Below are 72,089 nucleotides of genomic sequence, written 5' to 3'. Positions count from 1 at the left end.
GCATGAGGCCTTCTGTTCAATTAACTGTAGCTTCAATACATGATTTCCAACTCCCAATATGTTGGAGTGTCATTTGAGGAGGAATATGGAGATTGTTATTCGAAATATCCACGCATCCAAAGGGTGACCCTACAACAACATAAATCAGAAGGAGGCATGGCCCTACCTAATTTTCAGTTTTATTATTGGTCGGCAAATATACAAGCTATAAAAACCTGGACAATGACACAAATAGATGAACACACACAACCTGGTCTGCAATAGAAATAAAATCCTGCAGTACTTCATTTATATTCATTGCTTTGTACCCCAATAAGTACAAGTTATCATCAATATACTAACAACCCAATTGTCCTTCATTCACTCCGCATATGGAACCTATGTAGGAAGCACTTCAAGTTAGATGATATTTTATCTGTGGCACCTCTACATGATAACCACCTCTTTCCACTGTCTCAAACTTACACCGTTTTTAATGTTTGGAAAACGTACGGGATTAAATCATTTAGAGATTTGTATATAAATAATGTCTTTGCATCCTATGAACAATTACACTCTAAATTCAGTTTCCATTCAACACAATCTCCAAATTAGAAACTTTGCTAAACAAAATCTGCCCAATTTTCCTCACCTCCCACCTATTTCTATTACAGATGAGATATTGATCAGTCTTGGGGACAGCATTTCTATAATTTATAAAAACATTTTAAAGTCCCTTCCTTTTAAAGATCCCAGAGTACAGTGGGAAAAGAGTCTCTCACTCAACATTTCAGAAAAGGAGGTGAAGGCAGCCATGCACAGAATTCACTCAAGCTCCGTATGGGCAAAGCATTCAATAATTCAACTTAAAATCTTTTATCGAGCGCCTTCTATCACGTTTGAAATTGTTCAAATGTTTCCAGGGCAGATCCAACCTGCGAACATTGCAATCGAGCTCTAGCTTCACTAGGGCAGATGTTTTGGGCCTGCACCAAATGAATATCATTCTGGACGAAAATCTTTAAATACTTAATAGACAGCCTTGGTGTCACAATCCCTCCTAATCTACTAACAGCTGTGATTGGTGTACTCCCAGATGGGCTTAAAGTGGAGAAGGACAAACAAATTGTAATTGCCTTTACTACACTATTGGCACGGAGATGTACCTTGCTCAACAGGAAGAATCCTAACCCACCTCTTTTTAGTCAGTGGGTAACTGATGTTATATACTATTTGAAATTGGAAAAAATCAAATATTCACTTAGAGGATCTGTGCAGAACTATTTTAAAACCTGGCAGGAAGTAATCACTGATATTTTTGAATAAGCACTATTTGAGGGATTCCTCAAAAGTTTTAATCTGGCTGTTGGTCTTTCTCTCTTTCTCTTAGGTGGGGGTTGAATTGAATTTAGTTAAGTTTGACTTGATTGTATGGAATGTTACATGCTTTACATAAATTCAATAAAAGATAAAAAACAACAAAAAAGCAATATCAAGATTGTTATTTTAGAATTGTCAACCAACCAATTGAAAACCAAGCAGTGAATTGAAGACAGTAGCATGACCGCTGACAAACCCGGCATCAGACTTTCATCCAGCTTCATCAAAATCACAAATACTAGGCATTTACTTATGGTAGTAATATATAGTATACCATCTATCCATCCATTTTGTAACCAGCTTTTCCAATTCATGGCTGTTGGGGCTGATACCTGTCCCAGAAACAAACTAGAAAACAAACCTGGATGGAGCATCAGTCCATTACTGGGCACTTAAACATTCTCATTCTCAGTCTATAGTGCTTTGTGCATATTAAATAAATATGTGCAACATTAAAAGAATCATAGCCCTAATTGTATTGTCAATGGTGTCTCACAGGTCTAGAAATCCCCAGATTGGTGACTCTAAATTGGTTTGGGTGACCTGAGGGAGGTCTGCACCCCCATATGGCCACACACAGCCTGCTAAGTGTGGAGGGGTTCTGCCTTGCTCCCTGTCTCCATAACATGGCTGCCTCACCAATGGTATATGCTGACTGGACAACAAACTCCAAAGGAACCTGACAGGTTTTTGGAGGTCTTAAAATGAATACTTGCAAAAAATGTCATTGCTTGCAAGTCTGAATAAATGACAACATTTATTTCTATAACACATTTTCATACAAATGATGAAGCTCAACGTGCTTAACAAAATGTCAGAGAAGTAGTTACAAGCAAAGAAAAAAAAAATCAAATTAGATAAGAAAAATAAAATGAATTTCTCTGAGATGAACTTAAAACCAGTTCAGCCACATGTCAATAAAATTACACAAAGGGCTGTAAGCAATGGTGATAAGTAAAGGTAGCTGATTTAATCAAGAGTTGTTCTATGAAATAACAAGAAAAAAATATCATACATAGTAGCCTGAGCTTGAGCCATAACTTGCATGATACATTTTGTCCAGACATTTCCCAGACTAGTAAAGCTTCTCTTTAGCTTTGTAAACTAATATATCGCTGTACAAGTGAAGCCAAAGGCAACATGAAGGAACAGTTTATGGCTGAAATGGAGCTGTGCTGCAGCATTCAGGACGTCCAACCTGTTTGCAGTTACCTGATGTTAATTCATTATTATTATTAGTGCCTTGCAGTCGAATTGTGTTAGTGCTTGTTATTACTGCATGGCCTCATTATTAGTTAGGTTTGAACTGAAAAGTACAGCACACCTGAGTAAATATTTCATTCATTAATCATTTTAATGATGCTTTATTTACAGTAGTCTTCAAATATTCTACTAATGTAAAATAATTGCAACCAAAAGTTGTTTAACATAACCTTAAAATGTAGCTGCTAAACTGTTGAAGTGTATATCTAGGCAAAGCATTAGGCTGAATAATAGCAGTACATAATTTAATGCAATTATTGTTGTACTGAAATCCAGTAACACAGTATGTACTGTAAATTAAGGACACCCTGGCTGGTAGAATAAGCTAACATCTCTGTTCCTTTAGAGACAGGTGATTGGACCTCTCTATAATGAACTCTCTGAAAGTCACGCTTTCTGTCTCTGATTCTTCGTCATCTCTCTGATACGTGTTGCAAATAGAAATAAGAATGTAAGACATGAAAAGAGTACAGAAGCTGATAACAAAAGCTGACTTAACAAGCTCAAGTGGACAATGAAGAGAATGAACACATCCCTGAAAGGTTCAGGCAGTAGTGTGCCAGTCTTAAAGACCATCAGGACATTTTTAACTTTAATGGTCCTTTCAGTCTAACGTCGCTCATTAATCACTCAGAGCTCCTCTGCAAAATATCAGACTGAGATTTGAAGGTCCCTTATACATGCTGCTCTCTTCATGGTAGCTTATTCCATATATTTATGGCTCTCAGTATGAAGAAAAACTTTTTAACTTTCAAACGACTCTATAAGAAAGCAGTTAATTCATCTGTAGGAAAAAATTAAGTTAAGAAATGGACATTTTAATGAAAAATGTGTATTACTATATTGCCTGGAAAAATTCTCTTTGGATAAAAACACTTTGATATGCATATTTTGACTTCTATATTAAGTTTTCAGCAGGCCCCTTTGGGACTACTGCATAATCAGAAAGGAGTATACAATAAGATGGCACAAGGTTAAGTTGCTTTTGATTTTTTCCAGTAGACTTTTAAATTGTGTTAGATAAAGCCAAACAGAGCAGATATGTAATAGGCCCAGATATATTAATGAAGTGGAAATGTAAACTTTATCTGTTTTTTTGACCAATAGGATTTTTTAACTAGTGTACATCATCAATACTTTAAAATTGTATGAAAAAAATCAAAAACACACTTTGTTTAATATAATAAAAGTGAGATAGAAAGTGGATGGATCTTTTTATAGTGAACACCATCCTGTAGTACTTTGTAGTGCAGAATTATGATACAAATACTAATAAATTACAATAACACATCAAGTGAATTGCTCAGGGACGAGAATTAAGTCAAAGGTCTGTAACTTTGTGTGTAATAGTTAACCCACATTGCTGAAATATTAGTCTAATGCTAAAGAAGATAAGACGATATGTTTCACCACACTGTATAGAGTACAGAATCTTTGTTGTTAGCAATACAGCAGCATTTGTGACAGGTACAATGCTAACTGTTATGGCTGGAATCCACACAGAAATGTTACATGGAAACTACTAGATTGCATTATGATCAATATATCATAATGTATGAAAATAAGCATTCATACACTGCTTTAATTTAAACAGTTCTCATTCATCCTAGATCTGGCTTCTTTAAAGTATATAAAATGATATTGGATGGGTGGAAAGATACTTGTTTCAGAACTCAGAGATGATTAAAAGTATTAAGACCCCTTCAGTTTCTGCATTTGAAATGCATTGATCTACACATCGGTCTACACTCAATAACCCATAATAACAAAGTAAAAAGGTTTGAAAGTTCATTAAAAACCAAAAATCGAATGTCTCATTCATATAAGTATTCAGACCCTTTGCTTTAGCACTCCAAATTGTAGTCAGCTACATCCTGTTTGCTTTAATTGTCCTTGAGATGTGTCCTGAAGTTGACTGGAGTGACAAACTGAATTGATTTCACCTTGTTTAGAATGGCACACACCTAATTATATAATGTCCCACAGTTCACACTGTATGTCACGACAAAAAAGAACCATTGAGTCCAAGGAACTCTCTATAGACCTCTGTGATAAAACTGTGGTGACACATGTATCAGGGCCAGGGGATGAAACCATTTCTAAAGCTTTGAGTGTTTACAGGAGAAAAATGGCCTCAATAACTGTGAAACAGAAGATATTGCAACCACCAGGACTACTTTATGGAGCTGGCTATCTGGCCAAACTGAGTAACTGGGCAAGAAGGGCCTAGCTCAGAAACTCAACAGTCACTCTAACAAAGCTTCAGAAGTCCTCTGTTGAAATAGGAGAACTTGTCAGAAGTATGGCCCTCTCAGCAGTACTCCATCAATCATGCATTTATGGCAGAGCAGCCTCTTGATTAAAAGGCTGCTTAGAGTTTGCCAGGAGACATTTAAAGGTCTCTAAGAGCATGAGGAAACAAATATTCTGGTCTGATGAGACAAAAATGGAGCTCTTTGGGCAGAACTCCAAGCACGTTGTCTGGCAAAGAGCAGGCACTGCTCATCACCTGCCTAATGCTGTCAGTTTGGTGAAGTATGGTGGTGGTAGCATCACGATCTGGGGTGCTTCTCGGTGGCAGGGACAGGGAGACAGGTCAGAAATGAGGAAAGGATGAATGCGGGCAAGTACAGAGAGGTCCTTGAAGAAAACCTGCTTCGGAGTGCATGTGATCTCAGATTGGGGCAATGATTCACCTTTCAGCTTGACAATCACCTGAAGCATACAGTCAAGACAACGCTGAAGTGGTTTCAGGACAACTCTCTGATTGTTCTTGAATGGTTAGCCAAAGTCCAGACTTAGACCTCAAAGAACATCTGTGGAGAGCCCTGAAGACAGCAGTTGACACTTCCCATTCAATCTAACAGAGCTTGAGAGGATCTGCCAGGAAAAATGGGATAAACTTCCCAAATCCAGTCGGCAAAGCTTTTAGAGACTTTACCAAGAAGACTTGAAGCTGTAATTGCTGCCAAAGGGGCTTCTACAAAGTCCCGAATGAAGGGTCTGAAGACTTATATGAATGAGAGATTCACGGTTTTCATTTTTAATAAATTTCCAAACCCTTCTGAAAGCATGTTTTTCATTATGGGTTATTGAGTGTAGATTGATGGGCAAAAATGACCTATTTATCCATTTAAAATTAAATCTACAGCACAACAAAGTGTACAGAAAGCAAAGGGGTCTGAACATTTTCTGAATCCACTGTAGGCAGAATAAAAATGCCCATAATCCAATATCCTAATATGATAACTGTTTGGAATTTCCTAAGTTAATATTAGATAATGCACAATGAAAGCGTACATGTATACAAATGATGTAAAATATTTTATACTAACTCTGTTAAGTGAATGAAACCCCAGTGCGAATACTAATGGTGTGCTCCAAAAACATTTCATCTGCATCTCTTCACATAATACACTTTTGTTATGGAGTATATTTAATGTTTAAGGCTGCTTGGCTTGTTGTTTATAAGAAATTTCAGACACTTTTCCAGGTCCCCTGGCATGTAATTGTAAGAGGAACTCAGCTGTTCTACAAAGAATTCAAACTGCTAAGTACTGCCAGGTGTTCATTGTTTCTTCAGCAATAATAATGATGATGATTATTATACTTTAAACTTTTTTTTTAATTCTCCTGACAATCGATTCTTGGAATATAATGCACGTAACCGAGGGCTTCTGTCAGCAGATCTCCATTTCCAGTTGAGTTTGTGATTTTTGTCTGAGTGATGACCGTCATGGATCAGATCAAAAGTGAAAGCATGAATGTGCATTTCAGGCTTTCCAGCAGGCCATAATGCATGATGTGCCAGCATTAACAAAGTCATGGCTTTAATTTAGCCTTTTCATAACAACTAATTACAGTAATTGAAAACGTATGAGATTCCTGCCCACCCTGCTGAGTTTTTCTGTACAGTATATAGCAGCTCTAATAATTATAGTCTATAAAGTAACAGTATATTTGATCTTACATTTAAAATCATTTACTCAGTAAATTTGCAAATGCAATGATTTTAAATAATGGACACTGTGAATACCAATAACCAATATGTTTTATTATTAACTATACCGTTAATAAGTTGTATCCAAGTGTCAGCTACCATTAAAATTGTTTAACAGTAGGCTTCTGTGGCTTGGAAGCTAGCACTGCTCCAGTACCCAACAACAGTTTGTGCTACTGCATACCACACATCTCCAGTCCCATGGGTTCTCTTATCAGTGCTATGCCAACAATACACAGCTGTACCTGTCATTACCTCCGGAGCACAGCATGGCATCAGCTAAAGCCTCTGCAGGTCTTACTGATATCTAAACCTGGATGCAGGGCCACAATCTACAGCTCAACCTGGCAAAAACCAAGCTTCTTGTGATCCTGGCCAGCCAGACTGTTCAACTCACCATCTCTGTTGCTAACACCTGCCAAGTCAGTACATAACCTTGGGGTGGTGATTGATGATTAGCTAAGTTTTTCTGACCACATTTCTACTGTTTCTTGTTTATGCAGGTTCACGCTGTACAACATCCACATGATCAGACCCTATCTGACAGAGCATGCAACACAACTTCTGGTCCAGGCTTTGGTCTTGTCACTGCGGACGCTAGGGGCGCTGTTGCCCCGTTGAACCCACCAGACAGATGTCCAAGACACATGTTTAAAACACCAAGAAGATTCTTTAATAATAATTCTTCAGTAAAGTGCACAAAGCATCGCACACTCCACAGTTCTCAATAATAATAATCACCAATACAATAATCACAATAACCAATCCTCCATTCCCAGCAGCTCCGTCACTCTCCCATCCAACTCCAGCTCAGTCTGCTGGGGTTCCCACAGTCCTTTTTAAAGTCTATGACCCGGAAGTATTTCTTCTCCGGGTCAACACCACATCTTCATTTATTAATTGTCCCAGAAGTACTGCAGGCGTCCGTCCTCATGACCCCAAAGTACTTCTGGGGTGGCGTAATCGTAAAAGTCTCCGGGTTCTTGGTGAGCTCCCCCTGGCAGCACCCATGACACCCAACAGGGCTGAAGAGACGGACTCCATGTCCCATGCTGCCCTGCGGGAATCCGAGGAACCATTTCCATCCAGGGGAGCTGCCATCTAGCGTCCCGGGGGATGTAGTGCCTTAAAAAAGCTGTCTTTTTTTGTTGAGGGATGTTCCGGTCGGACTGAAACACCGGCTGTCCATCACATCACTTATGCACAACTACAACAGGCTTCTGGAAGGAGTACCCGCATGTGCTATCAAGTTGCTGCAGATGGTCCAGAATGCAGCAGCCTGTCTTGTATTTAACAAGCCAAAACGGGCACATGTCACTCCTCTGTTCAGATCACTGCATTGGCTCCCTGTAGCAGCACACATTAAGTTCAAATCCCTGATGCTTGCCTACAGAATAATCAATGGGTCAGCACCTAAGTATATGGAGACCCTGGTGAAGTGCTATACGCCTGCTCGCCCACTCAGGTCTGCCAGGGATCAGCATCTGGTGATGCCGCCTGTGAGTGGTATCAAGTTTCAATCCAGACTCTTTTCCTGTGTAGTTCCAAGTTAGTGGAACGGGCTACCCACCTCCATCTGAACTGCTGACTCTCTCAATGTATTTAAGAAGCAATTGAAGACCCATCTGTTCTCTGAATACATATCTAATTGAAAAGAGAAAAAAAACTTGCTCTGCGATATTTTATTTTGCTGGTTAATTTATGGATTAAGTTTAATTATAGTATTGACTGTAATCTATGATTGTAAATTATTAGTTATTACAACTATTCACTTGTGGCAATCAAATTTTATTACCTGTTCTATTACACTCACTGAACAAACAGGCTCTAGCCTAATGTTACTTGATTATGTTTACGTCTTTTGTAAGTCTCTTTGGTTAAAAGCTTCTGCCAAAATGTAAATTTCAATAACCTTAGATATCGATGACATGGTAGGGCTCAAACAATCTTTGTTAACAATACATTTTATTGTTTGTGAGATGGAAAGAAGCTTAACAAAGCAGTTGAGTTAAGTTAGATGCATATGTACTCAAGATTCCCGTTAATCAATCTGTCATCTCACTTGCTTGTCACTGTATTTTCAGTGTTGGGGAGATGCTTTTCTGTTAGCAAATGTCATGATTTCCTAATAAATCAACTTCAGTTTTTATTTGACTTCTGTTCTGCATAATAATTGTTTTGAAGTGACACCCATAGCAACCATTTTACTGCATGCTTATATACAGTGAGACTTGTTTTCAGACCTAGCACCCTCTCCTCCTCCTCTTCTTCTTCCTAACTGTATAACCATATCTGAGAAAATGTACAACCCTTAGCAACTCAAGAAAAAAGTAATACAAACAACAACCACCAAGAAAAAGATTCAAACCCATTTCTAAGATAGTGAAAAGTTTACAAGATTTGTTTTTAAAGTTTAGTATTACTTCACAAGATGAAAACACAGCAGAAAATCTTATGAGATGACAGAAAATAAATATGTCCTCCCACTCTCACAAACCCATAGTGCTGGTTCTTTCATACAGTTTAATCTAAAAGAATGGCAGGACATGTTCATGGTAGTTGTGTGATTAGTAGAACTGCACTGATTAAAAATAAGAGTGTGATGCTGGCAATTTATTTGATTCCAAAAGATGGCAGGGGTATGAGCACAAACCATAACTGTGGGACAAACGATGAGTTGGGCAAACACGGGTATAAGGAAAACCCAGATAATGAAAATCAACAAAGAAAATATTAATTAACAGAACACATAACTAAATCATTTTTTTAATACTTTTTGATTTTTAAAATCATTATTTTAATATATTTCTATTTGAGAGTCTTGTTTTATGATAGAACCACCAAAATTAAACCAGCACAGCTGGAGAGTAATGAAATTACTGACAGTGTTAAAAGATATCAAAAGATATCAAGTCTCTTTTTGGGCCTTTTCAAAAACTACTCCAGATTAATAGATAAACAAAAATAGTAATAATAATAATAATAATAATAATTTATTTTATTTATAGGCGCCTTTCAAGGCACACAAGGACACCTTACAGAGCACATTAATAACAACTGTCACAACATAAAATTAATAAATTATTACAGTACAATAAAACCAGAATAAATACAATAATAAAATTGAATTTAAATTTATCAGCTAAAATTATCAGACAGAATAAGCCAGCTTAAAAAGAACTGCTTTAACATGATATTTAAAGGTAGATACAGAGTCAATATTGTGAATGTCTTGTGGGAGAGAGTTCCAGAGGTGAGGGGCCACTTGACTGAAAGCTCTGAACCCCATGGTAGTCAAGCGAGAAGGAGGTACTGTATAATGAGATTGATAGAGGAAGAAGATCTAAGATATGAGAAGGAATGGCACTGTGAAGAAGATCAGAAAGATAAGGAGGTGCCAGATTATGGAGGGTCTTGTAAATAATAAGCAGAATCTTAAAATCAATGCGATATTTAATAGGGAGCCAGTGAAGTTGTTGAAGGACTGGAGTAATATGTTCTATGAAAGGGGTTCTGGTAATAATATGAGCTGCAGCATTCTGAACCAATTGAAGTTTGTGAGGAAGACCAGAAAGGATATAATTACAATAATCAATACGAGATTCAACCAGAATAGCATAGAATAGCAGTGCTGGTAGCTGAAAGAGATGGACGTAAACAGCTGATATTACGTAGATGGAAAAATGCAGACCAAGTAACATTATTAATATGCACCTCAAATTTTAAGGTACTATCAAGAATAACACCTAAGCTCTTAACCTGGGAGGAAGAAGAGATTAGGGAATTATCAATAGTCAATGAAATATTATTACATTTATCCAAAACAGATTTAGTTTCTAGCAGAAGAACCTCTGTTTTATCACTGTTTAATTTAAGAAAATTAGCAGACAGCCATGATTTAACTTCCTGCAGACAGTCAGAAAGGGAAGAAGGTGGAAGAGAGGGATCAGGCTTAGTAGACAGATAGAGCCAGATGTCGTAAGCATAACAGTGAAAATGTACATTAAATTTCCTAAAGATATGACCGAGGGGCAGAAGATAAATAATAAATAGAAGGGGACCCAAGACAAAGCCCTGGGGAACACCACTAACAACTGGGCAAACTTGTGACCTGAAATTTTTTAATTGTACAAAGTGCGTACGATCTGAGAGATAAGATTTAAACCAGGCATATGGAGTGCCAATAATACCAATCGATTTTAATCTCTCAAGAAGAATATCATGAGAGATTGTATTGAAGGCAGAGCACAAGTATGGTTAGCAGCTCAGAGGTCATTGGTGATTTTAATCAGGGCTGTCTCTGTACTGTGAAATGGACGAAAGCCAGACTGAAATTGTTCAAACAAATGATTGTCAGTAAAGCAAGAGTGAACCTGCTAAGCAACAGTTTTTTCAAGTGTTTTTGAAAGGAAAGATAAATTTGAGATTGGATGATAATTATTTAGGTTTCTTGAGAATTGGAGTTATTACAGCCATTTTAAAAGATAAAGGAACAAGAGCAGAAATAAGGGAAGAATGTATAATGTTAGTTATAAGAGTGGAAAGAGAAGACAAACAGAATTTAACCAAATAAGTAGTAACTGGATTTTCGAATAATACAAAATATTTTCTCCACAGTTGGGAGTTTAAAATTAGTAAGAAAAGAAGAAGGGGGAACATAAAATGCTCCAGGCGAGGCATTTCCAAAGTAGTCAGCTGCTGGTGGGTATTTCCAATCTTTATATTAAAAAGGGTCATAAAAGAGTTACATTGATCAGTACAGTAAAATTGGCATTGTTATTGATTAAGGATGAGGATGTTATTTATACTTAAAAATAAAGTATTCCTAGTATTCCATTCAGCAGACCAATTAGTGTTGTGTAATATTTAGTTTTTACTGCAGACAAAGCCTCCTTCATCATACATATTCTTATGAACATCAAAGCCCATCTTTTTACAAAGGCATTCCAAATGTTGGCCCATAGCTTTAAGATGGTGAAGTTCCTGGGTGAACTAGGGGGCAGAATGGATGATAGAGACAGTCCGGATTTTCAGAGGAGCAAGATTACCTAAAAGGCTGCATAGTCCATTGTTATGGGGTTCCATGGGGGCCACCAGGGTGAGGTGCAGAGCCCTACTTTGGGCTTCCACCATACCTGGGAGTACTACGAGATAAGGCTAATGAGCCTCCTGAAGTGCTCCCCAGTGCAGTATAAAAGGGACTGGATCACTTCATTCTAGGAGCCAGAGTCATGAGGAAAAGGGACGAAGCTTGCCAGAGGAGGAATGAAAGTGGACTGAGAAAGACAGAGAGAGAAAGACAAAGTGATGTTTGACTGTGCTTGCGGTACTGTGCATTGGTGCTGCAGGGAAATGAAGGAAAAGAGTTTCCAACTGAAAATAAAAACATGTGTGCTGCTGGACTTGTTCCTAGTGTCAATCTGTGTCGGGTTTGGGGAGCTGGTGCGCCCCCTAGTATTATTTGGCAGATACTGTATCACAAATATGTATGTTCTGGTTCTTGCAACTGAGAGGACGTGGCGGATGTTTGTCGACCAACGTAGCTGACCAACCACAAGTGTTACCATGGTAGGTAAACTTCTAATAATCAGATTGCAATTCAGACCAAAAACAGAATGTAATACTCCAACCTTCACCCTGTCAAATAAGCAAACTTGCCGCTGTGGCTTTGCCTCAGGAGCTGACGTCCGAGGTTCGATCCCTGTAAGGGGATGCAAAAAGTATGTACACCTGATGAGCCCCAATAAGGCTGAAAAATGTGTTGTGTACTCCTTGTATTACTTAGCAGATAATGTATCACATATGTGTGATCTGCTTCTTGCAACTGAGAGGACGTAATGGATGTTTGCCGACTGGCTGACCAACCAAACGTTTTACCTTGTAGGTAACCACCTAATAATCAGATTCAAACCAAAAAAACATCTATTTATTTATTTATTCATTTATTTATATTCCAGGCTGTCATGCTATGTATGCTTTATATTTATTTAATTGTATTGTGTACACATGAAATTAAACTTGCCTTGGCTTTATTAAGAAATTGCTACTTCTTCTAACTATTATCTGCTATTTGATTTGTGCTCCATTCTGATACATTGGTTTCTTGTGACTTAAAAGGAGCTTAATGACAAGTGTTCAATGGCTCTTAACACTACAGACCGACTACACAGACTGTGACTTATAAGATCATGTATGGTTACACCACTAAGTGAGATGAACTCCTGGTAAAACTGGGTTTTGGAAAGAAAGTCTTAAAACACTCGGCTGTCGAAGTTTCTTCTGACTCCACCTGTTCCAAGCTTTGGTAGTATGGGGGAAACTACTTGGGGGAATTCACCAAATTTCAATGTTTCACAGCCTGGATTTTTCTGTTCTCAGGAAGGACTTGGGGGACCAATGACCCATGTGAAATCTCCAGATATCAATTAAGGAAAACACAACCCAAATAGCTTCAGAAGATTTAAAAAGAACCACACTTTATGAAATGCCAGTCCTTTGTCAAGTACTGTTGATATAAAAACGCGATTCACTCCACATAGGGGTACTCCAAGTAAATAAAGAAAAGAGAGAACTAGTTCTTCATGATAGTGTTTTATAAGCTTACAACCCTTATCCCCCATAAAGGCCATGGTTTTCTGAATTTTGATATTCCTGTCATAATATGTGAATTTCCCCTTGGGATCTATCTATCTATCTATCTATCTATCTATCTATCTATCTATCTATCTATCTATCTATCTATCTATCTATCTATCTATCTATCTATCTATCTATCTATCTATCTATCTATCTATCTAAATTAAATTATCTAATTCTGTGATAATTTTACACTGATATCATTTAGTAATGTTAATTATTTTCTACAATTTCTTTGCTTTATTTTTGTCCAATATCCTCAGTTAGGTTTATTTTTTTAACATTTAACAATTTCTAAAAAATGTAATTCTCTATTACCACATAATGAGATCTATATAATGAAAAGTTACTAGCCCGGAAAAAATTAATTTTCTCACCCGTCAAACCACTCAACTTTTTTAAAATATTACCATGTTAAATAGCTCCGGCCTCAAGTAACTGTCATGTTTTCTATTTTCCTGTAGTCTATACATTTAGCAATTTTCATTTCTGGCCAAATCCATTGGAATTAAAAACAAGTTGTCGACACCAAGAGATAAAAGTTTTAAGGTGACTGCAGTCATGTAGTTAGTGTCCGGTCTTGTAGAACCTCAGCACTGGCACTATTAATCATGTACTCACTTAGAATTAAACAGCAAACAAACATTTTCTAGAAACGTTTTGCTCTTTAAAATATTCAGATGTGACTTAATAAGCACTTTCTTACCAAAGGCCTGCGTTGATAAAATAAATGCACAATCTTAAGTTTCAGGAAACACGGTTTTGTGATCCTTGAGGGGAAAAAAAATCCTTATTTTGTAACATGAATTATGTTCACTGGCCTGGTCGTTACTTGACCCGCTAATTGACATTTTCTTTCATTAATGTGGACTTACTTTCAAATGGGGATGTTTAATTGTTAGCCAGGTCAATTCTCTGGCTAATAATGCATGTTAAGTTGGTGTTTTTGAGTACTTAAAGCTTTTTGAAGGTAGGAAGTCTTTATTCAATTCCTCTTGGATTTAACCACGTTTGTGTAATTGAGATCAATGGACTTCAGTGTACTTTTCCGTGGGGACCAGACGGCTTTGTGTCAGCATTTTCACTCTACACCACAATGAGTTTTCAGCTCTAGAAGTGTGCACTGGGGACCAGGACTATATTTCACTTGATAGTCATTTTACCAGATACTGAGTAAACAAAAAAAAACATATAAGAAACTGTTACACCTCTTTAAAGTTAATTTAGTTTTGATATTGCCCTAAATGAATTTTCAAGATTTTGTTTTCTATATATATAGAAAATATGAATTTGTTTTGTAACCCAGTCACAGTTCTTCATTTTTTGAAACATCATTGAAATAAATACCAACTATTAATAAATTGTAATACATTTCTAGCTATTTTATAATTCATTCACCTTTTTAAATATCTGTCTGAGATGGGTGTGGGTGGAGGTTTTAAGTGGTGATCATGATTTAATATTTCTCAACTCTAATGGAAATTTTGCATATTGTATTTTGATTGGAATGTGTGTTATATATTGCAATGTCATTTTTACAGCACCTCTTGGTTTTAACGGTTTTAATTTTATATACAGTATAATATAAGTGCTGCACTGGATGGACTAGCATCTTGATTGGGGTCAGGACAGATCTTCTACCAGTCCAGAAGACCACAATGGATGGAGTACAAGAATGGAGATGCAACCTGGCTGGGATGGTCCTCAGTTTCTTTCCCAGTTGGGCTGAACACATAATGGGTGGACGAGGGATGAGTGGAGTTTTTGGAAAATTTGTCCCCCATTACGAGAGGTGGAAGTGCTTCCCTGACTGGAGCCTAGTATCGACATCTGCAAGGTGGTCTGGGTATGGTATTACAGAAGGGTGACCCTTTTGAGGTCCTTGCGTGCCACAGGAGTCACTTTGAAGAATGGACCTTCCTAATTACACAAAGTTTCTGTATGACCTCGAAGTGCTTCCAGCATGCAGCGCCACGACTTGAGATCTCCTGGGTCTGAGATAAAAGGAGCTGTTCTGCGTCATCCAACTGAGCCAGAATTGGGAGGCAGAGGGCAACACTCACCAGGAGGAGGAGAATGAGGCAGAGGAGGGGAAGTGCTTTATTACTATTATTAATAATATATATATATATATATAGGGGCGTCATGGTGATGCAGTGGGTAGCACTGCTGCCTCGCAGTTGGGAGAACTGGGGACCTGGGTTCGCTTCCTGGGTCCTCCCTGCATGGAGTTTGCATGTTCTCTCCGTGTCTGCGTGGGTTTCCTCCGGGCGCTCCGGTTTCCTCCCACAGTCCAAAGACATGCAGGTTATGTGGAGTGGCGATTCTAAATTGGCCCTAGTGTGTGCTTGGTGTGTTTGTGTGTGTCCTGCAGTGGGTTGGCACCCTGCCCGGAATTGGTTCCTGCCTTGTGCCCTATGTTGGCTGGGATTGGCTCCAGTAGACCCCTGTGACCCTGTGTTCGGATTCAGCGGGTTGGATAATGGATGGATGGATGGATGGATATATATATATATATATATATATATATATATATATATATATATATATATATATATATATATATATATTACACTTTATTACTATTATTATTTTCTAGTACCTTGTTGGACTGAACTAAAAATGCCTGATAACGTATCTGTGGGTAATAAATACTCTTCATTTCTAACCCTAAACTATGTGTGGTGGAGCTGTGTCTTGTGTTCGGGGATCAGTGGTGCCCCCCTTTGTGTATTTCTAGGGATAAAGCAAACATTGGTAAAGTTAGTTTGAACCTGCAATGAGATCTAAAAGGCAGAGACCTGAAGATCAGCAGCTGTTTCTGAAGAAAAGACGGTGATAACAGTAGCTTAAATAGAATGTGACTTATTTACCATAACCTTTGGCACACCAGCTTGTAATCCGAAAATGACAATATACTGCTCTATCCCCTTTCATCTAACCATTGTGACTACTAGAAGGCACTCTGCCAGTTAAGAATCAAGACCACTGATTACTTAAAATCAGATATGCTGGGGGATTTTATTTTTTGAAAACTCACAGCTAAACAAAATGACTATTCTTATCCTCAGCAGAGTTGGGGTCTCTTAGCATAACAAGCTAAAGGTGTAACATCTATCCCAATTCTGCAGAGTGAAGTCCTTTTAAATATAATGGCTTTGAGTTGTGCTTTGGCTGGTGACCAAAGACCAGCTGCCCTGCCTCTGTCGCCCATGCTGACAAGCCAAATTAACATTTTGAGATATAGCAAAATGAATTTCAGTTATCCTAAAATACATGTCTCCTGTTAAGATATCTGAAATTTGTTTCCAGATATGTCAAAATTCAGTATTTAAGATTTATGCAATCCATTTTGAGATATTACAAAATGCATTTCAAAATATCTCAAACATATTTTGAGATTTCTCAAATTATCCTTGTATGCATTTTATAATATCTGACATTCATTTTGAGATATCGCAACATCACTTCCTGTAAAACTTCCTATTGTTTCAACGGGACTTCCTATCCATTGTAAGGTATCTTTAAATGCTTTTGAGATACCTTGAATTGAGGAGACATTTACCTTGAGATATCTTAAAATTGACAGGAAGCTAGTCTGAGAGATTTAGAAAAATATTTAAGATATCTTGAATTGCATTGTAGATATCTGAAAATGATATTCATATACTGTATCTTGAACTAAGTTTATGTCATTTTTAAAGATATCTTAAAATCCATAAACGCTGACATATATTGAAATACATTTGAAGATATCTGAAATGAAGCAAAGAGTCATTTTAATATTTCTCGAAATGAACCTGAGATATAAAAATGTATTTTAGATATCTGTAACGTTGGCCAATATGAAGATATCTGAAATAGACATTAGGCTAGGGTGGCGCAGAAGTATCGTTGCTGCCTTGAAGTAAGAAGACCTGGGTTCGCTCCCCGGGTCCTCCCTGCATGGAGTTTGCATGTTCTCCCCGTGTCTGTGTGTGTTTCCTGCGGTTACTCCGGTTTCCTCCCACAGTCCAAAGACATGCAGATTAGGTGTATTGGTGATCCTAAATTGTCCTTGGTGTGTGCTGGGTGTGTGTGTGTGTGTGCCCTGCGGTGGGCTGGCGCCCTGCCTGGGGTTTGTTTCCTGCCTTGTGCCCTGTGTTGGCTGGGATTGGATCCAGCAGATCCCCGTGATATAGGATATAGCGGGTTGGATAATGGTTGGATGGATATTAAGATATCTCAGATACATTTCCAGCTGTCTTAAAATAGCTCTACTGTACAATGCATTTCATGATATCTCAAGATAGGTTCCTGCTCATTTTCAAGATATCCTAAAATAGAAAGTCCATGTGAAAACATAGGCAATTTAATGAGGCATCATTGTGAGATGCCTTAAATTTCAGATATTTCAAAATGCACAGAAACCTATTTCAAAATATCTTGAAATCTATTTTAGATATCATAAAATGCATTTTTAAAACATATGTATATTTTCAGATGTGTGTAATTAATTTTGTGAGATCTTAGATTCATTTCTAGCTATAAGATAATGTTAATTTGCCATGTGAAATTTCCTGTTACCTTTACCATGCTATTCTGCTGGCACAGAAATTGCTGTCCACTTTTCTCCTCTATGACTCGTGATACTCCTGTAGAGTGTCCTATATAAGTTATCCTCTATCCCCTTATTAATAAATTTCCAAGTGCTCTCAATATTTTACTTAATATGGAGAAAACAGGGCATAAAATGGGAAAAGGGAATTTTTATACATTCTTCTAGCATGCCAGTCTAGTATAGATAGATAGATAGATAGATAGATAGATAGATAGATAGATAGATAGATAGATACTTTATTAATCCCAAGGGGAAATTCACATATTCCAGCAGTAGCATACAGATAAAAATATACGAGGCTTTCTGGATGTCTGACTCTTACAGATATTATGAGCGAGTTAATAAACATGGCTGTTTGGTGTACATGCACTACTGTTAAATGGGAGAGCATTTAAGGATACAGAAGGACGCAGAAGTAATAACAGGAAAAAAGCAGCTGTTGAGTAAAGAAAAAAAAGTGAGAAGTCAGCCAGAGTAAGGAGCCCTGACAATACAAGCAGTAGGGCAAAACTAAAGAGAAGAAGGAAAGAAGGTCATCACATTCTCATGTCATAATAGGAAACTGAAGGCTTCGTCAATTTTTTTTTTCTAATTGGCTGTGATATCGTAACAGAGTTATGAGTGTGTACTGAAAACATTTGAAGGAGTGCAGACAATATAACTTTAAATCTTGTGAATATGATGAAATATAGAGTTTCTGATTTGTTGATCCTGTGAATATCTATCTATCTATCTATCTATCTATCTATCTATCTATCTATCTATCTATCTATCTATCTATCTATCTATCTATCTATCTATCTATCTATCTATCTATCTATCTATCTATCTATCTACATTATAGATGAGATAAATGCACTTGTGAATTCCATCAGGACTCTAATTGGTGTGGTCTACAAGACTGGACAACAGACACCATATAAATTATCCATAATTTCAACATACAGCAATTACTGACCATAACATAAGAGCTGGCATTTTCGTATTGACAACTTTGAGGTTTTCTTAGTCTAAGTACATCTTTATTATGCAGCTTGAAATATAGCTGAGCTTGACTTTTTTAAGTATTATGTATGTAGAAGACCTGCAGGGACATCTGAGACCCATATTTTAGTCAATACTATGGTATAGCACATACAGTGGAACCTTACAGATGTATACCATTTTAGCAATGTGTGCTTTTATTTACAATCTAATAAAACAAAACAGGGAGGTTAGTTAGAAAGTCTTATACAGAAGGCAGCTTGTTTAAGCAAGGGAAAATCCTCCTCTGTTTTTTTTAATACAATTGGGCCAGTTTTTAATATCAGAATCACCATTGCCAAAGGAGTGTGCTTCCATAATTCAGAATATCCTTGCTTTATCTTTCTTATTTTCCAATACAAAAATATTGGTCTAGTTTTTATAGTTTAGTTTACTGTTTCTTGGAGGATGCTTACTGTTAACAATTTTTTGACTTATTTTTGAATTTTCTGTTTTGATTTTATAAACAGCTCTTTAATTGGTGTTTTTGTTTAAATTTTTGAATTATTCATTAGTGAATAATTATTATTGTTTGTTAAATTGTTATGTTTCTTGCCTTTTCTTAAAAAAATGTTCTTTGTTAAATTTTGCACTTTTTTATTTGTTTAAAAAAAATTTAATTTAAAAATGTAGTGATTGTTTTGAATTTTGAGATGGTTTTCTCAGTTTTCTGGTACAGCCTGAAATTCCATAAAATTATTTTAATAAAAAAAGATTTTTCATTATTTTAAGAATTATGCCTAATGGCCCAAAACTATACCTGATATAAAACAGCAGTTATAATTGCAGAAATAAATTCTATACATCCATCCATTCCTTATCCAACCCGCTATATCCTAACTACAGGGTCATGGGGGTCTGCTGGAGCCAATCCCAGCCAACACAGGACGCAAGGCAGGAAACAAACCCCGGGCAGGGTGCCAGCCCACCGCAGAATTCTATACATGAAACATCATATTTAATTCATTTTAATAATAAAAAAGCAAGTACTGCCAAACAAAACTTTAATAGCCTTTAAAAAGTATAAAGCTTTTGTCCCTGGTTATACTTTTTGTTCATGTTCTCATAAAAAAGTAAAGAAAAACAACAATTTTAATAACAATAATAAATGTTAATTTCAGTAATACTATAAGATGTCACAGAAATGCATATTTTTTACAGTTTGTTCTTAACAAATGAAAAAAAAAAAGACTTAAAATGTACTGAGACCCACGTCCTGATTTATAGATATTGACTTTTTCTTATTTTTTAAATACTTGTAGGAGACAAAAGAAAATGCCAGGGTGCCGATTACAGCAAGGGCCAATAAGACGTAGAGACCAATTTCAGCGTTGTCTGTATGTAGCTTGAGTCCTAAGAATTTCACTTGGCTCTGAAGTGTGTTCTCGACAACACCAGTGGTAGGGGCTACAGTGGTACCTGTGTGGAAAATGCAAACACAGCCTATTTTAACATTAACCGAACACACTAATGTATCATGGTAAATGCTTATCTTAACTGGTGCTTTATTTCATTATATTCATTGTAATTTCACAGTGCTTTTAAGTACCATGATAGTGTAAAAGAACACATTTTGCAGATATCAAAATACATTTTTTGTTTTCCCATTGTAAAAATATTTTCTAATTTTTGTTTATTAGATTAATTAGTTTCTGTGTGCTTAGCATAATTATTTAGTGGTTATGTGTCACTCCAAAGGAAGATCACAAATGGATTAGTCATGGTAAGAAAACTGTGGAATAATGTTAGGTACAATGCATTTTGTTTCTGTCACTGTTCAGACTATACAGCTTCCAGAATTAATATAAATATAATACAAACACAACAGATACATTTTATCATAACCTAAGCATAAATATAACGTATAATAAAGTTTAACTTTACATTAAATACATTTTTATCTATGGACCTCTGTATTAAAATAAGGTTTGCATAGCCTGTTTTGCTTCTTAAATGTTAAATGTTCTTGAATGAACTGATGGCTTACTATCCCTTCCTTACCTTCTGAATCTGGCTGCAAGCACATGTCATTGGGGAACCCGTTACAGCGAATAATCCTGGTGTAGTGTTCTGCTGATTGCTTGGCAATACGGGGCAAAGCAGGATCTGATCGATTTACATAGTAAAGACCAAAGCGGTCAGAAAATCCAGTAGCCCACTCGAGATTGTCCATTAGAGTCCAGGCTGTATAGCCACGAATGTCCGCACCATCCAGTTTATAAGCTGTACAATAAAGAAAATAGGCAATAATTATACGTAGGTGCATTTTTTAGGTGACACTGTGTTTTGTAATGGAATCATACCATGATCTATCCCAGGTCACACATTTTGCACTGTGGCAACTGCTGGTTGTCAGCCGAGAACCAATGATGTCTGGATTACAATGGCCTTCAGAAGCAATTCTTTAACAGTGGCAGCAATAGGAGAACTCTCATCCTCAAAGCATGTAGGGACTGTCTGTAAGCACTACAAGTGGAGAACTTCCTGATGGCATCAACTGACTGTTCTCTCTCATTCAGCTCCAACTTTCTGAGCAGCACTGCTACTACACTCCACCCATTCATCCACAGTGCATATCCTGCCAACTACACCAAGTAATTTGTCATGGAATCACACCACAATCTATCCTAGGTTGCAAATTTTGCACTGTGGTAATTGCTAGTGGTCAAAAAAGAACCCAGGAAATCTGGATTACAAGAGTCCTTAGAAGCAGTTCTTTCTACACCACAAGCTATTAGAGATCTCTTGTCTTGAGGCATGTGGGGACTGCCTCTAAGGACTGCAAGCAAAGCACTTCCAGGTGACGTCACCTGAGTTCTCTCTTTCACTCATCTCTCTCTTCTGTAAATCACTGCCACTATATGTAGTGACTAAGTTGGTAGTGCAAAAATGCACATAATTCTAGGATAGTAAATTTTAATCTTTCTCCAGTTACTGTCCGTGTACAGTCCCGTGTCCTCGCTTTATGGAGTTTGCATGTGTGGATTTGCTCTGGATGGTCCAATTTTCCTACCACAACCCAAAGACTTGCAGGTTAGGAGGACTGGCAACACCAGATTGGTCCTAGTGTGTATGGTGTGTGTGGGTGTGTTCCCCTGTGATGGACTGCTACCCTGTCAAGGGGATTGTTCCTGCCTTGTACCTTATGCTGGCTGGGACTGGCTACAGAACTCTGAGAGCCTGTTCGTGGTTTAAGTGGGTTAGAAAATGACATTACAGGGCTGTCTGTGTGGAGTGCTTCTACCCATGGTACTTCTGTAAAATAGAACAAATAATAAAATTTATAGGACAAAATGAGCATTCATTTTATTTTGTGGCATTTTTATGTTACTCTTAGGCAATGAACAATTATATACCTTTGAAAGTGTTCACATGCTGAAAAAAAATCATCTTATGGTTCTTTATATTTTATGTATATGACCAATAGATTATTTATTTAGTCAGATCTGTTTGGAGGTGTAAACCACATGAGCTCTAATTTGGGTTGCATTAGATACAATATAGAAACAAAATTATTGTAGGGAACCAGTCAATCACAGGTTGTGTAAGACACACGATATTTACAGACAAACAAGTAAGCAACTCTGATACAAGGAAATATTATACTGTACAATATTCACAGTAAATTAAGTTTGCAATTGCATTAGTAATTATTATTATTAAATAATGTCCAAACCTTTTAGTGCTTCATTAATATAGCTGGTATAGTAATGTTTTCTCCAGACGTCATTTAAGTCTACTTCCCCGCGTTCTGAAATGCCATTCTCTGTGATATATATAGGGGGGTTACCATATTCCTCTTTAATATATTTTAGGATTTTTCTGAATCCAAAAGGGGTCACTTTCAGCCAAAAGGAGCCTGAGCCTAACCAGCTGCGATCTGTTTCAGCTTTTGTTGCCCTGGATGTAACAAAAACAGGAAAAGTGTTAACCTGTTATGGTATTGGAGCAAATGCAGAAAATGATTGTTTCTTAATGTCCCTATTTTTAAGTAAAAGTGCAGAAAAAAATGAAAATAATACAATATTTATTTTTTGTTTTACTCAAACCCATCAAAGTAACATATCATTGATAATTTAAGTCTAGGCATTCACATCAGCTTTTTGTTGGGTGTGATTACTGTATTCCAGCTTTCATTAGAAGAGTTATATCAATGAGCCACCTTTGGATAATGATGAAAATCTGCTTGTTCTTATTTTCTAAACAGTGAATTAATATCATTATTTTTATTTTTATAATAAATCAATGAAAACTGCTAGAGACAAATGTAGCTCATACTATGCATTAGAAGGCAAATACAACCATGAGAAAATTTTATGTTTGAATCTTTCTGGATCTTGGTAGGATGGCTCCTAAAATATATTCTGACTATCATTTAAATTATAGCTATTAGATAATTCATATATCATTTTCTTCTATAGTAATTGATAAATGCATACAGTGCATTGTCATATGTGAATTGAAAATGTTAATGGTGAAGAACTGAAAACATACGTGAATTGGTCGAATCTTCTTTAGCAGCAAAAGCTCAAAAAACATTCCTTTTAGCTGCCGGTCTGACTAGCACAGCCTCTTCAGTAAGACTGAGGGTCAAGACTCTTACTGACCATTCACAAAAGAACTCCTGATCTTTGGGTCACTACCATGCTGCATGTTCCAACCTGATTTGAACTCCAAATCAGATGGATGCTCTTACATTCACCCCTAGAATTGATACAAATTATAATTCACTGTTCCCTCAGTTGTTACAACCTGCTTAGCTCCTTAAGTCAGCGAAGCAGCCATAAACACCATGATGTGCCATCAACTATGCTTCACAGTTGAATAAGGTCGTTGTTGTGTTATGCACTGTTTTGTTTCTACCAAACATAACACAGTTTTACATTTACATTTAATTTTCATCTGTCCACAGAACATTTTCCATTTGACTTGTGAAGCACCCTGATCACTAGCAAACCTAAGGATGGGTAGCAATAGCAAACTTTCGATAGACAACAATTTTGAACTTTTTGGAGAGCTTTTGCTTCCAGTGTGGTAATCTTCCACCTGTTTAGTGGATTCTGTACTGTAGTGTCATGGGCATAGACATTATTAGGTGCCAGAGAATGCCTGCAGGTGTCATCTTGGGGATCTTTGTCTCTTCCTTAAGCACTGAAAGGTATGTTGTTGCAGTGAATTCTGTAGCGTTCCCACTCCAAGTGAAAGTAGCAACAGTAATGAGGTTCATTTGTGCACTGTCCACTTGACTGTGGATTGATGGCAGAATGGCTTTTTAGAAATGCTTTTGATACTATTTTTCAGTATTTTTTTTTAAATGTTATTTTGCAGTCCACTGAAGCAGATATCTTATGCAAAAAGCAGGAACCAGAATTTTTTTAGTTTTTCTTACAGAGCATGGAAACTTAAACTCAATCCAATTTTTTTTTCATTGTTTGCAAAATCTGCTCTAATCCCACTATTTTCTAGACAGTGCCATGTGTGTGCATCAGTGGGTCACCCTTCAAGTTCCTCCTAGGTATGTAAATCCACCCCAGACCGAGAGGGGGAGCTACTGCTAACTGTATTGTCTTCCTTTTCCTCCATGAGGGCAACTGACTCCACCACTTCCAGTCCCTGGGCCATAAAAGCCCAACCGTCTAGAAGGAAGCATCACTTCACAACTAAGTGACCACAGAGATGGAAATCTTCTGTAACATGAAGAAACCTTTAAATCATTTGGCCCCACGTCAACTGGAGGCTGTTGTTTTGTTCCATTTTGATGCCATCAAGCGTTTGTTTTTTTGTTTTCCATTTGAAGTAAACAACTGTCGAGACTGTCATTCCCACGGACGATAACAACACTTATAGACTTTATCCATATTTGACATCAAATATTTTTAAATAAATAGCTATTTAAATATTAGATTGAGATAAATTATAGTTTGTCACTTTCTAAGTATATATTGTTTTACAAAAGCAGACAGCATAATATCTATTTTTATGATCTGTGATTTATATATTACCATACATTTTAGTAGAAGTTCCCATTTCATAAACCATTACAAAAGGCAAGGAAAAAACAAGCGCTAAAGTCTCTTCAGCCATTGTGCACAAAATTTTGACATTCTTACAAGTTGAAGTACATTTGCCCCCAGTATTTCCTTAATTATTGCTTTTATATTTACCTTAATGGCTGTTTGTTTACTCATGTTAAGCAAGACAAGAGCAGATTCTTGAGCAGTGTGCTGTAATCAAGTCTTGTGAGAATGTTAAAATAGACTACCAAATAAACTGTCACATCTTCTTATATAATATGCTACCGTGGCTGTCCGTTTGTCTGTCTGTTTAAATCACCTGTAGCTCGCAAACCGTTTGACCTATTGGGCTGAAATTTGGTACACATATACCACCTTCGCCGTCACTTCCTCTACCTCTTCATATCTTCAATCATTCTTGAGGCAAATTGAACACTTAAGTGCCAGCTTAAGTAAAAAATTAAAGAAAACATACTAAGTAATTGCAACACAAAAACGGACTTAATCAGTTTTAACATGTAAAGATGCCAACGGAAGAAGAGAAGAAGCGGGGTGCTAAGGTGGAGAAAAGAAGAGCTGCTCAAGAAGCAGCAAGCGCATCGACCTCTGAGTAAACGAATGCTGAACGTACAGAGAAAGATGATGAAAACTATAAGTCAAGTGTATTCACTGCACGTTATCGCACAGTGCTCTGTTACTGGTCTATACATAAGCTTGAAAAGGAAAAAAAGACAAAGGATGACTCTTGCTGAAAAGAAAAGAAGGTAAGAGACACATAATGCTTCAGTTGTACAGTCTTCATCACATGGACCTAATGAAAGTTGTAAAGCAGAAATGTCGCATCTCTTATCATTTTTTCTTTCAGTATGGTAACCAACATCTTTTTTTGCTCTTTTACTGTGCACACTGAAGCATCCCTTCAACCACTTGATAAGCTTGAAACTAGTTTTCATGCAAAATGAAACATTCCAATAATAATTCCTGTAGATTAATGGCAGTTACTGTACCTGTCAGCATCGTATGACTGAATAATAGTGGCATATTTAAAGTTATAAGCCAACACTGTAGTATAGTGGTTAAATCCAAAATAATCAAATGTTCCTTTAATTCTTCTCTTTTCTTCCTCTGTAAACTCTGGTAATCTGAAATACAGGAAACAATATTTCTTATTGTTAAAATAAAGAAAATGGCACTCAAGTCCAGCTCACTTTCTGCATGATGGCAGTGCATATGATGGCATGGTCATGATGACATGTATCAGAGAGGTGCTAGTTTCTGAAATACTTAGTTTCTTTTGCTAGCAGATACTAAGGAAGGTTAAGATTTGATGATATTGTAGCTGAAGAGTGAACTAAAAATAAGTATAGTTTGTCATAAACTACAAAAAAAACAGTTACACTTACAGTTAATTTCACTCTAGTTAATAAACACAGTCATATAAAATACATAGAACATTAGAACAATCTAAACGAGAACAGACCATTCAGCCCATCAAACCTTGTCAGTCCTATCCATTTAATTCTTCTAAAAGAACATCAAGTCTAGTTTTGAAAGTCCCTAAAGTGTTACTGTCTACCACGCTGTTTATTCCAGCTTATTCCATGTGTCTGTAGTTCTCTGTGTAAAGAAAATCTTTCTAATGTTTGTGTAAAATTTACCCTTAACAAGTTTCCAACTGTGTCCCCGTGTTCCTGATGAACTCATTTTAAAATAAGTTTTGATCCACAGTACTAATTCCCTTCATAATTTTAAACACTTCAGTCATGTCTCCTCTTAATCTTTTGCTTAAACTGTATAGGGTCAGCTCTTTTAATCTTTCCTCAAAATTCATCCCCTGTAGCTCTGGAATGAGCCTAGTCGCTCTTCTATGGACCTTTTCTAGTGCTGCTATGTTCGTTTGTAGCCTGGAGACCAAAACTGCACACCGTACTCCAGATGAGGCCTCACCAGTGCGTTATAAAGCCTGAGCATTACCTCCTTGGACTTGTACTCCACCTTGTGCTATATAACGAACATTCTGTTATCCTTCTTAATGGCTTCTGAACACTGTCAGGAAGTTGATAGCTTAGAGTCCACTATGACTCCTAAATCCTTCTCATAAGGTGTACTTTTGATTTTCAGACCTCCAATTCAATTCTAATTAAAGTTTACTTTGGCCTTTGCTGTCCAGGGGCCATAGTGGCCAAGTAATTAGGACTACCACCTCACAGATCCAGCACTTTGTTTTTAAAATTTTCATCTGATAGCTGACGTTGTAAACTTTCCACATTCTGTCCATGTCTATATGGAGTTTCCTTTGAATACTCAAATTTTCCTCACACATTTTCCAATAACATTTGTGGTAGGTTAATTGGCAATCCTAAATTTGTCTCATCTGAGAGGTATAAACCTTGTGGTGGACTTGTGCCTTGTCTGGAGCTGGTGATGCTGCTCTAATCTTCTGTGATCTTGAATTGTATTAAGCAGGTTTGAGAATGTCATGTTTTTCTGTTATCATGCTTGCTACTTCTTGGTATTAAATAGGATTTTATTTTATATTGGGATTTTAAGAAGACTAAATGTTTAAGATTCACAATGTGATATGCTGAAAGTTGAAACCATCTATGCGTTGTATGGAAATGCTTTGTTTTCAATTTGAACAAATTGGTTTCTAAGAAACATACCTAGATTTTGCAAAGCCTTGAGCCAGACTTCTCTCTCGTATCATCGTTTTCATAACTTCGTTGTAGTCTCCATTTTTGAAAACTGGATCAGCAAACCAACCTATGAAAAACTAAAGGGAAAAAAATTTAGGGATCTCTCTGTAAAGTTTGTGCTGAAATAAATAACTAGTAGTCACTGGGGAAAAATAACTGTTTGTCTAGTAACAGCCACCTTCTACAATTTGTGAGAGTAAGAGGGTTAAGCAAGCACATGGTATTTGTTGTTATGAAGATTCCATATATAGAAAAAACTGTTCAAAAAGGCTTCAGCCTAAAAATTTCCTGGTATCTTGTCTAGAATGTGGTCTGCAGTTTGGTCTAGCGTACCTGTACAAAGCGTCTGGCAGCATCAATGTCCTCCTGTTTATAGGGGTTCCTTGGCTCAGCCCAGTCTGAATTGATTGAGAGAGAAATGATTCCTCCTTGCTTTGCTCTGTAAGTGTCATTGTACAGGTGCCAGGCTTCAGCGTGAGCCTTTATTAGGTTGTGTGCCACAATATAGGGAGCTGTTCCAGGCCGAAAACTAATTCCTATATTATTAAATGAAACAAAATTTTTCATAATAAAATAGTATAATATTTATTAAGCAAGTTATAATTAAGTCTCCTCCTCATGTACTTAGTGTACATGAAAGTATTATGATACACCTTTTAGGTTCCAGTTCCCTGTGACATTCAGTTGGGGTAAGTGGGCTCAGATAAAATATGAATGACACTGGTAATTAACCAAACCATGACTGGGAAGTGTGGACCATACGAAAGTAGCATGGTGCCTTTCGGATTCAAAACGTGGGATTGATTTCCAGCCTGGGGACTGTCTTTGCATCATTTCTCCAGGCATATGGGTTTTCCTGCCACATCCCAATGATGTGCATGTGTGTGTTAGGATACCTGGCAACTGTGAATTGGTCTGAAATGAATGCTTGTGAATGTGCCCTTACAAGTCCAGGGCTGCTTTATGCCTTGTGAACTGTTCTACAAAGATAACATTGCTGACTTCAGTTTAGGCAAATGTAGGAGAAAGATGACAGGATGGCTCTATTCTTGTCTCATCTATTCTATTCTGTTCTTGCCTACTAGTCTCTCCTTGAAAGTCTTTACTTGGAACTGGAAACTATGTGTTTCCCACCACAGGAACTCGGGCCATTTGTATTTCCTGGTACTTTGTATAGCTCCTACTCTAGGGTATGAACTTTTCGTTCAATCATGAACTATTGTGGTTGGGATTCAGGCGATGAATTGTGCTGAGTTTTGACCACAAGCACTGGCACCATCTTACAAATTTGCTAGTAGTTTGAACTTTGGAAAGTTATTGGTAACAATGGAGTCGCAAACTTTCAACCAAATCACTCTTCAAAGCAATGTAATTTAGTGTTTACCCCCCCTTTAGGAATGGGTCTGTTTGAATTTTACGACAGGATTTGGGGGAAGATGTGCCTTAAACCGGTTTGGTTAGTGTTTCTTTGCTTAATTCATTTCTACCCCTGCAAGAAAGACTTAAAGACGTATGGTCTTGGGGGTGGCAGGTTTTGAGATGTTGTATTCCCCCATTGGTCTGAGGTATGGCTGCTTGGAATTGGCTTGTCTCAGAGGCCTTTAAGTCTCAGAGGCCTTTAAGTACTACGATGCCCTATTGGCTGTAGGGGTTGGACAAAAAATCTATATATTTACTTGTTTAACCTCACACTCTCTCTCTTACTAACCAACATCTGAAAGAAGCATCTCTCTTGCTATCCTGTGATGAAGACAACACAATGAAGAGCACAGCTCAGCAGCCATTTTGAACAGATATGTGGCTGAAAGTTGAGCACCAATGATGCCTTAACTAGAGACATTTAAGTAACTAGAAGACTGTGTGACGCCTGAACTACATATCACCATTTAATCAGGTTGTATGGTTGCCAATATTCAAATATACTTTGCATTTTGTTATTATTTATGAATATTATCAATAATACATTGTTTAAACTGTAACTTAACTTCTGCTTGTCTTTTTACTACATCTAATTGCCTGAGGTTATAGATATAGAAGGGAAGGTGGGGATAAGTTATATACAATAATACCTTATAAACAGTGGTAAGTCTGTGAGATTAGGCATTCTAAGGCTACATATTAAAAATACAATAGGGGAAAGTAGAGCAATATATATTACTCTACCAAGACAAAACAATTGGCGTCGTCTGGCAGGATTTTGGGGTAACCATTGTCTTGCACCTTGTTAGACAAAACACCACCCTTTGCACAGCATCACTCTTCGTAGTTGCCTCCCTGGTGTGCCACACCATGCACCACATTGAAGCAATAAGGTGGGGTAGTTCCCCGTGAATTAATGATCATGCCTCACTTCACACTGCATTACTCTTTTTTGCATGTTGCTTATTTTGCATAAAGGTTCCTGTTGTGCACTGAGAACACAATACATGAAAGTGGCCAGGGACCACAAGTGGCTGAGGGTCTACATTATGCAGGAGCTCATTGGTTCTTGAAAACAACATTCCTACAGTGGGAAATTGTTTTATGTGTGTAAAGAGCTGAGCAGGTGAGAAAAATCACAAGCATTAGAAAACAACTTTTGAAATAAATCTTATATTTAAGCCGTGTGTTGAATGTGAAGCAATTATGCCCAAAAGAAAAAAAAAACAGGCTGGAAGTTAACAATGAACAATCAATGGAAAAAAATCAGTGTGGTGAAATGTGTCTGTAAGCTTAAATTCAAGGAATTAATCAGCAAATCAATAAAATAAATGATAAGCTAGCTAACACAAAAACAAGTAAATCAATAAAAATGCAATCTATGCTGTAGGTAAAATCTGAACACAGACACAAGCTCACAAAATAGGAGGGCACACAGTTCCTGCTGAAACAACAATTGAAAAAGCCAAAGGATTAGTGCCTAACATGTTTGATGGAATCACCATTTTGATTTTCCCTTCATTCTCTCCTTCTGATCCTGTTTACTATGAACTGAACTGACATCTCCCTGAGGCATCAGACAAAAGGCTGGAGTCAACCCTGGAGTTGGAGGGGCTTGTATTAGACAAGCCTCATATTTGTGTTTAGGAGAAAAAATGATCACTACAGCCAAAGAATGAAGTTTATTTATATCTAACATTGGCTTTATCTACTATCTGTTTGATTTACAGCGCTTCTGAAATTTTCCCCTCCTTTTTTTGTTAACCCTTTTATGGACAGAATGCAGTATGTTAATGTATGGCACTCCACAGTTTTAGAGACCCAGGTGAGATTGCTGGCTTGTTCTCTGCTTGTGTGAAAGCTGCATGTTCTCAATGTGTCGAAATGAGGACTTCCGCCTTCTAAATATACTACCCATCCACCGACATCCCACAGAGTTGAACGTTACACTGAAATTGGCTAGGTGCATGTAAGTGCTCCCTGTAGTGGACAAGTTTGGAATCTGTCTTATGTCCAAAGTGGCCACAGTAGCTTCTATATCCCTTTGACACTGTAATCAAAATAGCAAATGAGAAAAAATATGCATAAATAAACAGATACATGTAATACTTTCACTCATTTCTCATTTCGCCTCCACAGCATTACTTGCTTTAGGTTAATTTAATTTAAAGTTTGGAACTAATAGCAGTATATTGAAATCTTAAAATATTTTGACATTGTTTGTTTTTCTACATAGATACTTTAGTCAGGCTAATTTGTCTTGCTGGAATGTGATAAATGACAAATGAAATAAATAATAACAATGACACAAATAATTTTATATGAATTTTGGTATATTAAGAGGAAACATTTTAAGGATAGTTTTTTTTAACAAATAAGTATCACTTATATGGCTACAGCTAAGGGATTTGAACTAAACATGCAAATACACATTACAGGTTAAATACATAAAAACCTCTGCAAATAATCATACTGATTTTCTTCCACTTTTTGGACATTTGTCCAGTAATCTGTTACCAGAAGTACAGGGAAACATGAAAGACCCTGGCCACCAACACATTTTTAATGAGTTAATTTAATACTTAAAAAATAAAAAAATACTAATTTATAAAAATCAAAGGTCAAAATGCAAAAATAAAAAACAGAAAAATCAAGCACAAGTCAAAATTCAAAATATACAAAGGTACCAAAATACTGAACTAAGGAAAGGAAAGAAAACAAGAAGTAACCAAATGTCAGCAAAAAATTGCACAAACAAAAGGCTACATAATCCAAAATTCAAAAATCCAAAGTAACAAAGCCTGAATTCTAAGAGTAAATGCTGGGGTACTCAACTCCGGTCCTGGAGGTCCGTAGTGCAGTAGGTTTTTGCATTAACTACTAGAGCAATATGTTTTTTGCTTAGTTTTAGTTAATTTATTTGTTACAATTCAGAACTCTTAATTGCCTATTTTGGTTTTAATTGTTGCCTGTGTTCTTAACTAGCCATCAGTAATGAGGGGCAAATGACAAAAGAACCACAAGCTCTCTAGCTAATGTGCCTCCATTTAAACCTGGGAGTATATATCATGAAGTACCTGTGTTAATGCAAAGTTTGGAAATAAATGAGAGAGAAGGGAAGGACCAAGAAGTGCAAAACATACTGAACCACAAAACATACAGATTATGCTCTCAGAATATGAAAATTTACAATGTGATAAAGATTTGTCTTGGATGAAGAATAAAAGCACTAACAATGCATATAATTAAGTGGCAAGTTTCGTGATCTCCTAGGCCTGGCTACTAATTGCAAAACTGGTTAGAATGAAAACCTGCAGCCACTGCTGACCTCCATGACTAGAGTTGAGTAGCCCTGACCTAGACAATATCCAAAACTAATGGTCAGCGGTCACAGATGTTAACTGGAAAAAGCACAAGGTGACAAGAAGAACACAGGAATGAGCTAATGTCACTGCACAAATGCACCATCTGGTTATGTATCGTAGGCTGATTGCAACTGAGGGCTGTTAACCACTATTATTACAGCTAATAATGTAATTAACGGAGCAGGGGAAAACTAGTAAACCAACAAAGAAACAAAATTAAGAAAGAAAAACAATTCACTAGACATGAGAAAAAGGGAGAAAGGAAAGAAACACAATAAAAAAAACCCACATTGCAGAGATTGGAGGTGAAACCATTGTGACACCCCTAACCAGAACGTAACATGTTCTCCAAATTTGTTTTCAGCCTGACTCCACATTACTCATCTGTGGTCCTACTGCAAAGCTTTATTAGCAACAGCTGAACTGAGTGTTCAGTGATTCTCATAAACATACGTTCAGACTCTTAGTATTGAAAACTGGCTGCAGGAAACCATGCAGCAAATGAAAGTGAAGTTTTGCTTTCCACGGGTCTCATTCCAAATCCCTTGAGTTCCTTATGATAGGACATTTAATAACAATAAGGTATCCCAACTCTTCTTTCAAGCATGGTGAATGTACAATTGGTGTTCATATGTATCTCTATAGCTCTGAACAGTCTTGCTTCGTCTTATATTTTAGAGTGTGCGTCCATCTATATTTCTAATTGTAATCTTAGATCCTCGACCATTGGTTTGCCTAATATTTTCAGAGCCAATCATAAAATAACTGGTGAGTTAGTCTTTTGCTTTTATACAATAATATTTGGAATGCTCCACTGTTTGGGATATGCCAGATTAATACGTTTTTTAATATAGTTTTTTTTTTATAATACCTTCTTCTGTCATTGGTAGTGGATTAGGCTGAGTGACAGGGTGGCACAGCAGTAGCATCATGGGTGCTCCATCTGTGGAGATTGCATCTTCATTCTTTGTCCATGTGGGTTGCCTCAGGCTGCTGTATGGGTTAGTGAACTGATGTTGTTAACTTGGCCCTAGTGTGTGTGGGTTGAGCCTGTGATGTACTGGTGCCTGTCTGTAGATTGTTCCTGCCTTGCACTCAGTGACTGCTAGTATAGGCTCCAGCTTCCTTGCAAACCTGCCGTGGAGAAGCAGCTTAATAGATAATACCGTATATACTTATGTTTAAGTTCTCCAGCAGATAAGTTGGAGCTTGATTTTACCATATAATTTCCGGTATTTTATAATGTCGGTCGTATAAGTCGAATGTGGAAAACTCACGCTATTGGTCCAAGAGATCATGATATGCTCACGCCCATCTGAGAGAGTGACCACGGAGCACACTGCCTTTTTTTTTTCTATGTATTGTGCCTACGTGACCACACAGTAATACCCAAACTATTCCGAATTGACGTTTGCACTGTTTTGTGCATCTCAGACCCTCATACACCTTTATCGTAAGAGCATCCCTTATCTACGATGGAGCGTTCAATCTGAAGAAAATATGAAGCTGGTTTTAAATTAAAAGTCATTGAAGTGGTGAAAGAAATTGGTAACTGCGCTGCTGCAACAAAATTTGACGTGTCTGAGAAACTGGTGCGAGAATTTAAGTGTCACATTTTTGAACAGGCGTTTAAGTCAGGGTCTGATTTTATGATCAATTTTTCAGGTTTTAAGACCCGACTTATATGTGAGTATATACAGTAGATTAAAATAGGTTCTGTGGGTAACATGCTTCAAAGATTTGCACTACTTTTCTAGTTTCCTTTCTTGGCATCCTACACAAAAAAACAGGTAATTTTAACTGTCACCTAGTCAAAATACTCAAAATACTCTGCAGCTGGCTTTGATGCTGGGAACAAATAAAGAAAGCTCCTCAAGATCTTCCACATATGCTTCATGTGGTGTTCTGCCCTACTGCCACTTGGCCAAAGCTACAGTATCTGTAACGTCTTTTGATTGTTCTTTTTGAAGTGATATACTTTTTTTTCACATGAGCTTTGGGGGTCAGAGGGCAGGGTTAGCCATTGTACAGTGCCTCTGGAGCAATTTCAGGTTAAGGGCCTTGTTCATGAGCTCAATGAAGTAGGATCTCTTCTGGCAGTAATGGGATATGAACCGGCAACATTCCAGATAACAGAGCAGATCCTTATGCGGAAAAGGATATGAATGCTATCATTATTGACAAGGTCCATTGTACCACATATTCTTGAAAAGTGCATCATAACAGTAATGAATAACTGTGTTAAATTTATTTACCATAGAATGTCAGATGGCATTTTTAAGGTTTTTGGCCATCTTAACTATAAGAGTCTTAAAAAGTGCATACAGTAATCCCTCACCTATCGCGGGGGTTATGTTCCAGAGCCCCCCGCGATAGGTGAAAATCAGCGAAGTAGCGACCTATATTTATTTTATTATTTATACATATTTTAAGGCTTTATAAACCCTTCCCACACTCTTATAAACCTTTCTCACTCTCTTGTTAACCTTTCCCACACTCTTATAAACACTTCCTATGCTCTTAAACACTTTCTACATTCTTAAACACCGCAGACCAACACTGCACACTGCACGCAGCGATCAGACGTCAATGTGTCTGCACTCGCTTTGTGAAGGGGGGCAGCTGAACTCACGCTGAGCAGAAATGGACTTTGTGCTGCTTCTGCCAAAATGCCTGCTTGTCGCTCTGCGCGTTCGGAAGGAGGAGGAGTGTGTGTGTGCGTGTGTGAGGGCTGAACGCACGTTCGCTCAAACCCCCCTCCCCGGAGGCGCAGTTCGCATTGTCAAGGGGGTGGGGAGCTGAATGAACGCTAAGGAGAAGTGGACTTTGTGCTGGCTTTGTGCTGCTTGTCGCTCTGCGTGTCAATAATTTAAAAGCATGTACATCACCTATTTTCCTGTCTCACTGTCTTGTCTTGCGTGAAGTTAAAATGTTTTATAATAGTGAGATGTTACTCATATCCTTAGCCCGACATCCACATATCATATGTGTTAACAAAGTGTGTTTTATAAGTTTACATGTGTTTAAAGCATGTGGGATGGGTATTTTAAGGCTTAAACTATAAAAATGTTTATTTATATGGTCTTTCTATATCGCGGATTTTCTCCTGTTGCTGATGGGTCTGGAACATAACTTCCGCAATAGGCAGGCAATCACTTGTATTGTACTTGGATTACTGTATAACTGAGCAACACCGGGTAGTTTTGCTATTTTATTTATATTTATATCTTTGTAATTGTAATTTTTCTTTTACTTTTGAAAAAATATTTCAGCTACATTTATTGTATGAAAATGTATATACATAAATGTTGTTTTAATGAAAGTACAGAGCAAAGCCTTATATTAATTACGAATGATCCAATAACTTTTTGCCAGTATAACCAAGTTATTAAAACTACAATGATTACATTTTTTTACCATTCAAGGTTGCAGAAATCTGTAGTCTATCCTAATGGTAACAAATATGAACCAGGAGCCAATACTAAATGGAATGCCAATTCCTCATATTTACGCCATGGCACTACTCTGTAGCCAGTCTTCTTGGAAGTATGGATTAGGAGAGAACAACAAGGTCCAAACCTGAAAAAACAACACCAGGCATGCACATGCAGAACTAAAGCTAGTACCCTGTCTAATTCAATGCTCCTCAGACATCTCCTCTGGGACCATTGTGGCCGCAGGTTTTCAATCCAAGCAATTCAAAAGCTCCTTCCTGACTTTAAATGATCTTCCTGTTTTTATTTTAGCTGTAGCTCTTACCTGTGGAGTCACAAATGACTATGACAGTGGTGCTTTATTTATTTTTAGAAAGGCTATGTTTAACATAGCAGTGTATAATTCTATCAGCATTATTCACTGAAATTTTATTCCTGATTTTCTTTTTGCTTCTTTTATTCTGCCAGCTTCTCCTGACATAGATTCCAGGGTTCCTATGTACAATAGGTGGAATATGAACACCCTATGCATCTGCTCATTTTTAAGTGACTGCATAACACCTCCATAAATCTATTTTCTTACCTTCTGATCCAGTTCAGGGCTATGGACAGGTGTTGCCTATCCTGGCAACATAGAGTGCAAGGTAAGGGCCAACCTGGGAAAGGATGCCAGTTCATTCACGCACATAAAGCCAATTCAGAAGTACCAGCAAACTTAAATCTACATCTTTGGGATATAGCAGGAAAGCCTATGCAGACACTTGGAGAAGAGCAAAAGATGAACTCTGGAGCAGGGCGACAAGAGCATTAACCACTGCAGTGCCATACTGTGTGAAACGTATTGTAAAATAATTAAGAGGTACATCCTAGCAGGCAAAACAAACTTAATAAAGTTAAAAGGTCAAAGAAAAGAATGAATCCAAAAAACTATCATTATGACCATCAGAGCTGCTCCTTCCTATATGCAGATCATGCACTGTCCATGGGGCCTGTGATCAGGGGACTGATGCAGGAGGCCCTATTGGGGCTTCACAGACCTCTGTAATTCAGGAGCTCCACTGGACAGCCAATTGGATTGCACATTTTTGTCACTTGGTTTACTTGACTTGAGTCAGATAACTCCTCCCACAACCCTAATGTTAACCATAGTGTAACCGGGTGTATTGCATAACATCACTGAAGTAAAATGTACAGCAACAACCTCCTCAACAGAATGGAGCTCCGGAGGTCCGCAGTGTAACTTTATTGTGGTTATAACTGTTTTATGAATCTTCAAATTAGCGTTGTTGACATTCACATATTGTGATAATTTTCCAACAATGAGCAGAGAGATAGCTTCAGGTTGACACCAGTCAGAAGCAGAGAAAAGAAAATAGATGAAAGCATGATGAAGCAGCACGTGCCGCACTTTCAGGTGTGTTTAGAAATCTGTCAAACTTCCTGTAAGCTAGCTAACATTACAGCAGTTACCACTACACTAAACCTAGTGGTTTACTGGAGTACCAATAGAGTAGTGTTATGTGTAATAGTTTTGATATCACGTGTTTAACAGATATTATCTGATATTATAGTACCTAGCTGACATATGGCCGTAGATTATTTATTACCACCATATTGACCTCAGGACCTCTACACATTGTTAAAGGCAGCTAACGTTATTCTACATATGAAGTGCTCTGAGAGTTGTTGCACTGAAGACACATTTGCAAACTTCACAGACACACAGGCTCTCTTGCTTACTAGTTAGTTATTGGCTGAATTGTGGAAAAAGCACCTCTCAAGCAACTTTGACATCCAAAAAGAGCATTTAGTTCAGAGGAAGCTCAACTTTTCGCTAATTTTATTGATAGCTAACATTACTGATTTAATTAATGCCTTATTGTTATCTGCTGTCAGTAGAAGGGCAAAATGTAATTTAGATAAATTCATCAGTGTAGGTGATCTATTCTCAAAATATTCTGCTTCAATCTGACCCTGTATTTACTGCATTAAATTTATATACATGTTCAGTAGTAATACTCATAGTAATTTTGTTATTATTACTAGTAGTTATATTTTATATATTAGTAGTAGCAATAGTTGTTATATTTTATATTATTATCTTTATTAGTAGTAGTAGTAGTAGTAATTTTTTTTATTGTTAATGTATAAAAGTATCATAAGTAATACTGTTATACAGTATATGTCAAGTAACAAAGAGTAACAGCACATTGATACCCTGGACCATTCTTCTTCTTCTTATTATTATTATTGCTTTTGTTGTTGTTGTTGTTATCATTAGGCCTCCATTTATACAGGAAACAAAGCAATTAGTATAACATTGCCATTAAATAACATTGAAGTCCCTCTGGACTTGCAGCAACCCTCCCAGTTACCAGTTTTTGAAAACTTCAGCTCATTTTGACATACTTGAGGTCATCCATGACACAACAATGTCTAAACAGCTTGGCTATCATCAGTATCAAGCTCATACCATCAGTGTAAGCCGTCAGGTGATAACCTAATAGAGGACTTTGCCTTCAGAGAATGTAGATGTGATAGTCAACAAAGAGAATGAAGAAACTCCTAAACATTCACTTTCAAGTTCTGATTATTTAAAAAAATAGGTGTTTGTATTTGACTTTAAAGGTTATGGCTAAGTTTGTGATGTAAGCTTCTTTGTTTATTTATTAGTTTTGTATATGTTTATTGTTTAAATTAAAGATGTTATAAGAAATATTAATGTAGTGGATTTAGGAAGGGGTGGGGTGGAGGGGTCCCAAGAAGATTCCGCTTAGGGTCCCAGTTTGGCTAGCAGCAGAACTGATGATCATGATGCATATTTGTTGTTAAAAAATCTTAGAAAATAAATAATGTACCACTCCACAGAAGCCTGGTGTATGGCATGAATTGATTTTCACGTGGAAAGGTGAACAGATAAACATCAAAAACTGGCCACAAAGTCCTCTTGAGTAAAGGGTGAGAGCTAATAATTTAAATAAAATGTGTATAGTATGTTTATTAATATATTTATTCTGTTAGTTATATAAGTATTACATTACGGGAAATACCATCTTTAGTTACAACTTAAAAACAACTCGTGGCAAAAAAAATGCCCTTCAAGCATTGAAGGGAAAATTTCATTTGCAACATGGTGAGTGTTTTCCTGGGATTTACTTGATTTTAGTTGTTTGCATTATATTTCTAGATTAAAGTTGAATATATGTATATACCTTATGCTGTATATTTTAAAAGTACTGTGAGGTTTCATGTTCCTTAGCTTAAAAATATGCACAGCAAAGTTTCCCAGCTCAAAGTTTCGGGCACGCTGTACTACATCATGAAAGAATATAAGCGGAAGATACCCACTGAGAAAATGGTGCAGCATTTCCAGTTATGCAAAACAAATGCGTTTTGTAATTATTAGGTAGAGCTGTTAAAGACGGAATGCCTCCATCCAAAACAGAAATTTAAATGTGCACTTGATCAGCCTACATACTGTTTTTTAAGTGCCTGCAGCTGACAGGGTATAGGAGTTTGTTAGACGCCATTAGGCTGCAGTGCCACCTTCTGGTTTACAAGACAAATGTTAGCAGTTGAGAGACAGAATTAGATACTGTATTGCACTTTATTTTAACAAGAGTTAAAACTGCAGTTTGTAGTTTAATTTTATTAACTATGTATTTGTTGTTTTTGTAATTTTTAATGATTATATCTCATTACCTTTAATCTGTCTTATGAGTTACAAATACACACTGTATTTGTTAAAATCAGCTTAACATAAACACGAAAAATTAGTAGCATCAACACCATTATAATTCATCTATGCAGTCTCACCCTATTAATTTTTTACAGAAGCAACAATTTGGGAAAGATCTGGGATTATTCTCAATGCCGGGCAAAGTAATATTTATAATGAAAATGTGCATAAATGGCACAGAACTATACACAAAAATAAACATTGGAATCCCCCTCGGCAGGTTTCATTAAGCAACATTTAGTTGCACTAGAGATAACAAAGTAAAGGCCTTAGTCGCCAACTTTTGGGTGAGAATGCAATCCAGAAGAGGACACCAGCTTTACAGATGTAGGGGCGTAGTAGAGAGGTCACCAGAATCTTAAAGTTTTATGACCAGCCACTTCCTTTTGCATTAGAATTAAACTTGGTGACAATCTGATGGTAAATCCAAGTGACATCAGCATTCCTTTTATACTACACTTTCTTCTGAATTTATTTTGGTGTTAATCATGTGATTATTATCAGCTACATTAGTAAAGAGAAAAAATAAAAAATAGAAAAGCAACTACTGCTACTATATATAGAATGGGAGTGACAGATCAGTAAAGTCAAAACAAACAACTACAAGGGTATTATACAAAGAGATTATATTAGACAAAAGAATTGTACCTGGTGCTGCAGTTCCATAGCCATGGCCGATTTGGGCGACGTTGTACGGCTCATTCAGGGTAATCCAGAATTTGACTTTGTGCCCAAGATGACTGAAAAGGACATCGGCATATTCTTTAAATCGGTCCACAATGGTGTCATTTTCCCAGCCTTTAACATCTTGAAGAGCCTGAGGCAGGTCCCAGTGATAGATTGTGACCTAGAAAAAAGAATAACAAAATAGCAGATGGCATAATAATTATTCAGTGCTTCATTTACATTGCATCCTTACAGGCATAAGTAAATAACAGAAGTTTAAAACTGTAAATAGTATAAGCAGTCATGAGGAGTAATAGTACAGTTAGCTGTTGCTATGACCTTTTTCAGAGGCCACAAACTGCAGCACAGACAGCAGTAAACTTACACAATGACCTGGTCAATCTTACAGTGCACAACTAAGAAAACCAGCGTACAATAAAACACAAATAAATCAACAACCCTCTTCATGAGTGTCTGGTTCATAACAAACCAGTGCCTACTGACAGCATCTGCCCATAAACAACAGTAAACACCAGTAAGAAAAGCACGTGATGGAGGCTTGAATTTTCAAACTGAATAGGATTTAGCATTGTAAATAGGAGAGGTTGATCGATAAGCAAATGGTTTTTACTTGGAATTAGAAGAAATGTTAAGTCAGGAACAGCAAAAGTCAGGTATACGATATAGTTTTCTCTTTGAATTATGTATTTAATATTTACTGGTTCAAAATTCATATGACATACTGACTCATTTCCCAGTAAAATAAATAACATGTGCCTAATACATCACAAATTGATGCATGCATCACACCAACCAAACAACAGCAGACCATACTTATCATACACATGATGACCTCATAAAAATGAAGCAAAAACATCAAAATAAAAAATATAAGGAAATGTTTTTGAAGATGTGTGCAAACTTGAGAAAAATCACAAGAAACACTCCCAAATATTCATTAAAAGACAAGACGGATTTGATAGTGTTAAAAGCAATCTGACTTCAGATTATCAGGGAGCACCTGTGGAAGCCCATTTTAGTGATAAATTAGAATGTAATTGTCTTCAATGCCTTATGTTATAGATTAGACTAGTGTATTATTATTTGAAGTTGGTATTACTAGGTAACTTGGTAATATTGCTGCCTCACAGTTGATGGAATTAGGGGTTGCTTCATCAGTAGTTCACTGTCTCTGTGAAGCCTGCACACATTATTTTTACATGGAATTATTTATAGTAGCTCACATCTGTGTGAGTGTGCCCTATGGTGGATTTGTTGGCCTTTTGTTCCCTGAATGGTAAATGCTTTGCCTTGGAGCCCTGCGATCATGTGAAGGAGGGTGATAATGCAGATTAGAATGAGTAATTATAAATCAATTGAAAATACAGGATCTCTTGCTTCTTACACACTGAAATGCTTACTTTAGTATTATATGTAGTATTTTATAGTATTATATGGTGTCTTCTATTTTACTGTATACTGTTATATATAGTATTTTCACATATGAGAAACTGGATAACCTTCAAACAATAGTAAAGAGGTACTGAGTAATATGGAAATTGTAGAGGGAGAAGTGCTGCTCTGATTAAAAAGGCTAAAATTGAACAAGTCACCAGGACAAAATAATATTTACCCTTGAGTTCTTAAGGATGTAGTGAGTATACAGTAGTGAGTATATACAGTATATAAACCCTTGATGCATATTTCTAAGAAGTCATTGCGCACTGAGGAAATTCCAAAGGAATGGTAAATGGTAAATATCCCATTACTTGAAAAGGGTGATCAGGCAGATCCATGTAACTACTATAGGTCAGTAATCTTAATGTGCATCGCAGGAGAGTCAATAGAAGAAACTATTAAGTAAAAGATTGATCAACAAATGCCAGGAACAGAAGTTTTACTGAAGAGTCAGCATGGGGGTTCAGTTGAAGAGATTGTGTTTTACTAACATGCTGGAATGCTAGAAGAAAGAAGCAAAAGTATACAGTTAAAGTGGAGCATATGATATTATTTATTTTGATTTTCAGAATGTATCTGATAAGATCCCACATGACAGACTAGATATCAAACTAAAAGAAGTGAGAGTTTAGGGTGTACTGTGTAGATGGGTGCAGTATTGGATAAAATACAGGAAGCAGTGGGTTATGGTAAGGAACTTTATCAGAATTGGGTGATGTTAAGAGTGGTGTCCCACAAGGGTCAATGCAGAGGCTGCTGCTTTTTTTAATATACATAAATGATTTGAATAGGAATATAAACAACAAGCTGGTTACATTTCCAGATAATACCAAGATGGGTGGATTGTCAGATAATCTAGAATACATTAAATCATTATAGAGTGACTTGGAGGCTTGAGCAGATTTGTAGCAGATGAAATTTAATGTATGTGAATTTAAAGTGTTACACTCAGGAAGTAGAAATGTTAGGTTTGAATACACAATGGGAGGTCTGAAAATTGAAAGTACACCTGATGAGAAGGTTTTAGAAGTCGTAGTGGACTCAACGCTGTCAACTGTCAATCAGTGTTCTGGAACCATTAACAAGGCTAACAGAATGTTAGGTGATATAGCACAATGTGTAGAGTACAAGTCCAAGGAGGTGATGCTTGATGCTTTACTATACAGTGTTGAGGCCTCATCTGCAGTACTGTGTGCAGTTTTGGCCTCCAGGCTACAAAAAGGACATAGCATAGAAGAGTGACTAGGCTGACAGGGCTACAGGGGATGGGTTATGAGAAAAGATAAAGGGATCAGAACCTTTTCAGTTTAAGCAACAGGAGATTAGGAGGTGACCTGATTGAAGTGTTTTAAAATTATGAAGGAAATTAGTACAGTGGAACAAGACTGTTACTTTAAAATGAGTTTAGCAAGAACACGGGAATACAGCTGGAAATTGATTAAGGGTAAATTTCGCACAAACATATTCTTCACACAGAGAACCATTGACACACAGAATAAATTACCAAGTTGTGTCGCAGACAGTAGGACTTTAGGGACCTGCAAAACTCAACTTGATGCTATTTTCGGCGAATTAAGTAGATAGGACTGGCAAGCTTTGTTGAGTTAAATGGCCTGCTCTTGTCAAAATTCTTTTTATGTTCTAACATAATTTATGCTGTTAAGAGGTGGAAAATGGCAGCCACAAGAGCACAGAATGATGAGGCAGAAGAAGAAATGGAAATCAGAAGTGGACCTAAGTGAAAACCAATAATTCAAGCCAATCTTTTGTCAAAACCAGAACATATAAAACATTAGTAACACACTCACAAACTCATTTGCCATAAATTTTTAACTATAACACATTCAATTCTTCAGACTGCATCCATAATCTTGAACAAAACCTCCAGGCACAGAGCCAGTTTAAATAAGGTCATGCTGATGAAACCAGATGACACAATTGGCAATCATGGAAACAGGACCAAAACATGTCAGGACCCATAACAAAAACAAAATAGCAATGCAGTAAATCCAAATCAAGTTGAAATTTGTTTATATAATGCTAAAACAATGATTTATAACAGAAGTAATCAAATACTGCTTAGAAGCCACAGATCAAAAACAGCAGTAAACAGTCTGGAATGTTAGTAAGGGAAGCATCCAAAAAAATGATCAAAGTCCTGAAAATGATAACAATGATAAATCATATAAATCATTTATTTGCTACACATCACATAAGGAGTACATTACATTTAACACATCAGCTTTATGAACCCATTTAGCTTTAAAAATGACCACTCCCCATTATCAGAATGTGTTTTTCTCTTTCTGAAAAAATTTGAAAATGGAAACATTAAGGGTTTATTTAATTTGAATTAAGGTTCCCATATGAGTCTACTTAATAATGGTGTAACTATATGCAATGTGGAAGGGGCACTTGCACTGAGGGCCATGGGGCTGGTGGGCACAAAGTGACGGACATGGTTGTTGCTTTACAAGGCTTTATCATTAAAACGCTTGCCTATTTGATATCAGAAAGAAAATAGTTAATAGTGTTGGTGTTCCTACAACTCCATAAACATTTATGCTTGGTATATCTCAATTTTAATTGGATTTTGTTAAGTTGTACATTGTAGGGCTGATTTTTTTTTTTGCATTATGTCCCATCAAGATTCTAGTTGTGCCAATGTATTTGAATGTGTCATTTAATTTCTCAAATGTTTTAAAGCCTTAAACAAGCCTGAGCTATAAACCAAAATTCCATTTATTGTAATCACATTGTTAAATTAAGCAGTAATCTAAGAGTTTGGAGCAAAAGAGGCCTTAAGGCTTTTCTGATTACCTGTGGTTGAATGTTAGCAGCAAGAAGAGCATCAATAAGGTTTTCATAATACTTGAGCCCAGCTTTATTGATAAAGCTCGTAGTTCCATCAGGAAGGATTCTTGGCCAAGAGATAGAAAAGCGATAGTGGGTCAACCCCAGCTTTTTTAGCAATGCCACGTCTTCATCTATCCTGTGATAGCTGTCACATGCGATGTCTCCATTGTCATCATTTCCCACTTTCAATGGAGTGTGTGCAAATGTGTCCCAGATGCTGAGGCCTTTTCCATCTTCTCTCCAGGCTCCTTCAATCTTCAGACAATTTTCAATGAAAATAAAAGCAACATGTTAGTGTTATATCAGTCAGAAGTGAACAAATTTTTCTTTAAAGAAGTTAAATGACTGAATGTTTTGAATTTACACCCATGGTTTCTCATGAAGGTAAATGTCAACAGAAATTTGATTGTGAGAAGGTCTCGTATAACAGGAGGACACCACTAAGGTATTCTAATCTATTTCCAATATCTATGTATTGATGAATGTTGTACTTTATACTATCATGTGTATATTGTGATGAAATTGCCAGATATGCTGTAGCCCTACTCTAGACAAGGCCCCAATTTATTCACTACTTAGATTCATCCTGTTTGTGTGAGCCTGGTCCTAGAAAAGACACTCAAACATTTCACCCAGTAGCAGCTAAAGGTGGTGTATGACAATATTTGTTTAAGTACAACAGCTTCCAGACTCTGATAGCAACAGTTCAAACACCCTGCACATTTCCATAAGTGTGTGATCCCTTAAATACCTTCTGTGATATTTTGGAGTAATCAACACAATGAAATGAGCTCTAAATGCTAAGACACCTCCAGGAGTTACAAACATGGCAGTAGTCCTGAGGGTACTTAGTGTTCAACGATGTAATCATAATTATACAAAAAAATATGAGATATAAATGTATCATTTGTCTAAACTATTATTTTAATCATAGAAGAAAAGCAAAATATCTGCTGAATTAAAAGCTTGATATTTTAAATACCACTGCCAATATGATTTCTTTTCTGCCAGTGACAAACAGAGAGTCAGAATTCAAGCATCAGCTGGCCATTACACAGTGATGGAGCCTTCACCGCTGCCTAAAACTATGGCAAGGTAGTAGTAGATGATACTTGTCCCTGTTCTAAGGCAGACACAGTGGCCAAATGTTTCATATTGTGGTGTACACCAGGTGTTGAATTGATGGCCCTGAAGTAATAACAATGAGAATGCAGAAATGTGACGTGTTGAGCAGTTTTACAGATCAAAACATAGAGTCACTACAAGGCCTTCTTTAGGAATGTTACATTTATTACATTTCTGGCTCTGTTTGCATAAAGCGATCTAAGAACATCTACCTTTGTAAGAGCCTAGGGAAGTCACAATGGTTATCACTTTATTGTTTGGGTAATACTGGGCAGTTATTCAAAAATGAAAGCATTTACTGCTTTACAGAAGATTTTATTTAGTATCTCTCTCTTTAAATAGATTTGCATGTCTAAAAGGAACAACAGCAACAAATATGTTTGTTTTATTATATTTCAATGTTTTTGTCTTGAACCTGCAGTAGTCAGTTAGGACTTTTTCCACAATAACATTTACAAACATTATTGAGCAGCACTTTTTCCATATTGTTCTTTAGATTAAATAAACCTGACGCGTTAGTTACCATTGTAAAAAACTCACTTGATATGATGCTGTTGATACACTCCAGGCAAAGTTTTTTTCAAACTCTCCATAGAGAAATTGCTCTTCTTGAGGCAGCGGGAACCCATTCTTACGGATGATTTCTGAAAAGTAATGCGCTGATCGCTTTGGTGTCCTTTGTCGGTTAGGATTATTAAAATCAACATGGTGTAGTCCAAACCCAACATTGTAGCCATTGAGCCACTCAAATGAATCCATTAAAGACCAAGCTGTGTAGCCTTTAAGGTTGACACCATCCAGATTATGGGCTAAAAATCAAAAAATATTTTATAAGCATTTTAGTTTCATTAAAAGAACCAACATTTGACACTTTTTTTGAGAGATTTACCCTTATTATGTGTAAAGAACAGGCTTTGAGAAGTAGACAAAGACAACAATGACAGAATGGTTTTAGATTACCTTTGAGAGCTTCGTTGATGTATGTTTTATAGAAGTATATCCTTTCTGTGTCATCTACTGTCACCCTTTTTTCTGTCCCTACTCCATTTTCAGTAATATAAATATCTGGGTTGTTATATTCCTCTTTAATCCAATTTAGAAGCCTTCTCAACCCCCAAGCGACTGCTTTCAACTCTTTCAAAGCTGTGTCAGGCCAGTTTGTTTTAACTTCCTCAGATACATCTCTGTCATCATCATAAGAGTAAGGTCTGAGTCTTCTAGTGCTGTGGTATACAATTTTCGATGTGTAGGTATTGAGGCAGAACACATCAGCAGTCCCTTGGATGAAAGCCTTCTCTTCCTCACTGAATACAGGAAGCCTAGAAGAAGGTAAGCCCTGAAGCTCACTTTTGTTACCAACCTGCCATTTCATGGCTTCTGGGTAATCACCATTCTTAAAGATAGGGTGAGCAAACCAGCCTAGCTGGAACTGAAGAAAACGGTCTGCCGCCACCAACTCCCTGGGCTCATTCGGATACTTTGGTTCTCCCCAGTCTGTATTGAGACTTATGGAAACAATACCTCTTTGTTCTTTTCTGTACTGTTCATAAGTGTGGTAAGCTTTAGCATGGGCTTTGATCAAGTTATGGGCGATGTTGTATGGAAAATAACCAGGGTTTTTCACATTTGGAGGGAAGATACCTAACCCATAGCTTGCCCAGGCAATGACTTGAGGCTCGTTAAAAGTCATCCAGAATTTCACCCTGTTTCCAAATGTCTGAAAACAGAAGTCAGCATATTCATTGAAAAGATTAATAAGTTCCTCATTTTCCCAACCACCAATGTCTTGAAGGTCCTGAGGAAGATCCCAGTGATAAAGTGTCACAATTGGTGTGATATTATATTCAACCAGGCTGTTGATCAGATTGTTGTAATATGCCACACCCTTAGGGTTCAGGGATTGTTTTGTTCCATTGGAAAATATTCGTGGCCAGGACAAGGAAAACCGGTACATTTTGACTCCTAAAGCCCTTAGCATATACAAATCTTCGTCTATCTTATTGTAACTATCACAGGCAACATTTCCATTGTCATTGTTTACAGTGTTATTTGGAACTTGAGTAAAGTTGTCCCAGATACTAAGCCCTTTTCCATCTGCATTCCAGCCCCCTTCAATCTGGTAAGAAGAAGATGACACACCCCATGCAAAACCTTCTGGAAAGGTACCATAGTGGTAAAGATCTCGGTCAAAGGTTTTCTGGTTGGAAAATTTTTCCCAGACAACTTTAGCATTAGATGGAACTTCTGATGCTGGAAGGGGAAATAACCTTTCCTGCCTGGAAGGCTGAAAAGGTAAGTGGAATGTGTTCCTAGAACTGTTAGGTTCAAACCCATTGTTTTTTAATACTTCCGCAAAAAAATATGCTGACTCTTTTGGTGTTCGGGGTCTGTTTCCATCTTCAAAATTGACATAATGTAATCCAAACCTTTCGCTGTAGCCTTGGGGGCCCTCAAACCCATCCATTAGTGAACGTATAGTAAATCCCTTCAGGTTTACTCCATCGTGGATTGCTGCAAAAAAAAAAAATGCTTTGAAATATAGTATTATTGTTAAAGAATTATATGTTTATTGCTAGAAATAATTATTAGGGCTGATGTTTGGTTAAAAATATTAATTGTGATTAATCATGTGATTACATTTTTTAATTGAAATTACCTGCATATTAATTGCAATTTATTTTATTTCCTTCAAGGAAATTCAGTATTTTTCTATAAAACAGAAATAACTCGGTGAATAATTTGTAATACATAACAATTTTAATAATCACTTTCCTATGCATATTAAATTATCCCTGTTAGTTTATTGAGCAATTTTGTGTTACTGAAACAGCACCCAATGACCAGCAACTAATTCCCTAGGGGGTTTCTATTATATTTGGGAAAACTAATGCACATGGTTTGAACTGCTGTGTTGTAAGACAACATACCAAAAACACTAACAATTACATAGACAATTACATTTTTTAAAAAAGAAGCATGAAATCATGGTTCAGCTCTTGTGTACAATCATCTTTGTTAGAGCTCAGGTTTTGCTTAACTGCTTGATATGCCTGAGTCAACAAAGGATAAATTGAAAAAAAAACTTTCAAATATGTATCATGATTATGGATCATACAATATAGACTGAAAGGGTTATTTATTTAGATGTTTTAAATTGCACATTGTCATAGAATATAGTGTTTATGAATAATAAAATAAATATAACTAATTTTCTTAACCTTCATCCAAAATGGATGGAAATATTAGCATGATCAAGTTGCACTGGTTATTGTCTAGTTTTATTAGTTACAGTATGCTGTGTAGGTTATAATGTAGGCTACAGTAGGTAACATACAATTAATTAAGACCGATTGCTCTGTTTAGGTTGGTTTACAAAAATAAACTTAGCAAGCACAGTGTCTAATTTTCTTTGCAGATTGTTGTTGCCTCAAAGGAAAGAGATAATGATGAGTATCTTAAGTACAGTAACCTTGTGCTTTTCTCAAAAATACTTTACCACCATTAACCTTTAACTCTGTGTTTTTCCCCTGAAAATCTTTAAAAAATGCAAGCCAGTCTGTAATAGAACCATTGCAGCATAATATGGAAATATTGCCTAGAAGGATAAAGTATGAAAATAGCCCATTTGTATTACACTTTTATTTTAAATTTCTGTTTACAAAAAATATGATGTTGAAAGCTGATTGTCTAACTTGCAATAGAGACCAACTAAACTTTCACAACCAAGCATTATTACGCATGTCACACCTTGCCTCATAGTTTCCCTTTATATTCCTCAGGATGCAGACAGATGTGGAAGTGCAGACATTTGGACAGTTCTATGTCTGGAACATGGAAAACAGACTGTCTGTACTGATAGAAACTGGACCACGTACTGTATGTAGTGATAGACATGTTGCAGGCAAGTGGTGAGACATCATTTTACTAACACTTCATGTTTAATTCCCTAATCAGGCCAATGTCTGGTCTATCTCCAATAACATCACTTTCCTAAATATTTTATGCACGTCTCAATGCATTTATTTTGAAAAGAGGCAGATGGCAACAGCTGTACATAGTGTGAATAGCTAAAAAAAAATAAAACAAGTGCTTCTGAATAAGTAGGTTCAGTGAAGGAAGTAAGAAGTTCAAAAAGACTGTTTAAGGATTAGGCTTGACTTTAAAATTGGATGCAAAATTCCATTTTGTGTAGGGATGTATATACCTTATTTTCTTTATATCATTATTATTGTCTCTTTTATGTTGTTTTCCTTATTATTGTTTTTCATTACTATTGCTACTACAGAAATTATTGCTACATTATATCAAGTGAAGCTACTCCCTACATTTTAAGTGTTTTTCAAATGCTGCTTTTCCTACAAGATATATATGACAATGGAAGATCAAAATAACAGTCTCAATCTTCCTTAGTGCAATTCAGGATTGCAGGGGGCTGGACACTTTCACAGCAGCAGTGGACATAAGTCAGGAAACAGATTTGTACAAAGTTCTAGTTCATCATAAAAACCCACTCATACAAACCCTCAAAGCCAATTTAAAATCACTAGTCAACCTAACTAACATGTCTTTAGTTTTGTGGGAGAAGAGCTGGAGTGTGTTGGGGAAAGCTCATGCAGATACAGGGAGAATGTGCAAACTCCACACAGATAAAACCAGGCACAGCATTCTGTATTTAAGAGGCAGCAGCTCTAACCACTGCACCACATGCAGGCTAGCTCGAAAATGCCTTAAAGCAAAAATTTTTAACGTCTTCAGAACTGTGTGCTTATAGTTCCTTATTACGGAAATAACCTAATTTACAAGTTTTCAGATTATTTCTTCCTGTTAACAATTTATGATACAGCATTTCAACCAAGTAAGCAAATGAATAGCAGTGCATAGACATTAATATCATGACTGCCATACTGTCACTTAATGGAGCTCACCATGAAAAGGCCACTATAGCAAGCAAGGAACGTCTCAATAAAACATCAGGCAGTTTGAGTCTAACATAATCTGGATTATTGGTCTTTGTAAGGCTATGAGCTCACTGCTGTATAGATATGATTGTATGCATATGATAGTCAGATAATGCAGAGAACAAAGGTCAAAGGAAGGCTGTTACACTTGGAGGAAAGATCTTAAAGGCCTAAAGTGACAATTCCAAGGTAAGGCCATCAGATTTGGCAACAGCTCCTTAGTCAATTAATTCTTAGAACTAGGATGAAATAGCTCACAGAGGTTGCTTAAGATGTCTGTCTCCTTTTTTCGCCAACTGAGTCTTAGAAAATATTGTTCCTGGTTTGCATGGACTATAGAGGACTTATTTTGAATTAATAGCAGTGATTGACATTGGGGCTGGTAACCAGCAGTTGATAAGTAATGGAAAACATTACAGTCAACACAATGGTCTCAAATTGTGCAATGTCCTAACAATGGCCATCACGGTGTGGAATGTCAACACTGGCATACAATACAGTGGTTCAACTGAGCTGTCACTCACAGAGTATGTGTGGGATGTTAATGTAAATTCAGTCTGATGCATCATGACCTTCCTGAGCTACATTTGGTTAGATGTGCCACTGAATTCCATTCAGCATCTATACAACTCCATGCTACAACACATGGCTGCTTGCATTGCCAACCACAGAGATTTTAAATGATGGTAATGACTTATAGAATAGCCCCATTTGGGTCAATTTCTTTATCTCATTTGTGCAGTGCTGGACAATTTCTAATAAAACTAGACTTCATAATAAGTTAGTCACATGCATTTGTCACAGTTTTATAAATGATTCACTAAAAAAGTAAAAAAAATCTTTGGCAGACAGAATTACCTTTCAGTGCTTCATTAATGTAACTACTGAGAAAATCCATTCTCTGTGTATCATTGATGACATCTCCACTATATTCTGTTGGCATTCCATTTCCAGTAACATAAATTGGAATGCCAGCCAATCCTGCATATGACTCTTGAACAAATTTTAGAAGTCTGCGAAGTCCCCAAGGAACTGCATAAATCCAGGATGATGCAGTCTTTGGCCAGTTAGGATCCACATAGTCTGAAAAGTCACCCACTCCACTAGGTCCCTCTGTGCAGTTATTGGCGCTGGCAATCACAAGACGACTTGTATAATGATTGAGTCCAAAAAAGTCAGAAGTCCCTTTAATGTATATCTTCTCAGATTCCGTAAACACTGGTAGCCTAGCCATTTCTGTCAAACACTGAATGTTCTTTTCCTGTATCTGATTTTTCAGCACATCTGGGTAATCTCCATTTATAAAAATAGGATGTGCAAACCACCCAAGCATGAACTGAAGGTATCGATCTGCAGCTGCCACATCCAGAGGATCAGAAATATTTTCTGGTTCTGCCCAGTCTGAGTTCAGGGCAATGCCTACCATTCCTCCTTGAAGGGAATGATATTTATCTTTATAAACATGATATGCCTTGGCATGGGCCTTAAGAATTGTGTGTGCAGCCTAAAAGAAAAACATAACAAACATAGAAAATCTGACAAATATTCCCACAAGAGAAAGAAAAACAAACTTGTACACATTAAGACTTAAAAAGTGTGAAAGTATCCGATGTGTATCTGCGAAACTTGGTGTTTTACAGAGAGAGCCACAAGGTGGAACTGTTATCACTGTTAGTCCAACTTTCAAACCGTTCATTAATTTGGCATTTCTTCTTCCTTTAGAAGTCTGCAGCTTAGAAAGAATAATTTTATATAAGTCACAATATAATGCTATGCATATTTCAGCTTTATGCATTATGGTCTGAATTTAAGTGTAGTTAATAACCAAATTATTTAAACTTACTCAATGCATTATACTTTTTTTATTGTGCAAGCTAATTTATTTTCTTATAATAATAATAATAATAATAATAATAATAAAATTAATAATAATAATAATAATGTTTCTTGCAAATGAGCTTTATTACAAAGTTCTCCATTGTATATTTTTTGCCATTTTGTGTCAATGAAAACTTAAATAAAAGTTCCTGCTCAATAAAAGTTTAGCCATCTGTTGATCCCTGCATGTATAAAATTGTTAAGATGTTGAAGACAACAATAATTAAACAATTAGTACAGAATTTCTGCTTGTGACCCTGAATTAAATAGACCAGTCTAAAAAATGGATGGATATATAGATAAAGGATTTTCTAAAAAAAAAACAAAAACAAAAATATGTCTTAACATTGTGCACATTTTATGTTAGACACAGAGAAGGAGATACTTTAATTGATTACACTGACTTACTTTTTTAACAGGATAAAAAAATGGAAAGACCCTTACCTGATAAGAAGCAATAACTGGATCTGAAATACCAGGTGGGTGCTGGCCAGTGGCATATCCAGCAGTGCTGATCGTCCAGGGCTCGCTGAAAGTGATCCACACCTTCACCTGCCCACCAAAAGTAGCAAAGCAAAAATCTGCAAAATCAGCAAAAGCATCGATAATCTTTTCATTCTGCCATCCACCCAGATCTTGTAGTGCTTGGGGCAAGTCCCAGTGAAACAGAGTGACGATGGGACTAATGTGGGACTGCAAAAGGGAGTCAATTAATTGCTTGTAATACTGAACACCTTTAAGATTTAGGCTATCACTAAATCCAGTAGGAAAAATGCGAGGCCAGGAGATGGAAAATTGATAGGACTTTGCATTGAGACCTCTCAGCAGGTAGACATCATAGTCAATTTTGTTGTAGCTGTCACAGGCAATATCAGCTGTTTGATTTTTAAAGGCAAGGCCATTATGTGTAAAGTTATCCCATATGCTTTCCCCCTTTCCGTATTCTGCCCACCCTCCTTCAATCTTGAAAGAGGTGCTAGAAACGCCCCATTGGAAATCTTCTGGAAAGCTGCCAATGAGAAAGGAGTCTCTTTGGGATATTGACTCTCTGGAGAATGCATCAAGAACACTCTGGTAAGAGGCGGAGGTGCTGGTGCCAGTGAAAGGAACCTGGAATTCGTCAGATGACTTCTTTTTTGTTTCCTTTCTTTGACTAGGCAAGCTGTCACTTGAAAAGTAACAGAGAACACATTTTCAAATAGAGAAAACTGGTTGAAAATATCCACAGTAAAAGCAAAATTAATTAGCTTATTACCAGAAATAAGACATTTGGCTTATTTGGACAACAGCATAGTTCTTAACATGATTATTAAAATATAATAATAATAGCAGCATACCTTCTTGATTTTCCGATAAAATTAGATAGCACATCTGGAGGGTTACCAATATCTATCCCCAGGATTTGTATGTCCTTTTGATTAAGAACTGAAATTCAAATAATGAAGAAACTATTTATTATTTATTGTTAATGTCTCAGCCTGTCTCCCATTACATTGAGGAAACTTATGAGATTTTTGTTTCCACTGTCATGGTCTGTGTTTCCTTTAATATTATATTAAATATGATAATTTAGAAACGGTCAACCACAACAAGAAAGCAGCAACCAACCACAGTATTTACTTTTGCAGACTTTTCAAAATTGAACCCCGATTCAGTGGTATTATGAATGGTATTTTCACCTGTGCCAGTATCAAGATCAAGGTAAACTGAAAAACAATCACATATTCCTCTCCCCAAATTTTACATTATCAGACAACACACCATTTTTCCAGATGTGTCACAACATAGTTAGTATATGCAGTACGTGCCATTGTGTTTTCAAGGCTATAATATCAACACAGGGGAAAGCAGGAGCTTATGATGTATTGTTAAACTCCTGGCAAACCCTTACTGTAAGTTGACAGAAGGAGCAAAATGGAAGTGTTTTGTACTTCATATGGCCCATTCAGCATTTAGACATCTTGGAAAGAAAGAGCCTTTTGAAAAATTACAAAAATAGATGAACGGCATGAGTTTCATAAACAGAGATGGAATACAGTTTTTTCACACGTATAAGCCAGTTTTAAGTCCAAGAAGGCTTTTACTGTTTCATGTAAAAAGCTGGGTATTTGTTAAATATATTGATTAAATAAGTAATGAAAACATAATAAAATAAAAAATAAGAACTTTGACAAATGAGAGGAGGCCATTCAATCCATCAAGCCCATTTCTTTAGCTAATATGGTAGCTAAACTGTCCCAATATCTCATCCAGATTCTTTTTAAACTGCGGTGGGTAGGCACCCTGCCCGGGATTGGTTCCTGCCTTGTGCCCTGTGTTGGCTGGGATTGGCTCCAGCAGACCCCCGTGACCCTGTGTTCGGATTCAGCAGGTTGGAAAATGGATGGATGGATGAATTCTTCTTAAAGATTGTCAAGACCTCTGCTTCAACTACATGTCTTGGTAGTTTTGTTCCAGAGACCCAAAACTCTTTAAATAAAGAAGTGCTTTCTGGCTTCAGTTATAAATACACTTCCCTTTAATTTCCACTGATTCTAAACCTTTTAATACTAGTTCATTCAGGGTTAGGGTTAGAGTAATTTTTAAAAATATACAGTAATCATAAGGGCACACTCTATCTATCTATCTATCTATCTATCTATCTATCTATCTATCTATCTATCTATCTATCTATCTATCTATCTATCTATCTATCTATCTATCTATCTATCTATCTATCTATCTCATTTACAAGAAGTATATTTACCTTCCATTAGCTGCAGTTCATCAATGTTTCTTTTCTTACAATCTTCAGCATTCAATGTAAAAATTAATACAGGCAGATGTCTTCCTCCACTGTTACTACCCTGCAAGAAATAAATATTTTTAGTTAACTATTTCCACAATTAATCAAAATTAACTTTTCATGTACATACATATATGTTTGTGTTACGTAAATGAGCTGACTATACAAAGAAAAAAAAATGTGTAGTACAAAGTACAAAGTTGCAAGCTAGTTTGAGATCATAGAAAATTGTAATTAATTTTTAGCACTATATTTTAATTCTCAAAACTCAATTTTATTAAGAAAAAATGTGTAATATTAAATGTATGTACTATTATAATATGGTTTAATTTCTGTGGCACACATCTATAAATACAGTATGTTATTTAGTTTTCATTTTAATTTTACTGTTTTATGAGTATGTGCAACTTCCTCAAAAAGTTGCAGCAGCCGGTCAAGTTTGACCTTAGAATGAGACTTGAGTTAAGTTCTTGTGCCAGGCAATGGGCAGGCACCTTGTCCACAGATGGCTCCTACCTTGCCCCTATTGTCACCATTAAATGCTCATGCCCAGTGTGGAGGACGGCCAGGGTCCATGCCTGGCCAGGACGTCCCTTCTACTTATATTCCGGGGGAGCAGCCATGGACTCCTCAATACCTCCCCGGGATGCTTGGTGGCAGCCTCCCTGGTTAATGATGATGCCTCAGTTTCCTACAGGGTTTCATGGGAGATGGAGTTCTTCCCAACCCTGTGGGGACCTGGGATGGCCGCCAGGGGGCGAGGCAGAGATAGTTAAGCCCAGCTGGTCTAATCATGGGCCCCACAGGGGAATGCAATTGGGAACAGGTGAGCAAGCACCAAGAGCACTCCCGGGAGGGCCATAAATAAAGCCAGCAACCACCACTCAGGGCCAGAATCGGGAGGAAGAGGATGAGGTGCCTGAGAGGAGTGGTGGTGCCAACGGAAGGATTGCTGTCTTGAGAAAGAGGCACTTTGGGACTGTGTTATACCTGTGGGGTTCACGGGGAAGACGTGCCCCACAGGTGAAGAAAAAGATTTATTTGTGTTGTGTTAAGTGCTTGTGGGACTGTGTTGGGCCTGTGGGACACAGGGAAGACGTGCCCCACAGCTGAAGAGAAAATAAAAAGATTTGTGTTCAATTTATACGTGCCTCAGTGTGAATCTGTGCCGGGTCGGACGCTTATATAGCGCCTTATTCACACCAGGTAACTCTGAAATGAATAAAGTTTGAAGCTACACAGGTTGATAAAATATAAATTCTTAGTTAAATCAATCTTGTATAAATGTTTTAATAAAGGAAACTGACTTCATTTTGTTGGATAGAGCTGCCAGGGAAGAGGAAAAAAGAGGAAGGCCTAAGCGAAGGTTTATGGATGTGGTGAGGCAGGTGATGGGTGTAACAGAACAAAATGCAGTGGACAGAAAGATATGGAAGAAGATGATCCACTGTGGCAACCCCTAACGGGAGGAGCCAAAAGAAGAAGAAGACTTCATTTTGTTAATGGTGGCCTTACATAAACAGAATGATGATACAATATGTAGACCCCCCAATAATTATATCCCTACAGAAATACACTGGGGTTAAACTGTTGAGTAGAGGTTAGTATACTTTTTGTAAGCAGACACAATTTGAACCTGAGTATCTGAACGTGTGGAGTAAACACAAGTATGCTCTGAAACGGACTGCTGATGGATTCTGGGATTATTTCTAATTTGCAGTTGACGCTGCCAGCTTAGGTTCTGGCTCCTAATGACCATTTAGGGTGTGGATACGATTTCTTCACTGATTACAATCTGATATGAATTCCTAGCTTGACAGCCTCTAAAGCAGGACCTGAGTTATTTTTTTTCAGGCATATTTAATTAATTAATTAGAACTAGTGGGAGGCTTTTAAAATTATAAACTTATTTTGCTCAGTTTTATTTTGTTAGTGTTTCTGATGTTCTTCTTTTGGCTGTGAGGAACGTTTCCCACATGTTTTACTTTAGTGATATTGTTGACTATTTCCTTTTTATATCTTTACAATTATTTTTAAAGATGGTGAAGTGTATTTGAATGTTATCCAGGACATTGTATCTGAGATGGATCAGATAATGTAACAAAACTAAAAACATTCTACACATTCATAGTTAATGTTGGAAACATAACAACAGTCGTTTTTAACATTTACAGTTCTAACTTCAATATTATGCTTCCAACCTGCTCCACTGGATTTATGAAATGTTAGGTCTGCATTAGACAATTTTTCCACTCTGACTATCCCTTGATGGTGGTAGGCATGTAGCCCCTATGATTTCCTAAGGAATGCATTGAGTATACATCCTGGGATATTTGATGCTGAGATTTGGTGTTATCATGGATGCCTTTAAATATTATAAACACTGGATATATTGCAGATCAGAAGCTCTTCAACTGAAATATACATTTTTCAGTCCTGTCCATGCCAGTCTTCTCTTACATTTCTTGAGATTCAAACCTTGGGTATTATTTTTTGCTCAGCTCTTGACATTGTGAAACATACAAAAAATTCCATAGGATAAAGTTGCATTTTCCAGGCTGTCTATGTACTGTACACTTAGATTACATTTACAATGTTCGTGTGTCTAACCTACAGACAATACCCAAATCTGACTTCTGCATTCAATTTACTCTAGTCACTATTAAAGATAATTTTTCTAAAGTTATTCTTTTTACCATCAATTCTCTTATCAAGAAATCTAATATTTACGGGTGAACTTCAGATGGCTTTTTAACCTGTCAATTACTGTCAGAGGACATGGACAAGAAACATGAGCAGCTGTCCTAATGACTGCAAAGAAAACAAAATCGTGACCAAAATGGCACAAAAAACAACTATTAAAATACATAAAAAAATAAACATCAGATAACAGACAAGAACAATAAGTTTTCAGCTCTGTTTTTTAATGACTTTTTCAGTTACTATGCTTTTCTTTAATTTTGATATTTTGACCTTGCTTTGAGATTCAGTTTTGTTTTTGAACCTATTCGTTTTTTTAATAAAATAAATAAAGAATTTTATGTTTTTTTCTTCGACTAGGGGTTTTACTGGTTTCCCTCTTTCTTAAGAGTAGGCCTCAAGCCTTTTTGAGTTTTTAGGCCTAGGCCTCTTTTAAAAGAGTCAGATTTTTTTTGCAGTTTGGAGGCCACATTGCAATTATAGAAGTAATTTTAATATATATATTAATGCTACCATTTGTAAAAAGGGATGTGTACTTGATCTAACATGCTTTTTTCTCATAAATGATATGACACCTTTTTTACTGATTTACAGTGCGGCTAATGCACTGGGCAGGAGCTATATTGTTAATAAAAATGTTTTGATTTGTTTTTATACTTGATTTATACCCATTGTTTGTATAGTACTGTGCACATAACCATTTACTCTAAATACATTACAAAATCATACAAATATATGCAATGTAAATCCAAAATGCTTAATGCAAGAAATTAATAGACATTGCAGTAGAAACAATAATTAAAGAAGACCTTCGTGAAAATATCAGACAATAAAAATCAATAAAAATGAAGTATCTGAGCAATTTCAGCACAAACTTTCAACAGAAAAAGGGACCATACACTCAGAAGTATTTATAAAATGTCAGTAAATAATGATCCCGCATGAGAAAGATAAACCAAAACTATACACTAATAGTACAAATAAACCTTAATATGTAGTTGATAACAAAGACAACACACATTCATCACCTACAAGAAAACATTTAATAATTATTTAAATTTTGTTGATTGGATTAACAAACAGGAGTACAAGTCACAGAAATCTCACTTCATTGACCAAGTGAGTCATTTGTAATTGTCTCTAGTTTTTGTTTTTAAAAATTTTCATAATTTATTAGGGGTAATTTGGTAACTATTAACTTCACTTTTGTGTATATACAGTACAATAAATTATAAAATATGATAATAAAGCATATGCTACACCATGAAGTTGTGGGCTCAAATCCTGCTACTGACACTGTGTGACCCTGAGCAAATCACTTCACCTGTCTGTGATTCAACTGGAAAAACAAAATAAATGTATCCAAACATATCTCAGATTTTGTAAGTGGCATTTGATGAAGACATTAGCCAAACAAAAAAAATGGAAATGTAATATTAGAAATCACAGTAATATTACATAGGTGCTGGTCATAAAATTAGAATATCATGACAAAGTTGATTTATTTCAGTAATTCCATTCAAAAGTGAAACTTGTATATTAGATTCATTCATTACACACAGACTGATGTATTTCAAATGTTTATTTCTTTTAATGTTGATGATTATAACTGACAACTAATGAAAGTCCCAAATTCAGTATCTCGGAAAATTAGAATATTGTGAAAAGGTTCAATATTGAAGACACCTGGTGCCACACTCTAATCAGCTAATTAACTCAAAACACCTGCAAAAAGCCTTTAAATGGTCTCTCAGTCTAGTTCTGTAGGATTCACAATCATGGGGAAGACTGCTGACTTGACAGTTGTCCAAAAGACGACCATTGACACCTTGCACAAGGAGGGCAAGACACAAAAGGTCATTGCTAAAAAGGCTGGCTGTTCACAGAGCTCTGTGTCCAAGCACATTAATAGAGAGGCGAAGGGAAGGACAAGATGTGGTAGAAAAAAGTGTACAAGCAATAGGGATAACCGCACCCTGGAGAGGATTGTGAAACAAAACCCATTCAAAAATGTGGGGGAGATTCACAAAGAGTGGACTGCAGCTGGAGTCAGTGCTTCAAGAACCACCACGCACAGACGTATGCAAGACATGGGTTCCAGCTGTTGCATTCCTTGTGTCAAACCACTCTTGAACAAGAGACATTTCAGAAGCGTCTCGCCTGGGCTAAAGACAAAAAGGACTGGACTGCTGCTGAGTGGTCCAAAGTTATGTTCTCTGATGAAAGTAAATTTTGCATTTCCTTTGGAAATCAAGGTCCCAGAGTATGGAGGAAGAGAGGAGAGGCACACAATCCCATGTTGCGTGAGGTCCAGTGTAAAGTTTCCACGGTCAGTGATAGTTTGGGGTGCCATGTCATCTGCTGGTGTTGGTCCATTGTGTTTTCTGAGGTCCAAGGTCAACGCAGCCGTCTACCAGGAAGTTTTAGAGCACTTCATGCTTCCTGCTGCTGACGAACTTTATGGAGATGCAGATTTCATTTTCCAACAGGACCTGGCACCTGCACACAGTGCCATAGCTACCAGTACCTGGTTTAAGGACCATGGTATCCCTGTTCTTGATTGGCCAGCAAACTCGCTTGACCTTAATATTGTGAAGAGGAAGATGCAATACGCCAGACCCAACAATTCAGAAGAGCTGAAGGCCACTATCAGAGCAACATGGGCTCTCATAATACCTGAGCAGTGCCACAGACTGATCAACTCCATGCCATGCCGCATTGCTGCAGTAATCCAGGCCAAAGGAGCCCCAACTAAATATTGAGTGCTGTACATGCTCATACTTTTCATGTTCATACCTTTCAGTTGGCCAACATTTCTAAAAATCCTTTTTTTGCATTGGTCTTAATTGATATTCTAATTTTCTGAGATACTGAATTTGGGATTTTCATTAGTTGTCAGTTACAATCATCAACATTAAAAGAAATAAACATTTAAAATACATCAGTCTTTGTGTAATGAATGAATCTAATATACAAGTTTCACTTTTTGAATGGAATTACTGAAATAAATCAACTTTGTTATGATATTCTAATTTTATGACCAGCACCTGTAAGCTTGTAATTCATACATACAAATTACAGATAATAACTTTAAAAAATCAAAAACAAAAATTGCATTTGCAAAACTAGCCTTATTAGTAACAGTAAGTAAGAAAAAGTGCTATAGCAGAAAAATGCCGTTCATTTAAAGTTGAAAATAAGCAGTATGTTTACCTGTATTTTTAATAATTCAGTTTCAAGATTCGCTCCAGATCTGCAGTCAAATTTGAGGTTCACGGACAAGAAATCTACAACATCCTTCATAAAAAAGAAGAACACAGCAGTTATTTTTGTGTGACAGACTGTTTAAATTTCAATTAAATCTCTAAATGACAAAACTTCCATTTATCAGTTTATTTTGTTAAACATCTTAATCTATTTCAGAGTAGTGAGAAGCCAGTGGCAGAACTATAAGGCAGAAGCCTCTTGTCACATTGAACACTTAGATACATGTGCCGTATTAGCCACTTAAAACCAATAGCAGTCTCCACTCAACCTAACAGACATGCTTCTGGGATTTGAGAGGAAGCTGGAACACTGGGAGAAGATATTCACAGACACAGGAAATTGTGCTGGGAGAAGAACTGAACTCAACTCTGTGGAACTGGAAAGCAGCAGGGCTAACCACTATACATTTCCATGTGTAAAACAGTACTGTTTAAACACACCATCATAACTATCAGTAGTCTGTCAAACAGAAAATAGACTTGCAGGAAAGCATTGGCTATTATTGAAATAAATTCACACAGTTATCCACTCATTTTCAGACTGGCATAATTCAGTTTCGTACTGTGGGATTGTGGAGCCTGTCCTGGCTATTTCTGTGGAAAAAGACTTCCCTCTGTTTTAAAAGAAGTAATTCATAGAGCCATATGAGAAGGTAGAACAATTCTTTATTTGCACACAGATACACACAAATGTCTCAGTCCATAGAGCAGGCAATCAATAATACGATTCAATTGCCTTTCTATTACCATTACCTTAACTAATACATGTCATCTATCTATCTAATATGCAGAATTATATCATCTTCACCAATCAACTACAGCCACTAGTAACTTTGTATACATGTCGATTCTTCCATTATTTTAAACATTGCTTTGTTAATAGGGGTGTCCTACAGGTTTTCCCATTAATCTTATCACCACTTCACAATAGGAGAGTTTAGGCTTTCTCACTTATTTGTCTTCGCTTTTTAACGGGGTGTTTATTACTCACTTAAATCATTTTAACCTTAGCAACTACTTTGGTGGCTCCTCTATGATGAAGCAAAAGTCTCACGTGCTAAGCTTTAAGCCACGTTTAATTAACTCTTTAGTTACCTTCATTCCTTTTCCATATGTTTTAAATTATTATCACCACTTCATATAAGCATATACTTGTAATAATTTGTAAAGATTACATATTAACTAATATTTCCATATGACATGTGGCGTAAGGCAAGGACAAATCCTAAATCAGCTGTTGGTCCAACACAGTGCACACATTCACACTTTAGATGTGAATTAAGCAAAGTGAAATAACTGAAGAAAAATACAATCAAAAACAAGGAGAACATGCAGACTCCACAGATAGTGACCGTGTCAGGATACCAATCCAGAACAATGGAACTGTGAAGAAGTAATGCTAACCACCACATTCATTGTGCTACAAAAGTTACAACAGAAATATCATTAAATCAAAATGAGTACAAGTATATGACTTTAACTATTAATGCTAATTCAGTTTTAGTTTTCATATAATTATTCTGAACTAGGGACGACTTGTGGATTTAAACACTATGTTCTGAGATTTTTCAGGTAGTAAAGACAGAAACATACATTAGTTACACTCACTAATCAGAGTGCCTGCGAGTGGCCACATGTTGCACTTTGAGTAGCACATGCAAGTAAGAATTTCGTTGTAGTCTGCACACATGACAATAATGACCTACATCATACTCAAATGTTCTGTGTACTATATGTTTTGAACCTGTTTATGGCCAGTGTTGGTGCTCGGTTATTTTGTGCCCTAGGCCAGGCTTATTAGTGTGCCAACCGACTATTCGGTAACTAACCCATGCGGCTGGGTTCCCCACCCCCTTATGATCTGCGCCCAAGGTGAATGCCTAATTCGCCTTAATGGTGACACAGCCTGTTTATGGTGTCAGGTACATTGATCATCAGGTGATTTCCATGATATTGGGACAACTAGCTGTTTTGAAGACTCAATAAAGTGTGCTGCTCTTCATCTGTGCTATAAACATTAGCATGGTGCCTGTATAAAGGCAATTTATTTTTCAAATTTTCCTAAATTGTGTTTTGGTAAAGCAAGTATGTCACTCTGGAAAATCCCTGATCAACATTTAATGAACATTTGTGTGAGAATGGAATGAGGCACACTACTAAAGCAGGAGTCAAGGGTTTCTTGTGTTGTTAATATTAAGTGATCACTTAAGATGACACCATCAAAACTAAAGACTGCATCAAAAACAAAGTCAACAGTGAGGCAGTATAGCCTATGGGCTATGGTACTGATCTCTGAATACACTGCCACAAGGTATCCAAATTCAACCAGGAGGCAAATCTAGATAGATAGATAGATAGATAGATAGATAGATAGATAGATAGATAGATAGATAGATAGATAGATAGATAGATAGATAGATAGATAGATAGATAGATAGATAGATAGATAGATAGATAGATATGCTGTGCAAGCATTGTATATTTTTAGTTGACCTTGTTTATTCTCACAACAAGGACATTGTTGTTTATGTTTGTTGTTTATGTACTGTTGTCTAAAATTCTAAATTTATAACAGAGAAATATATATATAATTCACTAAGCAGCCGACCAGGGCACGCAAGACAACCATGGGATACACACGACATAGCCACGCCCGCCAACTCACCGAGCCCCGCCCACCAACCCTAAGACCATGGGATACGACGACAACTCACAGAGCCACGCCCACCAACTGTAAGACCATGGGATGAGAGCGTCTGCTGACTCGCCCGCCCCGCCTGACTGTTACCAGCATTCACCGAAATGTACTGGAGTGTAAAACTATCACAGCTGCTAAGCTTTCAGCCATGTGAGATTGAGCAATAACAGGTTTGTGATGCCCTTAGATGTCCGGGGGTGCACGCGCGCAACACTGAATGGATCAACGTGTGTCTACCCGGCGCCGAGAGGCGTGGGTAAGCCTTTGAACCCCATTCGTGATGGGGACTGGGGCTTGTAATTGTTTCCCACGAATGAGGAATTCCCAGTAAATGCGGGTCATAAGCTCGCACTGATTAAGTCCCTGCCCTTTGTACACACCGCCTGTCGCTACTACCGATTGGATGGTTTAGTGATCGGAGCGGCCCTGCCGTGGTTGCTCGCGGCCTCTGGTGGAGCAGTGAGAAGACGATTGAACCTGACTATCTAGAGCATATGTGTCAAACTCAAGGCCCGCGGGCCACATCTGGCCCGGCGTGTAATTATATCCGCGAGATCATTTTATATATTATTGTTATTAATGGCCCGGTGATATGAAGCACTGGTAACACAATAAACTACAGATCCCATAATGCAGCGCTTAAGCTGCCTTGCCGAACACTTCCCGCGTTAATCAAGTCTAGCTTATGATGCTGCAAGTTATTGCGAAGCTAGCCCTCACGATGCCGAAGAGAAAAGTTGATTCTGAAAACAGAGCCTTTAAAAACCGATGGGAGGCTGAGTATATGTTTACTGACATTGCCGGTAAACCCGTGTGTCTCATTTGTGGAGCTAATGTGGCTGTAATTAAAGAATTTAATCTAAGACGGCACTATGAGACAAAACATCAGGATAACCTGAAAGACCTGAATGCAAAGCAGAAGAGTTAAAGAAGAATCTGACATTTCAGCAGACGTTTTTTACCCGTGCAAAATCACAAAGTGAAGCTGCTGTGAAAGCAAGTTTTATCGTGGCAGAGGAGATCGCCAAATCAGCCAGGCCATTTACCGAGGGAGAATTTCTGAAGAGCTGCATGATCAAGGTGTTTGACGTCTTATGTCCAGACAAAAAGCAGATGCTGGCAAATGGAAGACTGAGTAGAAATACGATTGCTGATCGAGTTTGTGAGATGGCCACTGATTTAAGAACACAGTTGAGTGAAAGAAGCAAAGACTTTATTGCATACTCTCTTGCTGTGGATGAAAGTACTGACATGACTGATACTGCACAGCTGGCCATCTTCATCCGTGGAGTGGACTCCAATTTGCGTGTTACAGAGGAAATAATGGACATTAACTCAATGCACGGGACAATGACTGGAAAAGACATTTTTGAAAATGTATGTCAAAGTATAACCGACATGAAACTGCCCTGGGACAAACTTATTGCACTTACAACTGATGGAGCACCATCTATGTATGTGTAGTGAAAAAAAGTGGACTAGTGGGAAGGATGCGAGTAAAGATGCAGGAGGAGAACTGTACTGGTGAGTTAACGGCATATCACTGCATCATATACCAGGAAGCACTATGTGGCAAAGACCTGAAGATGGACAATGTAATGAGCACTGTAACACAAACCGTAAACTTTATCCGAGCTAAAGGTTTAAATCACCGACAATTTCAGTCCTTTATGCGGGAGATAGATTCAGAGTTTGCTGACATTCCTTATCATACAGAGGTGCGTTGGCTAAGTCGGGGAAAAGTTCTCAACAGAGTTTTTGAGCTCAGCAACAAAATCTGTCAGTTCCTGGACAGTAAAGGAAAAGACTCCACCAATTTTAGGGATGAAAAGTGGAAATGCGAGTTGGCATTTCTGGCTGACATAACAGCTCATCTCAACACCTTAAACCTCCAGCTCCAGGGACGTGACCGCATGATCACTGACATGTATGACACAGTGAAGGCATTTCAAGTGAAGCTGCTTTTATGGGAGACACAAATGCACCAGTGCAACTTGCCCCACTTTCCCTGTTGCCAAGTAATGTTGAACCAAGTCGGCACAACGGTGTTCCCAAATACACACTTTGCTGATAAACTGAGGGCACTGCGCACTGAGTTTGCACGGCACTTTGGTGACTTTGAAGAACAAAAAAAGAATTTTGAGTTGCTTCGCAACCCATTTACCGTCGATGTGGAAACTGCACCTGTGCAGATTCAGATGGAGCTGATTGAGCTGCAGTGTAATGGCACACTGAAGGCAAAGTACGATACTGCAGGGCCCGCACAGTTTATTCACTCCATTCCCGCAGAAATGCTCCAGCTCCGTCTACATGCGGCTCGAACCTTGTGCATGTTTGGTAGCACATATCTGTGTGAGAAGCTCTTCTCAGTGATGAAGACTAACAAAACAGCACACAGAAGTTGTCTCACTGATGTGCACCTGCAGTCCATCCTGAGAATCTCCACAACACAGAACCTCACACCAAACATAAACAAACTTATTGCCAAAAATGATGCTAGGCGTCCAGCTCTGATAAAATGACATAAGAGCAAAGACAACTGAATGATTTGATTTGTTATTGCTGAAAAGCACAAATTTTATTTATATTTCCAGGTTTTGTTATGCAGCATGTTCATATTTTGAATTTGTATAATTTTGACAGGATATATTTTTATGGAGAGCAAAATCTTTTGGGATATTTAAAATTTAAGTTTATTTTTTATATAAAATGACATAAGAGTAAAGAAATTTCAATGTTTGTTCTTTTAATGTTTACTTTATTTCTAACTTGTATAGTTTAGACAGGATATATTTTTATGGAGAGCAAAATATTATAAGTTATTTAAGGTTTGAGTTGATTTATTCCGGAATAATATTCCTGTCTGTTTTTATTCATATTTATGTTCAAAAAAGTTCAGTTTTAAAAGTTTAGTTTTAGTGTGTTCCAATAAATGTTTATCCTGTTCGGCCCGCGACCTAAAGTGTGTTTTGGATTTTGGCCCCCTGTGCAATTGAGTTTGACACCCCTGATCTAGAGGAAGTAAAAGTCGTAATTCCGTAGGTGAACCTGCGGAAGGATCATTACCGCTTTTGCCGACCCGTCATTGGGCGGTTAGGACCCGAAACCTCTTGGGCCCGCCTCCCCGCCCTCTCTCCGGAGAGGCGGAGGGGGCGGAAAGGGCGTCCTCCCTGGGCCTCCTTCCCCTCTCCCCCCATTCCGCCCTCCACGCCCGACCGCCGTCCAGCCCCATCTCTCACTCTGGGAGGTGGGGGCGCAGCAGCGTTCCTCCAGTTTTCAGTCACGGACAATTGTATGTTGCTCTCTCCAGAGTTCCATCTTTTCATTCACTTACAGTTGTATCCTCAAACCCACCCCATGTGGACAACTGTGTCTTTCAGGAAGTGTTCACCCATCAATACATAATTATGCAGCGTATGCTATGCCACGGGTTGGCTAGTGTATAAATAATGCGTCATGTAACCAAGGTATCTGGTATACATTTTTTGTATGTGTTTTTTGTGTTGTTCATATTACGTGAAACTATCAAAACTAATATAGATATTTAGGCAGCTTGGACGATGCCAAGATTGTAAGGTAATGTTAACATGTTAACAGCAGCCTGTGAACTGCCATGCTAGATTTATGGAAAATCTCCCTTTTAGACCCTGATATCCAGGTTCCCCTGGCACCCTTAACAGTGGAGAAAGTGCACCAAAGACCATGCTTTTTAAACTGATTGTTTTTAAAAATTGTGTTTTTTTTGCTCACATTGCTGCAACTAAGGTTTCATATAGAGGCATGGCTGCAATCATTTCCCTAAGATATCTGTCATGTCTTCTTTGTAAAAGTAAAGTAAAACAGTTAGTAATGAACTCTAAGCCAGTATGTTTACCTGTGATAATGTAATATGAAATTACAAACATTTTACATTAATATATAATTTAACTTTAGTTTTACTAGTAATTGTGACCTAAGGAATAAAAAAGCAATGCATATTTACCTCTGTCACTGTCTTTTGATACAGAAATTCATTCTCATCTGCACTGATTACAACTGAAATCTTCCCACCTAAAAAAAACACATTGTGATTATCATTCTTTAATATTTAAGTTAAAATTAAAAACAAAAAGTCTACAGTGAGGCAGTATAACCAAGGAGCCAAAGTTTTTGATGACTGAATACACTGACACAAGGCATATTTAAAGATTTTGGGACACTTCATTTTGGAATGGTAATAGGAAAACAGAGCAGCCCCATCCATTAGCGTGCACCACTTAAAATGAAGGAGATCGATAAATATGCCATTAATGAGCTAATGTTTGTTTAAATAAACAGCTGTGGGTGTAAATAAATATGTGTGTGTTTATGTGTTCATGTCCTCCACTTAGAGTATGGATTTTGACAACCTTACTTAAATCTTAACCTGGTGAGAAAGTAATGAAGGTTAATCTCTTGCAAAACCCTTAGATCCTATAAGATGGCACATGAAAAGTACCAGTCTAATTATCAATGTCATTAAGAATTTTATTAGTATTAAAGAATAGAAAATGTTATATGTGTTTAAAAACATATTTTGTTGTTTTATTATTGTTAGATTGTTTCTTTAGTGAATGGTACTAATCGTTAAAAGCTGGGCTGAAAAAGGCCTCCACTAGAAGCAATACAAAGTTGTGTACACCTTAACATGTTCATACTGTACTAATATGACATTCTGTACATCATAACATGTTCATGCTAATGTGACATTATGTACATCATAACATGTTCATGCTAATATGACATTCTGTACATCATAACATGTTCATGCTAATGTGACAATTTTGACACCCCTGTCTGTTGTGGTAATCACTGCATCAATGTTTCCATATGGGTTTCTTGGTTGTCTTGCCATCATGGAGTCAGTTAACTAATGAACTCACATTTGGAAAGATATCTTTATTTCTTCAGTTACTTCAAAAATCATTATTTACTATTCAATTACATGGGGTTCCAATAGGAGGGCACGTCTCCCTTCAACCTACAGTGTACTATATGGGCTTCCACTGAATAGAGCCTTTTTTACCTTCAACATGAAACTTGTGTTAAGTACCAGGAGCCAGAAGAACAATGCAGAAGGCAGGGTTGGAAGACTAGCAGTGAGCCAATAGAGGTGGGATGTATAGGCTTCGCAGGCCATTCTCTCTGCTGAGTAATGGCCAAATCTGGCATAATGGGCAAAGAGGAGAGCCATCAAGGCCGTTACAGATGCTGCAGAGAGGGCCACTAGGAGGTTCAGGTTGAAGAGGGAGGCTGCTGGGATGCAAGCTGGGGACTGATCTCCCCCGGGCTGGGTTACCTGGGCGAAGGTGTGTGAAGTTGGGAAAGACCCAAAACACCCGAAAACCCCAGGATACATCACTTAAGATGCATCCCAGTGCATCTAAGGATGTATTACTCAACTTAGTTTTGGTAAATTCTATAAATTTATAATATTACCCGTCTCATGTATTAGTTCTGTAAGTAGACCTGTGGGGGCAGAGACCCAGCCTAGTCCATCACAGGCACTGCTAAATGCAGAAGCTGACAATGTTTAGTAACATCATGTGCCATGATATGAATGACTAGCACTTCTAAGCTATTAATGGAGATCCAGAGGGAACTGACTAGGTTAATGGAAAAGTCCATCTAACCAAAACCACAAAATGTTTTCTACAGAATGGTGTCTTACCTTTGTTGCTAAACTTCTGCTGGTAAAGACCGTAGACTTCTTTATGAGCAACCAACATATTTTTGAGAGAAGCATTTCCCTTGTCGTCTGGTTCATAAATAGCATAAAGGTCAATGAATGTGATCCAGGTGTCTACCAAATCTCCAAAGGCAGAAAACGCAAAATTTGCGTAACTTTTAAAAATGCTGATCACTTTTTCATTGTCCCATCCTCCATATTTGGAGGTGATGAATTCAGGAAGGCTTCCGTGGTGCAAAATCACCAAAGGTTTGATATTTACCATAGCCAGGTGTTTGAAGACATTTGTGTAGCATTTTATGGCATCCAGATCAGGAGCTCCAGCATCACCAGACGGCAACAGCTTTGGCCATGGCAGAAAAACCTTCAAATGAGTAATGCCAATGGCATGTAAGAGTAGAAAATAGTCTTTTACAGGCTGGGAGAATGACTGATCACAAAAAATGAAGATATCGTCTTCAGCAGAATTACTTTCAGAAATGTAATTCAGACTTTGCATATCTGGTTCCTCTCCATTTATTTCCTTTAGTATGCCCTTGGTGAAAGGTCCTGTTATTAAGAAAGAACTAGGAGAATTTAACAGCAGACTCGCTGAGTAAACAGTAGGAAGGAGAACCAGAAGAAGTGGGAGCATCGTGCTTGTGTTCTTCAGAGTCGGTTTGGCAGGGAAATTTCAGGGAAGCCTTAAGGATGATGACTTATAATACCCTTTCAGTTCTAACCTTTAGACTCCCCTGCTATAAACTGTATGATAAAAACGACATACTTAGAGAGTGATAGCTAGACCTCTGGCTAGTACAGTATGTGACATTTATCATAGATTGTAGTTTATTGCTGATTATCAAAAACTGATAGGAATATGTTACCTTTAATTTGCACTTGTCATTTTGGATTATCATGATATAATCTTTAAAAGGGGATAAATCAATGTTAATAGGTTTTCTCTAGAACAAATCTGAAAATAACCTCAATGAATTCTTCAGCCATTTCATTATCATTATTTAGCACCGTTTTTAGGTTATAAGAATATCTTCTAATATTTAATTTTCAGAACTGTTTACAACCTTGTAACTAATTATCATAACAGATATGTGCCCTATATTCTACATATTATCTCTCAAAGGCAGAGGTGATTCTACATATTATCTCTCAAAGGCAGAGGTGAGCATTTATTATCGGTTAGATAATACTTTGCTTTCTATCCAGATACTTATTTTCCCATAGCTTTTTCAGATCCTTTTTGAAGTTATGGCCTTATCATCAAAAAAAGATGTCAGATTTTTTAGAGAGTTGGCTCTGGGCAAATCACTTACGCCAGTGGAACCGAGGCCTGCTTAAACTGTAGGACTACATCTTGGCTGGATTAATCTGGTTCACATCTTATTAATGTTGTACTTCTCAGCATATGCTGCAGTTTGAAAATTTTATTCATTCTTTACAGAACCCCTTGTGGAAGCTACAATATACAATACAATGCTACAATATATGTATTACTAATGTATTGATATTGATAAACTGATTGAAGCAGTTGACTAATATAAGTATGTGTGTAAGCAAGAATATTTAAGGCAGGGTGACAACAACTGTTAACAAAAGAATATTTTATAATTTCCTAAAAGCAACTGTTAGCAAAAGACTGTTCTATGTCTAGCAATAAAAATAAAAATGTGATGACATAGAAAAAAAGCTTGCAAAAAGAGGAAACACTGAAGCAAGTGTAAAAAATATTTTAGAAAAGGGCACAGAGAGGTAGAAAACTATATAAGCAGCCTGGAAATGGGGAAGTGAGAGTCTTTCAGGCTTGCAAGTAGAAAACTCCATACTTGCTACTCACCTTTTTTTTTTAATAAACTAACATTGATTAATTGCACTCCTGTTTTCCTCTGCGTCCTTCTTCCACAGTTTTCTGGTGCTGAACAGGGACAAGTGGCTGCTGCAGGCTCCGGGTCCAACTCTATGTGAGGGATCCTCCAAGAAGGACCAATGACAATGGGTGAGACCAGCTCCAGGTAAAAGTTAGGACTGGCTCGTCTCCAGTAGGGATTGGGAGTCAGGAGCCTCAGTCCCCCTCTTGATTGAAGACCTCGAGAGAAGCTGCGTTTTTGCAGACAGGAGGAAAAAAAGTGTAACCGGTGAGTAGGAAATAAAGGGTGACTTGATTACGGGGAGGAAGCTAACTGACACATCTGGTCATATCCTGCACTCAACAGGCCACTAGGGGAATTGATTGCCTCACCAGCGGTAACCAGCAGCCTTCGGGTTCAACTGTCAGTCCACTAAAGAGGTTGATCATCCTCAGTGGACCGGGGTAAAGGAGGGACATGTCAGTGTGGGTGGCTCGTGTCTGGAAGTACTGGTGTGTAGTAGTGCCACACAAGCACTTTGAAACAGTAGTGGAATCTTATGATTCGAAAGTAAGGGAAGGAGCGTTAGTAGTGTGCACA

The 72,089-nt window shown here is 37.2% G+C and overlaps 1 protein-coding gene across 1 annotated transcript; it reads right to left on the bottom strand.

The window, feature by feature from the left end:
• Positions 1-19,832: 19,832 nt before the first annotated feature.
• LOC114656587 (lactase/phlorizin hydrolase) lies at positions 19,833-70,307 on the bottom strand. Its single transcript, XM_028808227.2, has 17 exons — positions 69,628-70,307; positions 67,921-67,988; positions 61,188-61,271; positions 55,236-55,335; positions 53,827-53,914; positions 52,934-53,657; positions 51,470-52,115; positions 46,614-48,164; positions 46,194-46,462; positions 44,493-44,783; positions 40,197-40,395; positions 27,925-28,127; positions 27,559-27,668; positions 25,903-26,037; positions 22,558-22,781; positions 20,883-21,104; positions 19,833-20,300 (listed from the first exon to the last, which is right to left on the bottom strand). The coding sequence occupies exons 1-17, from the start codon at positions 70,277-70,279 to the stop codon at positions 20,074-20,076; spliced, it is 5,793 nt and encodes a 1,930-aa protein (XP_028664060.2). The 5' UTR covers positions 70,280-70,307; the 3' UTR covers positions 19,833-20,073.
• Between the last annotated feature and the right edge of the window lie 1,782 nt (positions 70,308-72,089).

The sequence above is a fragment of the Erpetoichthys calabaricus genome, chromosome 8 (genome assembly GCF_900747795.2).
Source record: "Erpetoichthys calabaricus chromosome 8, fErpCal1.3, whole genome shotgun sequence".
In the NCBI taxonomy this organism is placed as follows: domain Eukaryota; kingdom Metazoa; phylum Chordata; class Cladistia; order Polypteriformes; family Polypteridae; genus Erpetoichthys; species Erpetoichthys calabaricus.
This window is presented reverse-complemented; position numbering and strand designations above follow the sequence as displayed.

Coding starts and splice junctions, on each gene's coding strand:
- LOC114656587 (XM_028808227.2), bottom strand. CDS start 70,279: ATGCTCCCACTTCTTCTGGTTCTCCTTCCTACTGTTTACTCAGCGAGT. Junction 46,463..46,613: donor CATCAACGAAGCTCTCAAAG/GTAATCTAAAAC, acceptor TTTGATTTTTAG/CCCATAATCTGGATGGTGTC. Junction 27,669..27,924: donor CTGCCAGACGCTTTGTACAG/GTACGCTAGACC, acceptor TTTTCCCTTTAG/TTTTTCATAGGTTGGTTTGC.